This window comes from Malus sylvestris, chromosome 5 (assembly GCF_916048215.2).
Source record: "Malus sylvestris chromosome 5, drMalSylv7.2, whole genome shotgun sequence".
Classification (NCBI taxonomy): domain Eukaryota; kingdom Viridiplantae; phylum Streptophyta; class Magnoliopsida; order Rosales; family Rosaceae; genus Malus; species Malus sylvestris.
This window is the reverse complement of record NC_062264.1, coordinates 37,576,730-37,645,599: the sequence shown is the minus strand read 5'-3', so window position 1 is coordinate 37,645,599 and position 68,870 is coordinate 37,576,730. Positions and strand designations below refer to the sequence as shown.

Genomic DNA, 68,870 nt, shown 5'->3' with positions numbered 1-68,870 from the left:
TCGTGGGAGCTTTTCAATATCTCACATTTACAAGGCCTGACATAGCCTTCTCCGTGAATCAAGCCTGCCAGTTCATGCATAATACTATGGAGTCCCATGTCATTGCAGTCAAACGGATCATCCGCTATCTCAAGGGCATACCAGATTATGGGTTACATTTTAAACCTGGACCCCTATCTCTTCTATCCTATAGTGATGCCGACTGGGCTGGGGATCCAAATGACCGACGTTCCACCTCTGGATTTATCGTTTTTCTTGGATCCAATCCTATTTCCTGGTCCTCAAAGAAGCAGCATACAGTCTCTCGGTCATCCATAAAAGCTGAGTATCGAGCTTTTGCTATCACAGCTGCTGAACTATCCTGGATTCGACAGTTGCTTTGTGATTTACATATTCTTCTCTCTCACACCCCCATGATTCACTGCGATAACATTTCCGCCATTGCTCTTTCCACAAATCCTGTGTTTCATGCGAAGTCTAAACACATTGAGATTGACTATCATTTTGTTCGTGAAAAGGTGACAAGAGGAGATCTTCACGTTCAACATGTTTCTTCTGCTGATCAATTTGCTGATATTTTCACAAAGGGTTTATCTGCAGCCTTGTTTCACCATCACTGTGGCAATCTCATGCTCAGTTCCCTCACGCATGAGATTGATGGGGGATGTAAGAGTATAAGTAAGGACAACAAGCATCAAGAGCAGAATTCAAGTGAAAGCAATTCAAGGGTCTAGATGAGGACAAGTGTCACAAGATCCAAAGGAAGTTACAAGGCTGTTAGGATATGGTGCTAAGGTTGTTAAAGTTGTTAAAACTGATATACTTCATATCTTGGCTTACAGAGCAAGGAATGTAATAATATAAATACAGATAGTTAAAGGTGTAATTGATGATGAAAAACATACAAGAAATACAAAAGAAATCTTCTCTGAAATCTCTCTGTCTCTCTCTCTCTCTAAATCTCAGTTTCTTCGACTATCTTCATTGGAGCTACTGCTTCAATCTTCACAAATCCCACCTCTAAGAGGCTCATGCTAAAGGATTCAAGCTCACCTTAATTAGAGCACTCATTTGAAAACTCAGGCTTTGTTTTAAGGGCATGAGCTTACATGTCCAGGCCTAGGACGATATTACTAATTATTGAATAGTGACCTCATAAAGCTGGCCTACAATATGTAACAGTTTCTAACTATTTCAATGTATAACTAAACCCTAAGCCTCAAACTCACAAAGTCTACATCTATTTTGGTAAATTTCTTAATGGGAATATGTTTACTCACCATTCTCAAGTGATGGTAATGCTCACCACTTTATTTATCACTGTTTGATAAGTTTAAATTTTCAAAATCTGTGTAGTAGACAGACACAAATCTTAAAATTGAAACTTATCCAATAATAATAAATAAGGTAATGATTATTACCACCGATGAGCAAAAGACTTTTTCTTAATAGCTCTACTTCCTTGCTCACATTAACAACCAACTAATTTTCAGACATTTGGTCGTTAGAAAGTGTCCCCATATAATTAGATTTGGAACCCGAGCTCCACTTGTTAGCCAAATTAACCGTTAATTCTTCAAATTGACTAAGATTTTTAAACTCCTTGAGGGCATCACATCATTTTATGCGTTGGTCATCTATTATTCCTTATAATTATTCAAGGCCCGGACCACTCAAAATTGCAATGAATATTTGGCCTTTATTTGTTGCGTGGGGATTGTTGGCCGTGACCATGTGTTTATGTACTAGCCTAGGTGACATAAACAAGTAGTGGCATGGAAGACCCGTCACCCATCTCGTAATTGTCATCCTAAATATATAATTAGAGGAATATTACTTATACGTGACATCTAATATCGGCACGCATCCAAGTTAAACAATGGCCACCACCTTATACATCAAAACCCAAGATTTATTATACCTTTGGTTGAATAAATATAAAGATATCAAATATGTGTACGTAAGTGGGAATATTTCACTTTCTTTTTATATGTTTCTTCTTCTTTGTCACTGTCATATGGTGCGAAGATTATTGGCCTATGTGACTCGTGAGGTGTTCTTAAATTAATGGTTTTGATTAAATATGATAAGTTGATAGGGTTATCTTTTCAAGCGGTGATGTTGCGATTAAGAGAAACTAACCACCTTATTTGTAACCTATAATTCATAAAATAAAGGTGTGGAAGAAGTGTGAATAAAGTAGTAAACCAAACTTTGTTGCTTTACATGCCATTCTTGACCTAAAAAATATCATAACAAAATTTTTGTTTTATGTAACAGATCATATCTTTTTCACATAGCCATGCATATGGGTTCCCAGACCTCTCTCTAAATCTGAGTTCTACTAACTCTGCACGAAGAATTTATAAATTGTAGGTAACGTGCAACACTGCACCATGTAGTATATATAGCACAGTTGAACTCTCCATTTAAGGAAAACTAACGAAAAGTTCTAAAAAAAAAAAAATAGTTTTAATCAAAACGACAAAATAAATGTGTAAGTGAATAATATCATAAGTGACTTTTCCGGCTAAAAATATATTTAACGTTAAAAGTGAACAGTACCATGAGTATTTCATTGAGACTTCCTTTAGTTAATTGAAGATAAATAAGCACAGACAAAGATGAAACTGATCTTCTTTTCTGGCTTAATCAAAGAGGAACCCTAATGTTGCATACTATCTAATTCTTCTTTTTCCCCATTTATCTTGATGTTATGATGTTTGGTTGTGATTTTTTTTTTAAATATAAACATTACAAACTGGATCCTATACGGATCATAGTACAACACAAATCAATTAAGAGCCACGAACAAATTTCGGACGAAAATTACAAAACTAAATACAAGATTGACTATGGTTTTTTTATTAGATCCCAACATAATGTTGAAAACACCCCACATAAGATTATAAAAAAAAAATTAAAATAATTCTAAATACACCCCAAATAACACATCCCAATATTATTTATTTTCTTCAACTCTCAAAACCGTTCCCTCTCCATTGTACTTAGAACAAAACTCTAATCAATAAAACTACAAAGACGTTGACTGAAAAAATTATTCATAAGAGAATCTTAATCCAAAACCAAATACACTTCACATTGATAATTGATCTTCAATCAATTAATCCCAACTTTTGTCCCCATTTTCCTATTCCTACTTGGGCAGTTTCCATCTTTCTAAACCTGATTCCTTCAATCAAATCAACCTTCCATACCAAATCAAGTAACCCCTTAATTAGTCTTATTAGTTGGCTGTTCGGCTCAGAGAAGCACACTACTAGAAAATAACATTTTGCCGACAAATATAAAGCCGACAAAACAAATTTTTGTCGGCACAAAAATTTTCCCCCGACGAATATTTTAATTTGTAGGCTCCAAACTTCTAGACCTACGCCTACCAAAATGTTGTTGGCAGAGAACATTCAAGCCGACGAATAAACTAAAGGTCGGCGAAAACATGCCGGTTCGTCAAGGGCGCAAATTATTAATTCCTTCCCGCCCCTTTATGTTTTGTCTTTTCGATTACCCCGCTTAATTTTTTCTTCAAAAGAATTTTCCCCTTAAATTTGGATACAATGTTTAACAAACCCTATTATTTGTGGATAACCGTCCCCTCTTCTCTCTCTCTCTCACAAGGCGCCGCTCTTGGCTTTCCGTCGACATTGTTTTTTTTTCTCGCCGTCGCCGTGGCTTTATCTACTCTCCGTTGCTGCTGCCGTTGCTGTTGAAGGGACCCTTCTATTCTAGCTTCGAAATCTCCAATACAGAGTGTTTCTCTGCATTTCGTTTATCTTAAACATTTGGGTAATGTTTTCAAGCCTATCTATTCTATTTTTTCCCCTCAGCTCTCTATTTAATCTCAATTTTATGGCTCCTTCCTTAGATTGCTTTTCCACTGTAATTTTGAGGGGTTTTAGGCAATGATTTGATTGAGGATCCTTAGTTAGGGTTTGTAGTTTCTCTTTCTGGGTTTCCTGGGATTGAGGATGCTTAATCCATGTTCTGGAAATTGCTTTTAACTTCAATTTCTGGGAAACTTCAATCAATCTACAGTAATAGTTTTATAGTTAAAATTGATTGTGAGTCTTTGCAATATAATATTCAATTCCTCTGTTTAATCAATTGAAATTCTGTCATGGTACTTGACTACTTGTGAGATTGTCATTTTCTGTATATTTTACTATTTCAATATAATAAACAGTTATTTATTTATTTATTTTTAATTCCAAGCTTGACATTGAAACTGAATTCTCAAGAAAAATGGTCCCAAAATGTTAAGAGCAATGAAATTGCGTTGATGGGGGTGGTGTGAGTAATGACAACCATATACTTGATAACAACAACAACTTCTTACATTTACAAGTGCCTTGTGATGGTTAATTCTTATTTTAAAGTATGTTGTAGTTTGTGTTCTTGTTTGGGCTGGCCATTTGATTTAAAACTGGGAATGCTCCCTTTCTGGTTTTTGAATTCTTAACCAATTTGAGCAGGCTGTAATGTCATGCCTATTCAAAAGTGAACAAAGGTAAGGTTGTGATTTTATTATCAATTTAAAAATTGTGGTTTAGTATTGTTTTGGCATTTTGGTGAAATGGGTTTGTTTGTACCTAATTGCAAACCTTTTGTTTGCTCGTGATTTAATAGATGACTGAGTATCCATGCTTATACATACTTTAATCATTTTTTTTTTGTAACGTGTGTTCATGTGGCTGAAATTCTGTGATTAGTTTTCTTCCTTGAAACTTTTGATTAGTTTAATTCTATTCGAATATGAATTATTTCTTTATGCAACATAGATACCTTTTGGTTTGTTGGTGAGGCATTATTTACTAAAGGTGGTTTTGTAGGAACTGCTTATGAAGAGAATGAAGTAGCAAATTTTTCATACAATTGTCAATACTAAAGTTCCAGAATGAATCTAAGGATGTAAGTTTCCTTACAAACTTAGTTAGACTTGAAAGTGTTTCTTTGAAAGTTTGCAAGTTTTATTTCTCTTCATTGACAAAAATTCATAGATTGGCAGCTTGTGACATACTCACTTGTAGTAGTAGAGGGAAAGGCATGTTATCATGGACAAAGAATGCATTCACCAATCAAGGTTAATTTCAAATCCCTGAACCCTTAAATGCTATTGCACAATTGTATGTGTCGGTTTGGATCATGTTGTAAGAACTACTATGTGCTGAAAGCCTTTATTCACCATGTAGTCATTCAATAAATTTATCTTTATTTAACTTCATCACGAATAGCTAAGCCATATACATTTTGAATTTTAAATAGAGTGGATGGTTCACATTTAGGATTGTCAATATGAGTTACAGCTGCATGAAAGGATTTATAAGGTTTTGATGGAATAAGTGAAGATCCATCTGGGTAATTGATGACTAGTAACTTGAAATGATCTTCAAATTATACACTTCAAAGATATTATTAATTGTAGACATTACTTTTCTAAGTATATTGGCAATGTGTTTGTTGGCTAGGAAGTTGTGTCATATGTGATATAGGTATTAATCTTCCCTATTGGGTATATTGTTACATGTTCTTTGCTCTCAAGTATGCTGCAGGTGCAAGATGGTTGTGATTGTGCAGGTGCTAGTGCTAGATGGTTTTGAGTATATAGGGGCAAGATGCAAGATGTGTTGTGATGCTACATGGCAGCCAATTTTGAGGAATGACAGTAGGATAATTTTATTATGTGACATGCTTTTGTATAAGTACTCTAGATGTACGTTCCAAATTTATCAATCAATAAAGTATTATTTCTTAACAATTTTTGTGTACTGTATTTTGATTTTTGTGTATTGTATTTTGATGTGCATATGTAGTTGCTAAGCATTAAAGCATTTATTATTATTTTTTTATAAATTAATTGTCTTCCTGACGAAACTAATTTTGTCGGGAGATAGAAGACTTTGCCGACGAAATATCCATGGCGACAAACACATTTTGTTGGCTGAAAAGTATTATTTGTTGGCTTAAAAGGCCTCTATCGATGAAAATATTTGTCGGGGAAGATGTAAATGCCGACAAAAAGGAGTTTGTCGGGAAAAGTTGAACCTTAGCCGACGAAATACCAAAATTCGTCAGGAAAGTTCTTGCACGACATGCTTTGCGTGACAAAATGGCCGACGAAAATTTTCGTCGGAAAAGACCCTTTGCCGACAAATTTTGACTTTTGCCGACAAACAAATTTTGTCGGTAAAGCCGAAATTTCTAGTAGTGGCAATACAAAGGCCCTCATTTGCAAGTCTTGTTTTAAGAATATATGGTTTCCACATATTTTCGAGGAGAGCTTGGAAAGGTTGTCCCTTTCTTTTGCGTACACATCTTTTAGGTTTCGCAACATTGTCCTACTTATCCTGGGTTGAAGTCCAAACAAAAAGAAATGGAGGAACTGAAGCACTGGCCTTTCCTTTAAATGTTGTGACCTCAAGTTTTTAATCAAAGCAATGTTACTCTTTAATCAACATTTGGCGCGGTGTGGTAGAAGAAGAATAATTGTGGCTGGTTCTTGCTGGAGAAGGGGGAGGGCTAAATTTTTTTTCTTTTTTTAGATATGCAGAGTGTGGGGTATATGTAGAAAATGTGGGTTGTATGTTGAGGTGTGGGGTGTGATGGTATTATGGAAAAGTAGGTGGGGTGTATTAAGATAAATTTTAATTAAAAAAGCAAATGTTGGGTGTATTAAGGTTGTGGGGTGCATTCAACAATATATGTGGGGTGTTGATAAAATAAGCCTTGACTATAAGTATGTGCTTGATTAGCAAACTCATCAAATGTCAAATTGCATTTCTGTAAATGTAATTAATCGGATAATTGGAGATCTTGTCCAGCAAATACCATATATCCTTGATGAGTGAAGATAATTGTCAAAGAATCTGAACCTTCTACTTAATTGCTTGTATTAAGAGTTAAGACTTTGGTTTGCTTGTTATCATTTGTATGTTTCTGGGTCATAAAGAAAATCGATTTTAACTTAAACATTATATGTATGATATAATTTTCCAAAATATAACCTGCAAGATCTAGAGTACTTTTGGCCTATGTAATAATTTGCCTACGAAGGTGGTGGAGACTTGAAATTAATTTTCACAAGCCCATCACATCAAACAAAAAGATGACGTGTTTTTTGTGAGGGTTTGAAGGTAAAATAGTCTTATATCAGTGAAAGGAAAAATCTTATAAGGGTTTATAAAGGGTTAAACTATTCTCCATATTATTGATTAATTTTATGATAGAACCTCAACTTTTTTCATAATATCAAAGCATATAGATCGATATGTTGACAACATATGCATATGTCCATATTGTATATATAATAACACAAGAAGGCAAAGAGGACAACCTCGTTCATGCCATATGGTACGCTCAACTGGCCCTCCTCTATCTTATTTATTGTCAAACAAGAAAATGACACACACACAGCCCCACTCATTTGGTTTTATAGTTTTGTGAGGAGAGAAACCCAGTATGCAATTGCGATGTCTATCTACCCTGCTATTTAGTATTTGAATTCTTGACTAGGGTATTGATCCCAGTAGGGAAAATAGGTAAAGAAATGGAAAGGTGTGTCATAAAGATGGCAAGTCCACCTTGCAGATATATCCATATTCCATGCACAAAGGTGGTGGGGAATTTTGATGGTGATGGAGTGGACAAAGCCATGGCATAAAATATGGATCTCCATTTATTAAAAAAAAAGAAAAAAATTAGGGTCACATGCATATGATGTGTAGTAAAATGTGGGGTGAGTGGCACAATCCAGCTATCAGCTTTAGTCATCACCTTAAAATTTGATGTTGCTTCCCTCTCCTCTCTCACAACACCACATTTTCCCTTTATAACATTGTCCCACTCATATGACAATTGACAAACAAGAGAGAGAGACATGTAGAGAGAGAATATCCTTTATGCGAGAATTTTGAGGGCTACCATTGGTTTGCTTTAGGAATATGGATTTGATAGGATAAGAGAGATGGTGGAGTTGAAGCAAAGGTGGAGTATAATATCTATTGGGGATTATTAATTTTCCATGGTGGAATCAAGAACCAATAAAGTTTGAAGTATCCGGAAGGTTAAGGTGATTCTATTCAACATAAGCATAAAAGGGGACCTTTACTTACCATTCTTTTCCATTGAATTAGAAAAATATATGCCATTGTTGTAAGCACAAAATCTTATCCCACCGAACAAAAATCCTATACGCCAAAGCCTAAAAGGCTGCAACCTCTCTTCATCCCATGATCCCGTTCATTGGTTTCTTTAAGATTGCAGCATCAAATCTAATTAGTGCAAATTCCATCATCTTCATTTTTCTCTTTTATTTACTTGTTTTATAACATAAAAAAAAAAAAACTATTTATTTAAGTTTTATGAATGAAACCCTAAACTTAAAAGTCTTTGTAACGAAGCAAACAAAATTATGGGCAAATGATCTAAATGGCACTTTAGTGGTGAGAGAGATACTAACTGCTTCAAGTATGGGGCCAGTAAGGTATGAATGACACATTGTGAAAATGGTTTCTATGGGGAGGGATAAGTGTTAGGAATTGTTTTAAGTTTATATATTTGTGCAAGTAAAATTTCTATTCAATCAAACATTGATAGATTTGGGTGAATAAATAAAACTTGTTATTTTTCTTTTCAAATGAACAATTGATTTATAATACATGTGATGATACTAAACAATTTAAAGTACACATCAGTGACTTTATTTGTTGTTTTAAACAATTGTTGGGAAAACACACACTTTTAAATTAGGGATCAACAACCTACTCCATTTGAAGTTGAATTTAAAATCATCTTAACACTATTTGTAAAATATATTTGGAATAATGGTGACAACATATGGGAACTTGGTTGTCCATATGGCATGACTATTATCTAAAAACACACACACACATATATACATATATATATATGTATACAATTTGTGTGTGTGTGAGAGAGAGTAATTTCAAGATGTTTCTTTGCATCGAAGTTTATGGTTATGAGAGTAACTTCAAGGTCGTAATCAACCAAAACGAAAGATTAAAAAAGAAAAGAGAAAAAGAAGAGGAGGAGTAAAATATACATCATTCCATCTAGATGTGCTTCCAACTTTTCCTCTCTTTGAAAGGAGCAAATTTAGCGTTGAAGAGAAAGGGTGATGGCATGGAAAGTGACCCAAAACCTAGACTAATCAAATTTTAATCAAATATATTACATAATCCAATTTTTAGCAAGAATAAAAAATGAGTACCTTTTGGCACAACTAAATGAACATTAAAAAAAAAAGAAAAAAAAAAGAGAGGAGTTGAAAGAGTAATGTCGCCCATCACACTTTATTGGCCACCACCCCGACATTGCATGTCGCAACGATAAAGGAACCAAGTGCTGGACCGAAACATGGTCTCCAAGTCATCGTGTTGAATCCAAAACATAGAATCTTGGTTAAGTCATACAAAGAATCTTTCAAAATTAGGTAAAATTATGTGCGACAAGACTTAAGTCTTCTCTTTTTTTTTTCTTAGCATGTGAATAAATTCGTTGGGTGGATGTGGTGCAATTTTCTAACTGGGATCTCAGCTTTTGATCATGCTGAGGCAGCTGGTAGACCTTGCCACTTTATTGTATCAAATAATAAAGTCGATCTAACCAGATTTGCTCCAAAATTTATTAACGAAAAGCTTGGCCTGGTCAAGGATGGTGAGGTTGTCCAATAGGTATTGAATGTGATGTGTAACGACTACAGTGGAAAGACCCCAAATAGAAGAAGCCATTATAGCCAAGCATAAATCATGAATAAAATGAGGGAAGAAAAACGAAAGGGTAATGCTATCGACACACTAATTTTTATCTCCTACACACCTCTCTCAATTTTCTGTTATTGGATCAAATGATGGACAAAAATTAGCAATAGCATATAAGATGTAAAAAGAGGTGTGTAAATAGTACTACCCCAACAAAATTGGTTCGAATTGGTTGAAGATTATAATATTGGAGTGTTGAGAACAAAATTAGCAAAATGTATTTGGGCCAAACTTACACTTATTCTATAGGGTTGGAAATATTCAACTCTAGCTTAGCCTAAAGCAACTTCAACTTCAAGTCTAGCCCAAGTTCAACCCACTTGAAAAGCCCACAAGCTAAAAAATGTTGATTGTATAATTTCTTTTCATCTGGATTGTTGTTTTTCTCTTTCATGCAAACGGTAGTGGCAGTGGGAGAGCATGGAATCGAATATAAAGATCTCGGGGGCACGGATAATTGTTTTTGACCATTTGAGTTACAAGCCTTTTGCTTTATCAGGTTATCGTTGAAGCTTTAACCAAACTGATATTGTTGTACAATCTAAGTATTAATATATTAATCCAACCACCATAGACAAGCAAGCTTGAAGAAGAGAGAGAGTGAGGCTCTGTATATTTCACTTGTAAAATGAGATGAATACCGTCCTAATAGGGATTTTTACCACCTGCAAAAATAGGGATAAAAACACTTAAAAAATATTTGCAAGAGTACAAGCTTGAAGAAGAGAGAGAGTGAGGCTCTATATATTTCACTCACAGAATGAGATGAATACCTTCTTGATAGAGATTTTTACCACCTGCAAAAATAGGAATAAAAACACTTAAAAATACTTGCAAGAGTACAAGGTTGTTGTAGTATAACAGCTCAAGCAAGGTCACATTTTCAGCAGGGATTGAATGAATAATTTATGTAAATATCAAATCTTAATTAATTATTTGGAAACAAAGATTGGAAACGGTTGATTTGATGACCTAAAATATTAAAAACGAATTTAATTGAAAACAATTAAATAAATTGACAAAGTAGAGAAAACAAAAGAAAATAGTTTTGAAAATCAAATTGTAAAAGTCTAGAACGTATATCAAACATGCAATTCGTTTGTGGCATTCGGATCAAATATAAACATGCATGACTCATTACGCTTTGTGAAAACTCTTTGAAAAATCATGCAACCCCTAAGATGTGGCATTCGCCCTAGGTGAAATTACAACTATCAATCACAAGAAGCAATACTCAATTCCTCGATGGCATTCCGACCGAATTGCATCAAATTACTTATCTAAACAGCCTAATGGTAGCTAAGCATTAAGATATAGAGACAGTTTAAAGCACAGTGATTAATAATTCAAACCATGCATGCATAATATCATAAGCAATTAAATAAATACTACATATTCATGCTAATGCTCAAGGCATCGTCCTAGCAAACGGAAAATTAGTTAAGAACAACCATAAACACAAAATATTATTAAAAACATGGATAGAAAACACCTTGAAAATAAACTTGAATTGTCAAAAGCAATTCTCCAAATAGTGCGTCCATTCTCCCCCAATGTTGCATAGTGAACCCTAATGGCTAACAAGCCTTATTTATACTATTACAAAATAAAATCCTACCTAGAAAAGGTCTTCTAAAAACTAGGAAACATAATAGAATAAGATAACTAGGAAATAAAAGGTTTCCTATTTAAACTGAAATTCGAACTTCTCATAAAATCACACTTTTGCCCGACCAAATCAACTCCGATTTGGTCCCAAAAGGTCTATTTTGAAAGCTGAAGACGTCCCCTACAAATCTTCCTCAACATATACCATCTTGACCTCCAAAATGCCCAAAACATTCAAAAACGTCAATCTGGGAAAATTGCGCGCTGAGCCTTTATTTCATTGCCACGGTCAAATGGCTTGGTAGAAAAATATGGAATTTTGATACAATCATCTTGAAAGACTCACGAACATCCTCCAATTGGAATCACTCCAAAATTCATCCGTTTGATCACTTTTTGCTCCAGAGGAATTTGAATGTCCTACATTGGAAATATATAACAAAGTATCAAAATCCTACCAAAATAACCAATGAATTAATACTAAGATTATGGTAAAATATATGGTAAAATATGGACTTATCAAATACCCTTACACTATGTTTGGACGAGGGAAATAAACTTAGAACTTTGGTAAAAGTCAGAATTTATAAATTGACATTCACCAATTCCCTTGTTTGGATTCATAAACATAGAAATTTAGAATTTCCGCATGGAAAAAAAACTTGGAATTTGGGACCTCCAATTCTCAAGTTCAAATTCCAAGTAAATATGTGTCATTTTCCAATTTTTATGATTGAGAGTTTAAAAATAACAAATTCCGTATTCAATTCCATTGTTCTTTTAGGTTAATCAAGCAAGAAAATTTACAAATTCTAGAAAATAAAATCTTGTCATTTTGAAATTTCTTAGTAATCTTAAATTTCTTCATCCAAACATAGTGTTACCATTCAGAGAGACTACAACATATGTATACAGAGATAATCATAGCTTTCTTAGCTCTCAAGCAATACAGCTAACTCGCTTACTGACTCTCTCTAGCAGCCTAACAGCTAACATTATATACTAATTACCAATACTAAACCACTAATATTTAGCTAGATAATTGTCAATACTCCCCTTCAATCTCAAGCTAGGGAAAACGTTGGATTATACGAAGTCTTTTTTGTCAAAATGTCAGCAATTTATTGATTTATTGATCTGTAGGAATGTAGCTAGGTCTAAATTTGTAGTACGCAGTCATTGTGCTCCTAGAACAACCTGTTGGATGCTAAACACTTCTCTGTTGACTGAGAAGGAATGCAGCAGAAGCATAAAGGAGCTAACGGCTAGTTGTTTTAAATTGTAACGGCTAGTTAGCCTTTAGTGATAGTTTTAGACAAGTGTAAGGCTTAGATTAAAAGCCCCAATGAAGGGTTAAGATTAGCCTTGTACTATCAGGTTGTTATGCATTTTGTCAGCTAGCTCCAATGGGGATAAGGGCTGACTGTGCTCACTCTAAAACCCTACTGACATCATATATAAATGAATGCTACAAGCTGCTGCAATGGTAGAGCAATATAGCCGACATTCCCTTCTCACATTTTGTGCAATCATCACCTTTCTCTGAATACAAAACCCTGTCAAAACAATCACTCAAAATATCAACTTTATAAAACACTATCATGGCCTCAGAGCTTAGTTCTTGATTACTGAAATCTGGGCGTTGTGGAATCTGTTTTCTTTGAGGTGTTCAGGTAAAGGCTGAAACCCTAAGTGTCAATACAAGTCGAAGATGAAAGGATCTGGGGGTGGCGACCTCAAAGCTCCAATCTTTGATGGAGAAAACTATGACTATTGGAGGATTCGGATGACTACCATCTTCAAGTCATATGATCTCTGGGAAATGGTTCAATATGGATATGACCTACCAGAGATGGAGATCGATGCTCTAGAAGAGGATCTCACAGAGAAACAGATAGCTACACTGAAGGAGAATAGGATGAATGATGCTAGAGCGTTGGGGATCATTCAAGGGGCTGTCTCAGACTTCATATTTCCCAGGATAGCAAATGAAGAAACTGCCAAGGCTGCTTGGGATACTCTGCAACAAGAATACAGAGGAGATGTGAAGGTACGAAAGGTAAAGCTCCAGTCTCTTAGACGTGATTTTGAATACACACGCATGAGAGAAGATGAACCACTTAAAGATTATTTTTCTAGGCTGTTTGATGTTGTGACTCAAATGAAAACTTATGGAGAAGAACTGCCAAATGAAAGAACTGTGCAAAAGCTCCTAATTAGTTTGACTAAGCCTTATGATTCTATTGTGAGTGTGATAGAAGAAACCAAAGATACCGATACACTCAGTGTGCAAGATGTGATGGCTTCCTTGAGAGCTTTTGACCAAAGACTCGAGAGGCATGCTGATAGTGCAACTGAGAAAGCTTTTCAGTCACTAAACATAGGGTCTTCTAGTCACTCTAATCAACATCAAAACAAACCAAGGAAAGATTGGAAAGGGAAGAACAAAAAGTGGGAAGGAAAACCAAATGGAGAACACAAGTATAACAGTGGAAATAACAGTGGTAGTAAAACCAAACCATTGTGCAAATACTGTGATAAAACACATTTTGGTGAATGTTGGTTCAAAGGGAAACCGAAATGTCACAAATGTTTTAGATTTGGTCACCTGCAGAAAGACTGCAGATCAAATACAACTCAGAGAGTGAACATTGCAAACCAAGTAGAGGAAGAAACAAATGTCTTCTGTGCTTTTAGTGCAAGTGTTGAAAAGGACAATGAGGTTTGGTATATAGACAGTGGGTGTAGCAACCATATGACTGCTCATGAGTCCTTATTGACAGATATTGACACTGCCTTCACTGGAAAAGTAAAGATGGGAAATGGTAACATTGTGAAAGCAACAGGCAAGGGCACTCTCATCATAGACACCAAGAGGGGAAAGAGACACATTAAGGAAGTCATGTTGGTACCGAGTCTAGAGGAAAACCTTCTCAGTGTTGGACAGATGATGGAACATGGCTACTTCTTATTGTTTGGAGACACTATTGTTGAGATATATGATGATAGGACCCTGTCAAATCTAGTTGTGAAGGTTGAAATGAAAAACAGAAGCTTTCTATTGTTACTTAAATGTTTGGAGGAAGTGGCAAGGAGGGCAACCACATTTGACTCAGAAAGACTATGGCACAAAAGGTTTGGGCACTTAAATATGCAGAGTTTGAGAAACCTGCAAAAATATGAAATGGTGCAAGGCTTACCCCAACTAGATGATATGAATGAAGTTTGTGAAGGATGTGCACTCGGGAAACAACACAGGGAAAATTTTGAAACTGGGAAAGCCTGGAGAGCTGCAAAACCACTAGAATTAATTCACACTGATGTGTGTGGTCCAATGAAGAATGCATCCATCAGTGGGAACAAGTACTTTCTGACCTTCATAGATGACTACTCAAGGATGTGTTGGGTATATTTCATGAGATTAAAATCAGAGGTCTTCAACATCTTCAGGAAGTTTAAAGCAATGGTTGAGTTACAAAGTGGACATCAAATCAAGAAGATAAGGAGTGATAGGGGAGGTGAGTATACCTCACTGGAATTCAATGCTTTCTGTGAAGAATTGGGTCTAGAAAGACAGCTCACAGTAGCATATACTCCACAATAAAATGGCACTGCAGAGAGGAAGAATAGAACAATAGTGGAGATGGCAAGGTCCATGTTACATGAAAAGAAAATTCCCTACTCATTTTGGGGAGAAGCTGTGAATACTGCAGTTTATCTCTTGAACAGGTGTCCCACCAAGGCTTTGGAGAAACAAACTCCATTTGAAGTGTTTAGTGGAAGAAAGCCTGGAGTTAAGCATTTGAAAGTTTTTGGCTTTGTGTGTTATGCACTTGTGCCATCACAACTCAGACATAAGTTACAAGAATCCAGCAACAAGTGCATCTTTGTTGGATATGGAACTAATGAAAAAGGTTACAGGTTGTACAACTTGAAAACTCAGAAGATCAATCTCTCAAGAGATGTGATTTTTGATAAAGAAACACTGTGGAATTGGGAAACAAAGGCAGTGGAAGAAGACAAAGTATCACTGCAGATTTGTGTCACTGAGAAAGGAACTGCACAGAATGAAATTGGTGCAAGTCATGAATCCAAAGAAGGAAGCTTGCAGATCTCTCAAAATTCACCATTTCAAACCCCTCAAAGTTCACATAACTTAAGTGCAGGTTCAACATCCCAACAGGAAGGGCAACAAAGCTCAAACTCAAGCTCTAGTGTACAAAGCTCAAACTCAAGCTCTAGTGTACAAAGCTCAAACTCAAGCTCAGGGTTAACACCAATTAAGATGAGAAGCCTGGAGGAAATCTATGCTGCTTGCAATTTCTGTGTCATTGAACCATAAACATTTGAAGAAGCTGAGAGTGACAAGGCATGGCAGATAGCAATGGAAGATGAAATCTCAATGATAGAAAAAAATGGAACTTGGATCCTAGTTGATAGGCCAAGTGATAAACCTGTGATTGGTGTGAGATGGGTCTATAAAACCAAGCTGAACTTGGATGGATCTGTGCAAAAGAACAAGGCTAGATTGGTGGCTAAAGGCTACTCCCAAAAGCCTGGAATTGACTTTAATGAGACATTTGCACCTGTGGCTAGACTAGATACAATTAGAACTCTAATTGCATTAGCTGCACATAAGGGTTGGCAGCTATACCAGTTAGATGTTAAGTCTGCATTCCTAAATGGTGTGCTAGAGGAAGAGGTCTATGTGGACCAGCCACAAGGTTTTGAAGTCAAAGGGTCCGAGAGCAAGGTGTATAGACTAAAGAAAGCACTTTATGGCCTAAAGCAGGCACCAAGAGCATGGTATAGTGAGATTGATGCACACTTCACCAAGTGTGGATTCAAGAAAAGCCTTAGTGAAGCAACACTCTACACCAAAGTTGAAAACAAATCAGAGATCCTCATAGTGTCTATCTATGTGGATGATGTGGTCTTCACTGGAAATAGCAAGAAAATGGTGGATGAATTCAGAAATGAAATGATGGGAAAATATGAGATGACAGATTTGGGGCTACTTCACCACTTTCTTGGCATGGGGGTAATTCAAAAGGTAGATTGCATTTTCATCCATCAAATGAAATATGCACAAACACTCCTAGATAGATTTGGCCTCAAGGGATGCAAACCAGTTAGCACTCCCTTAATTGCAAATGAAAAACTCAAAAGTGAAGATGGAAGTGAATCGGTGGATGCAAGTCTCTACAGGAAAATTGTTGGCAGCCTGTTATATCTCACAGCAACAAGACCAGATATTATGTATGCTGCAAGTCTACTATCAAGGTTCATGCATAATCCTACCAAAATACATTTAGGAACTGCTAAAAGGGTTCTTAGGTATGTGCAAGGAACAATTGATTTTGGAATCAAGTATGAGAAAGGACAGACAACCATATTGGTTGGTTTCTGTGATAGTGACTGGGGAGGCAGTGAAGATGACATGAGGAGCACATCGGGGTATGCATTTACTTTTGGTTCTGGTGTATTCTCGTGGGCCTCAGTTAAGCAACAAAGTGTTGCACTATCAACAGCCGAAGCTGAGTATGTGAGTGCTGCAGAAGCAACATCTCAAGCAATCTGGCTACGATTTGTTCTAAAAGACTTTGGGGAGTTGCAGGTTGAACCAACTAAGCTAATGTGTGATAATACCTCAGCCATAGCAATGACAAGGAATCCAGTATTTCATCAGAAAACAAGACACATCAAGAGGAAATATCACTTTATCAGATATGCATTACAAGAGAATGTCATTGAACTGATGTATTGCAGAACAGAAGATCAGGTAGCAGACATTTTTACAAAAGCACTACCAAAAGAAAGGTTCACTTACCTTAGAAGCTTGCTTGGAGTCAACACGAGGAAGAGTTTAGAGGGGAGTGTTGGATGCTAAACACTTCTCTGTTGACTGAGAAGGAATGCAGCAGAAGCATAAAGGAGCTAACGGCTAGTTGTTTTAAATTGTAACGGCTAGTTAGCCTTTAGTGATAGTTTTAGACAAGTGTAAGGCTTAGATTAAAAGCCCCAATGAAGGGTTAAGATTAGCCTTGTACTATCAGGTTGTTATGCATTTTGTCAGCTAGCTCCAATGGGGATAAGGGCTGACTGTGCTCACTCTAAAACCCTACTGACATCATATATAAATGAATGCTACAAGCTGCTGCAATGGTAGAGCAATATAGCCGACATTCCGTTCTCACATTTTGTGCAATCATCACCTTTCTCTGAATACAAAACCTTGTCAAAACAATCACTCAAAATATCAACTTTATAAAACACTATCACAACCCAGTGTACTCCTGGACATAAACAAGATAAATCATTCACTAGAAACTCTAATGAAAGGACTTATGGTAATGGAGTAACTGGTTGAAGTTCGAAAATCAGCTAACGATTTACCATCTTGCTTGTTACATAGATATGCAGAGTGGTATTCCGGTATGGCAATATAAATCCCACCAAGAACATGCTCCCCGCGGCAATTTAAGGTCATACAACCTGCATATTTTTTTCGGTTAAATTTATCATGTAAAGGAGAACGAAGAAGAGATATGAAGAGTAAAATCTGCTGATGAAATTTTTAAGAACTGAGTCAAACAATGTAAAACAAACTAACAAAGTAATAATACGTTTTTACGATGATCAATCAGGACTGTTCAGAGTTGTTGCTCTGGCGTATAAACCTTCACCTAAATCGGATACCAAAATTCCCACTCAGATCTGCTAGTTTTGGGACTAGATGAAAAAAAGGACAACTGTATTTGGCAGTATATACAGTCCCTTGGCTACAAAATAACCAGACAGAACGCCAAATTATGATGCCTTGCTTCACAAGTCTAAATTGAAAAACTGTGTAGGATCGAACACTCATCTACCCTTTGCAGGTCCGTGATGTGGTTATCTTGTCTGTCGACAACATCGACAGTAAAAACCGGCAATCTCACATGAACTTAATAGGCACACATACCATATATACTGTTTATCTGTATATATTGAGTTCATCTTAAGGGTCATAATTCATTTAATTAAGAATTATATATAGGTTTAATAAATTGCAGAAATTATACCATCAGTATCTAAGGATTAGAGCAGTGTGCTTCCCTTCTATGCACTGAATTTGAATCTACTTTTTCCTCACGTTAGTTTCTAGATTCCAAGTTTACTGTTATAGCATAGTAATCATATTGATTTCCATTCAAGCGAGTTAGTAATCAGCTTTTACAAAATCAGTACTATTCTTACCCCAATTTCATAAAATTTTAGTAAATAGCTTAATAAGAAATTTGGATCTTGACTATCCTTAGTCTAATTCTATGTCAAATTAGTAAACGACTCATGAAAGATAGTGAGAAAATTGAGAATCGAACACAAGATTTGATGTGCATGAGTTATTACTCATGACCACTTAAGTTACAAACCGCTTTACTCATAAGTTCATGTAATCGAACCTAACTAATCTCATACCACGATCCATGAGGTCTGAATTTGGAGTAAGCAATCATTGAACTCCAGGAACAATATCACATATTTTCCCAATGTGATTGCATTGCACACAGCTCTATATCGTTGGTTGATATAAATCTTCAAGCTTAATTGACAAGAAAGCCCTTTTCTTCATGAAATCCAATTAAATTGGACATTCTTTTAAGGTCCTTTGTAATCTCTCACTTAGTTTTTGTGGTCTTGGGTTGGCCTTGGCCTGGTCCAAATAAACACATCACATTGACGCAAGCCTTTGCTCGACAATAACGAGCTTTAGCCCAACTCCAACTCCCAAGTATGAAGTTTCAATTGTCCAACCCAAAAACCAAAAAGTCTGAATTGTCCAAATTTTCGAGACCCTCGCTCTTTAGGAAAATAAAAGTTTTGTTTGGAGACGCCTTTGTTGAAAACACTTCATATCGTAAGTGTTTATTTCTAGAAGCACTTGAAAGGGCTTGATGAAGATGTGTTTATTAGAAAGTACTTTTAGGGTGCGTTTGTTGCGCCGGACTGTCTCGGACTGGACTAGCTGCCGGGACTAAGCTGGACTGGCTTAGACTGGACTAAGCTGGACTAACTTAGTGAAGCGTTTGGTGCAGTCTCGGACTAAGAAGCAGGATAAGAAAAACAGTACTGTTCACCAGATTTGTGTTTGCTTAGACTAGGACTACAAATTTTTGCCATTGTGTAATAGAGTAATGCTACAAATCTCATGATATGGGTTAATTGGAGCATATTTTTGCCACGTATATTATGAATCTTAAAAAAAATTGACAATTGTTTTGTTTCTATTACCTGCTAATAGAATTGGGTTTAATTTGCAAATGTAGCTTGATTTAAACTCTATCACCGAACAGAAGAAATATTTTGCCTTAACTGAATTGCTAGCTCTCAGTGGGTTTGAGTGGAATGAAGAGAAAATGATGTTGGCTTGTGAGAAAAGTGCGTATGACGAGGCTACGAAGGTTTGCGTATATCTGATTGTATTTTTTGTTTTATCTGATTGTGTTTTGTTTTTAGAATCTCAGTTCCTTGATTAATTACACTGAGTTCAAAATCTCAGAGTTAATATCATCATCTTCTTAATTACGAATCAGGATAATGCACTAACAACATACATAGAAAAAGAAAAACCTCCATGGGAGGTAATTCCAAGTTCTTTACTGACACCATCACCATACACTCAGAAACCACTTGAAGCTAGATATTAGAAGGATTACAGTGCACATAAACAAAAACTGAGACTTGTATGAAAGACATAGCTTTTTAAATACCAGCTCTTTCATACTGTAAAGAAAAAAGAGTTATGACAAACTTATAGATGATCTGTTGATCTGCCAGCTTGTGTGGCAACATAAAAGAGTATATATATATATATATATATATATATATATATATATATATATATATATATATATATATGTATATCTTTTCGGAAAGGTTCACCCATCATCCCTCTGAAAAAAGGAAAAACTTAACATTGTTTTTTTGTTTTCCATAGCTAGCACACGTCAAAACATCCTGCCCTGTCCATTATTAATTGTTCTGCCTCTTGTCCTTTCTTCAAAGATCGATTTTTCACTTCTTCCTCTTTACGCTGCCCTCTTCATCTTGTAATAGACCAAGAATTAATATATTGTATTACACGCCTTGTGTTTTGTGTTTTTTTTTTGTAGGGTAAAAAGGATGCAAGTGGATTGTACGATAAGCCTTTTCCGCACTACCACAGTTTGGGAGAGATTTATGCAAAAGATCGTGCTATGGGTGCAAATGCTGGTAACGCTGATGACGATGAAGAAGAAGTTAGACTTAAAGATGCCAATGTCAATCAACATAAAGGTGAGGATGAAAGTGGAAATGACTTTGATACTTCTTTCTCAGTACCAAATACCCAACAACAAAGGAATGCAGAAAGTAACACATCAAACATTAGTCGCAAAAGGACAAGAGTAGCAGATGAAATGGCCAAGCAATTCTCTATTATGGCTAAAGCTATAGCCGATGTGGGACCTAAGATTGATGGTCTAGTTCATGCACTGTCAACCGATATAAATCTGACCGAAATGCAACAAAAACTTGACAGTGAGTTGACCAAAATGGAGTTTTTGTCTCCCATGGATTTATTTAAAGTTACTAACTTCTTGGCCAAAGAACATGACCTTTTGAGGGTGTTTTTCAACATGTCTGATGAAAGGAAGAGTGCATATGTGACTACTTTGTTGCAGACTTGGATGCATAACGACATCTAAGTGATGGTCCAAATAATGTGAATGCTAGTTTTTTGCTATGACGTGCTTACTGCCATAATGACATATCAGGGAAAATTGTGAATGTTTTGTAAATCTAATGACTTATTAGATGACACCATAATGGTGAAGAACTACTTTTTGTTGATATTATGATGTTTAGGCAGGTTAAGAATATTTTGTTGACAATCTGATGTGTAGGCAGGTTATGAATATTTGATAATATGATGCATACGCAGGGTATGACAAGTTTGCTTAGGTTGGTTATGGTGGTTAGATAGATGTACTTTAATGTAAAATATTAACTTTAATGAAGTTATTTCCTACTCTTTGTTTGTTACTAATATTTTTTTCTTCATTTATTTACTATTATACAAAATCCACCTCTTGAAGATCACTTTAGTTCAAGGGGAATCAAGTTTTTTGATTTGAAATGGTAAAACAAAATTTCTTCTACTCGTTGACATTATGTAGCAAAATATATTCTTGAAGAGTTAAGACTGAAAATGCTCCTAACAATTTCTTTCCATGTCCTTCTTGCTCATTAAGCATAATTCTATGCTCATTCACATTATGCACAACCAGTGGCGGAGCCAGGAATCTTACCACAAGGGGTCGTAGTGTAAAAGTCCAGAAAAAAAATTTAGGATGGAAATGTTAAAGTTAATGCTTTACTTAAACTGATTATGTGTAAAAGGGCTGACTGTTGCCTTTATTAGTCGACTCATTCTATTTATCAGTCGACCCAATTACTTCAGTCGGCTTATGTATTGAACTAATTCTGTGTAAAAGGGCTGACTGTTGCCTTTATCAGTCGACCCATTCTATTTATCAGTCGACCCAATTACTTCAGTCGGCTTATGTATTGAACTAATTCTGTGTAAACGGGCTGACTGTTGCCTTTATCAGTCGACCCATTCTATTTATCAGTCGACCCAATTACTTCAGTCGGCTTATGTATTGAACTAATTCTGTGTAAAAGGGCTGACTGTTGCCTTTATCAGTCGACCCATTCTATTTATCAGTCGACCCATTCTATTTATCAGTCGACCCAATTACTTCAGTCGGCTTATGTATTGAACTAATTCTGTGTAAAAGGGCTGACTGTTGCCTTTATCAGTCGACCCATTCTATTTATCGACCCATTCTATTTATCAGTCGACCCATTTTATTTATCAGTCGACCTAGAGTAAATTCAATCGATCTAAAGTAACTCCTAAATACATGCAGAATCATTTTGTTACTCAATGCATAATCAGTTTGTTACTTCATGCAGAATCAGTTTGTTACTCAATGCAGAATCAATTTGTTACTTCATGCAGAATCAGTTTGTTACTCAATGCAAAATCAGTTTGTTACTATTATATACTATATCAAATTTTATTAAAAAAAAGTATATAAAATATTTGATTTGGGACAAGGGCATTTTAGTAATCATACTGGTTTATATTCCGATTCTGCTGAATTAGTAAACAGCTTTATGGAATTGTATTCCGATTCCAGACAGTTTTAGTAAACAATTTCAACAAGAATCTGATTCTGATTCCACCTCATTTCAATTCCTCCTCAATCCGATTCCTCTCAATTTGATTACGGATTAGTAAACGCGCCATAATAGTGGCCAATACATGCAACTTCAACAAATACAAGTACATAAGATCTCCATAATTTAGAAAATCCTAGTTAACATTAGTTAACATTAGCCAAAATAGATCTCTATAATTTACAAAATGGCTAGTTAACATAAGCCAAAATACTAGTGCAAAGCTAAGTTATAAGTCATAACATAAGATTGTATGATTAATAAAATACATCCATGTTAACGTTAATAAAATACATCCATGTTAACATTAGCCAAAATCCTCATCCGCTTGCGTTGTCGCTTAAAAGCCTTTGGACGAACACTTTCTTGAGTTCCGGTTTGATTGCCCTGAACACTCCCACATTTTTTGGTTTATCCAAAATAAGAGACAATGCATCAATTTGATCCATAGGAGAGAGACCCATTGCTTCAAGTTCATTAGCTATGTCAGTATGATCTGCAGTACCTTGAACTAAAGCTTCAGTTACCATTTGCATCCTCTTCCCACTTTCAACATAAAAATCTTTCAGTCCACTGATAATTGCCTCGGTTCCATCATTTGAACTTCCCACAGCTCTTTTCCTCTTTCTTTGGCTATTTTCAGATGGGGTGCTTTGTTGGCTTTGTTGGTTCATTGAAGAAACAAAATTTTCACCTCCAATATCACTTTCACCAACATGATCATGACTTTGTTCCTCCATCATTTGAGCAGGGGTTTCGGCTACATTACCCGTAGCCCGATCTTTTCCAAATATATATGCAAATCTATCAAACAGTGGAAAAGGTTTGCTTCTCCATCCATCGGCTTCTTTATTTCTCTAAGATTATATCAACATAGCAAAACTAAAATTTAGCATGCGTAACAAATATAGCAGCAAGAATATAACTAATGCATAAATAAAATAGGATATGAACCTGCACATAAGTTTGCCATGCGTCATCACTGTCAACTTCAACGCACTTTTTGACATCATTCCATGCAAATCCACTTGTGTTTATCATGTCAACGACCATACTATATGTTTTTTTCCATTTCTTCAACTTGGATTCAATATGTGGATTTGCCTTTATATTTGAATGAGGACATAAAACATTGACAGCTTTTGCTATTTCAACCAAAGTACCTTGTTTGAAAGCACCGGTGTCACACCGTTGCTTCCGAGCAACAAAATCCTCAAGAACTCCTAGTAATACTTCTTCCTCAAATGCTTCCCATTTACGCCTTCTTCCTTTTGGCTCTTGAGTAGCATTCAAAAAATTTTCGTTATCCATACCTAAACAAAAAATATTTTAATGAAGGAAAATACCATACAAATAATCAATTTGCTTAATATCCAATCAACTTGCATAATATCCAATCAACTTGCATACCATCCAATCATTGTGCTAATATCTAACAAATGCATGATAAAAAAGGAATACTAAAATAAAATGTTATCATTAACACATATAGCTAGTTCGGTTGCTGGTTCCTAATTGCTCTCCACTCATTATACATTTCCTGAGCCATATCATTCCTCATTGCAGTCCACTGGTCCGATGTTTGAACACTACCAACATATTCACCTTCTTCTGTATTTTGTCCATCTTCTATTATTGGCAAATTCTCCATTGGATCTACAGACATCTCTTGCCTAATAAGATTGTGTAGTAGGCAACAAGCGGTAATTATTCGACCTTGTGTCCTTATCGGATAGAAAGATGGACTCCTTAGTATCGACCACCTTCCTTTTAGCAGGCCAAAACAGCGTTCAATTACATTCCTTGCCTTAGAATGCTTCATGTTAAAATATTCTTCCTTATTAGAAGGTGTTCGTCCCTCCCATTCAGATAAATGATAAGGTATTCCTCTATAGGGTGCAAGGAATCCTTCACCATTTGTATAACCACCATCTACAAGGTAATAACAACCTAATGAAAAAAAAAAAAGACCTTATTAGTGTTTTGTAGTTGACAAACAGAACTAAACCTAACTTACAAAGTTGAGACTAAGTAATAGTCTTACCCGCTGGTACCTTAAAACCATTAGGCCTACTAATTGCATCATGTAGCACTCTAGAGTCTGATGCGGAACCCTCCCACCCCGGAAACACATATATGAACTGCATATCTCCTGAACACACACCTAACACATTAGTTGCGACTCGACCCTTTCTTGTTCGGTATCTTGGTTTGTCAATTTCAGGTACATGCACATCAATGTGTGTTCCATCCAATGCTCCCAAGCAATTCTTAAAAATAAAAAATAAAAAAGTTTTTGTTAATTTATACAAAGGGAATGAAGAGTTAAAGCTTAGGGAAAATGAAAAAAATTTCTCATCATACCTTAAAACATCGCCACCTAGGATCTGTAGAATCAATAGGCACAGGCTGGGGGACTTTTAGTAGGATACCTTGTAATCGCAAAATTCCTTGCAATATGCTATTGAAATACCTACTTATAGTCTCTCCTGACCTATAAAATCTACCGCCAACACTACGATTCTTAGTATGATGTGCTAATATTTGTAAAGTCATACACACCTGTTCCTCTACAGACACCAAACCATCAGTTTTTATCCTCCCATCTTGACGAAGTAAGTCGCATAATATGCCAAAAGTCCTTCTATCCATTCTCAATTCGTTGACACATTCAGTATCAGTATTCCCTATTATACCATTCAGATAACACAAACTAATCTCTCGTCTAATAAGTGAACGGTTAGTCAATGTGGGTCGTTCAACGTGTCTCTGTTTGCCACGTAGCATCATCACCACAAGAATCGTACAAATACAAATTGTCTCCAAATAAGACATCTCTAACAATAAGATCAATAAAAGCTTCCTTCGATCCATATCTATCCAAACAAAACAAAAAACAAAAAACAAATTAACTAGATCATTAACTCGAGGCAACAAATATACAGGTGGCGTTGAAAAAAAAAAAAGTTTTCATTAACCCGAGGCAACAAATATACAGGTGGCGTTGAAAAAAAAAAGTTTTCATTAACCCGAGGCAACAAATATACAGGTGGCGTTGAAAAAAAAAAAGTTTTCATTAACCCGAGGCAACAAATATACAGGTGGCGTTGAAAAAAAAAAGTTTTCATTAACCCGAGCCATCATATTCAAAATGTTCTACTCTTATACATCTATAAACATGTGTCTAAGAACACTAGTATGAGGATTGCTATCATTGCTAGGCATTGCATGTGAAAAGGGAAATTAAAGGACACCTGTAATGCAGTAGCCTTAGCCTTCCGTTTATGCTCCTCTTCTCTGCAACCAACAACCACAAAAAATTGCAATTCAGCATCAACCCCACACAATACAAAACATTCACATTGTAATATCATGGTTATAAACCAAGTACACACACACACACTGCATACATACATACACACACTGCATACAGTGCATACACACACTACATACACTACACACACACACTGCATACACTACACACACACCCTGCAAGTACACACACACTGCACACACACTGCATACATACACACTGCAAACATACACTACACACACACCCTGCAAGTACACACACACTGCATACACCCTGCACACACACACTGCAAACATACTACACACACACACTGCATACATACACACTGCAAACACTACACATATACACACACTACATACACTACACACACTACATACACTACACACACACACTGCATACATACACACTGCATACACCCTGCACACACACACTGCAAACACACTAAACACACACATTGCATACATACACACTGCAAACATACACTGCAAACACACTACACACACACACTGCATACATACACACTGCAAACACTACACATATACACACACTACATACACTACACACACTACATACACTACACACACACAATGCATACATACACACTGCATACACCCTGCACACACACACTGCAAACACACTACACACACACACTGCATACATACACACTGCAAACATACACTGCAAACACACTACACACACACACTGCATACATACACACTGCAAACATACACTACACACACACCCTGCAAGTACACACACACTGCATACACCCTGCACACACACACTGCAAACACACTACACACACACTGCATACATACACACTGCAAACATACACTGCAAACACACTACACACACACACTGCATACATACACACTGCAAACATACACTACACACACACCCTGCAAGTACACACACACTGCATACACCCTGCACACACACACTGCAAACACACTACACACACACACTGCATACATACACACTGCAAACACTACACATATACACACACTACATACACTACACACACTACATACACTACACACACACTGCATACATACACACTGCATACACCCTGCACACACACACTGCAAACACACTACACACACACACTGCATATATACACACTGCAAACACAGTACATACATACACACACTACATACACTACACACACACACTGCATACATACACACTGGCAGTGTAACAACTTCTCAGGACCATGACAAAATAAAATGATATAACTACACTACACACACACACTGCATACATACACACTGCATACATACACTCTAGTCAATTTGTTTATGCATAACGCATAGCAAAATGATATGACTACACTTCATCACAAAAAATCAGATAAGCTTCGAACTGCATCAGCAAGCAGATTGATTGAAAACTAAAATCAAATTCATTGAAGGCCCGTGAATTACCTGTTCAAAGAGTCCTTTCGGCAAAAATGTAATGAAGTTGTACTTTGTAGTCGATATAGAATTCCCCTGGAACAATTGAACGCATAATAATTAAAACCGAATACAAACAAAATGAAGTAAGATTTAAAGTGGCAGATAACAGAACATAGATTACATATCCTACACGTTTATACTAATAAACTTGTTGATGGCACATGGTGGAGGTAAAACAAAATCCTGAAAACATCCACTGTGCTAGAAACATATTCTAGATTCTGAGAAGGCCATATCCTAATATTCTGTTCTACGATCCAGATGAAAGAAAGGCAGGGCACTCAAGAACTAAAGAGAAATTATTCATTATTTAAGTTGGGTTAGTTCTAAACATTGAAAGGCAGCCAATATTTGAAGAACCTAATAACTTGTACCAATTTATATATACAAAATCGGGGTATATATAAAAATCACTCACAGAATCCAAAGAGTAGTAACATAATTCAATGTAATTCCTCTTGCAAAGACACCAACTTTTCGCAACAATGAGATTAAAAACCAAATCAACCAACTATCAAAATCCAATGAGTGGTAAACAAGCTATACATTATGCAAAATAGGCAATCAAACGGCCAAAAAACAGCCACAAAATCCAACCTTTTTGCACAGCTTGAGACATTTCCGCCGCAATGCCTCTCCTTGCTTCTGCTCAGCTTCCCTTCTCCTCTTCTTCTTCCTCTTGTGAAACCCAGACACGAAATTGCTTCACAAAATCCAAACAAGCAAAGCATCAAAACCCGAAAAATCAAAAAACCCAATTCAGAAAACGCGAAAAGAAACAAAATTTCAGGGCTTAGATTTCATCACTGAGCAAATTTTGTGATGGCGGTTTTGAGGATTTGAAAGAAAAGTTGAAATATGAAAACCCCAAATTCTAATCTTAATTTGACCTAAAAATCAAAACCCTAATTTGTTCAAGTGCAGAGGTCTATCATTGAAAATTTCTCAAACCCAAAACAACAAAATCAAATGAAGCTCAGTAATACCACGATCTGCAAAACAAATTGACGAAATAAAGCGAAGATGCGAAGTTTACCAGACAAGTCGGAGCAGATGAGGGCGAGCAGATGCAGATGAGGGAAGGCGCAGAGATCAGAATGAGGAAGATGACGATGAGGGAGCAGGGCAAGGACGACGATGAGGGAAGACGCAGCGATGAGGACGAGCGACGTAGGTTCTTGGATGAGTGACTCTCTCGCGGCTTTCTCTCAGGGCTTACGAGTCCTCCCGAAACTGGGGTTCCTCGTTAAGAACGCGTAAGGAGGTGAATAATCCGAGCGAGTCCAACCTAAGGTCATTAAAACTAATCCTACTACAAACCAAACAAGGGACTATAGTCTAATCCAGTCCAGTCCTCCCTAGTCCTGTCAAACAAACGACCCCTTACAACTCAAAAACGTTTTTAAGTTTTATAAGCGCTTCTAGTTATTAAGAGATGCATCTATAAGCATTTATGAAATGCCCCTTTACTATGTCCTCCTAATTCAAACCATATTCTATGAATTAGAAATGAACACTCAAACCACTTTTTTTTTTGGGGAAAAACAAGCTATATTTGAAAGAGAAATCATTTTTACACATCATATTTTTGCATTTGCACAACTTGATTTAAAATTATCCTTAACCTCCTTCACATTACGTGATTTTTCAAAAACAATTAACTGTAAGTCAAAATCACACAAAAGCGTATGTGATGATTATTAACTCGTTTGGACATACTTTTAAATTAACTGAAAGAGCTTTTAGAAAAAATATTTTTAGGTTTCAAAAACACTTTAAATGTTTTCTACAAAAAACATCAGTTATGTGTTTCTTTCCGGATGCACTTCGCTTTTTCAGGATTTACAGGCATTTGTACTAATGATTGTTTCTAAAAATATTTTTACTAAAAACGTTTTTAGTCATTTTAAAATCACATTCAAACACTATTTCTCATCTGACATAAAAAATATTTACCACTCAAAAACAAAAATAAAAAGCCAGTAATAAAAGAGAAACCTTCTCTCCAACAGTTTAGGGTTGAGAAGAAAAACCACACCAGTATTCGTACTGAACAGTCTGCAAGCAGCAAACCTTCTTCCAATCCACCAACGCCACCACCATGTCCCAAAAACCCAAATCACGACGCAAAAGCACAAAAATCGAACAAACCCCAACACTCCCAACCCAAAACCCGACCCCACCAGAGTTGCATTTCGCCATAGCCAGGATCGCGGTGTCTCAGATCAGCCAATCAGTCGGATTCAAATCAACGAAGCCCTCCGCCCTCGAAACCCTGACCCACATCGCCGTCAAGTACATCAGCGCCGTAGCCTCGGCCTCGGCCTCCTACGCCGCCATGGCCAAGCGCACCCACACGAACGTCTTCGACTTCGCCAACGCCCTCCACGACTTGCAGTCGGTGCAGGGATTCAGAGGGGCCTCCGCCCTCCACGAAAACGGATTCTGCGTATTGGGTTCGAGCGTTTTGAGCGAACTCGCCGGGTTCGTGAGGTGGAATCGGGAAACCCCCTTCGCCAGGCCGATTCCGCGGGTGGAGAAATTGGGCGCGGAGAAAAGGGGAAATGAGGTTCCCATTCCGCCGGAACTGGATTCCCGGAGGGGCTTGCACGTGCCGAGATGGCTGCCGGCGTTTCCGGACATGGGGAAGGCGGTTGGGAAGAGGAGGAATGGGGAGGAGCTGTGGGAGAATGTAGTGGCTAGTAATGGCGGCAGTGGCGGTGGCGGTGGCGGTGAAAGTGGAAATGGGAAAGGGAATTGCAGGGAATCGGTGGGACAGAGTAAGAGGGGGAGAGTGAGGTTTAGGGTAGGAGGAGGGGAGGAGGAGAGTGGGGTGGTGGGGGGAATGGGTGTGGATTTGAGAAGTGGGGTGTGTAGAGGAGGGAAGAGGGTGTCTTGGAGTAACAGTAAAATTGGTTACACTAATTTCAGTACTAGAACAAGAATTCATGAATTTGTTGATGTTGATGATGATGATGATGATGGTGATAAAAGATAGTTTTAATTTTGATAATTTTGTTGTGATGAAGATGTTGAAGTTTTTTTGGCAAATTTCAGAGATTGTAATTTTTTTTCACTAAGTTGTGTGTTCCGGAGGGACACAGCAGGATTCGATCGTCCGACCTCTCTCCCAAAAAACGTAGTGCATCGTCGGCCCCCCATGCCTTGTGCAGGAGTTTCTTTAGGAAGCTATGGATTTATGATTTTATATGTCATTGGTCTAATACCTTAGAACATGATCTAGTATTTTAGTGGGTAGGATGCGGTTCAATATCTTAATGGATAGAATGTAGGGTTTCTACTTATGCGCTTACACTATGTTTGGATGAAGAAATTTAAGATTACTAAGGAATTTTAAAATGACGGAAATTGAAATGACAAGATTTTATTTTCTAGAATTTGTAAATTTTCTTGTTTGGTTAACCTAAAAGAACAATGGAATTGAATACGGAATTTGTTATTTTTAAACTCTCAATCATAGAAATTGGGAAATGATATCTATTTACATGGAATTTGAACTTGGGAAGTTGTTATAAATTCTGACTTTTACCAAAATTTCAAGTTTTTTTCCTTCATTCAAACATAGTGTTAGGTTTCAGAATTCTTCTCTATGAAATTATTGTAAGCACTCATCCCCCTTACCTAACAATACTTAAAAAGAAAAATTCATTGGTTCTCCACCGAAACAATCTTGGTGGGCCTCTCGTCCAGTCTTATGGAAGAAATCTCAAGTGCGAATCTTTAGTCTTGGTGGAACTATCTTCTATTACTAGGGACGAAATCCAAGTTCAAATCCCCATCTCGAAAGATAATTTGGAATTCAACTTTTCTATTAAATTTAAACACATCAACAGCCCAATGCTGCTTTTAAACGCGTCAATCCGAATGACTGTACATAATACCCTAAAAATATTATCTTGCACCCCTCACTAATGAAATTAAATAAAAGAAAACTAATGAAAATGACTTAAAAACTTTGAGTTTTAACGAAAATAATAAAAAGGTGTTGCAAGTGAATAGTACCATGATTGATTTTTTAGAGTAAAAATGTGGTTTTTCATTAAAATGAACAGTACCAGAAGCTTTTCGTTAAAGTTCCCAATAAATAAGAGGGAATTGTGCAGATAACACCTTTTTTAAGGCCAATAACAATTCCCTATCAAAATTGGTACAATACATTTTTGGTGACTTGTAGCCTCTCAGAAATCAAATATTTTGCACTCAAAATAATTGTGGCCTCTCTGTGACCCCGATCAATGCCCGACACATTTATAAATTGAACTTTTCTAATTTTGTTGTTATAAACTTAATATGTGTCAGTTATTGATTGAAGCCACATAGAGACCACACCCATTTTGAAGACGGAAGATTTGATCTCGATCCGAAATTCGGAGGTTACAAGTTACAACCAATGAGTGAAGCATTCAGAACTGGAATCAAGAAATCAAAAGACCATCCATCCATAGGCAACGCACTCATTTCTTATACCAAAGTAGTAGTAAGCATCATATAGGGAGTTTCTTTCACACAAAAAATACATCTTCCGCCTCATGACACGTCCGAATATCACTACTTTTAACTAAGTACAGAGTTGCAACAGATATATGATCTTTCTCTTAACAATTACGGCAATATAATTGCAGAAGTTTGGACTGACGAGGCCAAATGATTTTCTTGACAACGGCAAAGGGCTCATTTTCCGCAGTTGAAACCATGGCAAATGGAGAGTATTATGATAAGGATTAAGGCGATCAGGATTCCTAAAACAATCAGCTTCACCTTCATGTTCTGCAGCCACATCTTCCTCCGCATTTTAGTCCCCACAGTCCGAAAATCCTGTGCCTGTAAGCAGGTCAATTTTTCCCCGTAAGTAGGGAACACAGAATAACAACTCGTTCAGAGGAAACAATATCTTGAAAGATGAATCAATTTCGAATGACACCACACATTATGCATTAGCAACGTGCTCAGACTTATGTGGGTGGCATGCCAATTCAATAGGGAAATACTTGTACAAAAAACTATTCTATTTATTAAACAAGACCATGCAAATGATAGAGAACGAGATACGACCTGTTGATGAAGGTTCTCAGTCTTGTCGACTAAAAGCTCTATCTTTTCCCCCCTATCCAAAACCTGCATCAAAATGCAAAACAAACATATGAGAAGATTATACTACATGTACAAAAAAACAGGTTTGAAAAAGGCATCTTGAGCAAGCAAGTTACAAGTTCATCTAATGACATTTATTCTATGTCTATAAGAATGGATGCATATACAACCAAAATCAACAATCATCGAACTTGGCGAGTGTAAAATATAACCCCCAATGGACAATGCTATCCGATATCACCACATCCCCCTTTCCATATCACCACATCCCCCTTTCTAAATCCCAACTATCATTACTTCTTCCACGTTGCCCGATCTGTTAGTAGCTTAGCTTCTAACAACACACATAAGATTGCACATGCTCATTTATGGACGTGTGTCCAGAGCGGTGTACAATTAAATGCCCAACAATTACTGAAGAACATCTCTTCCTAAAGTCCAGGGCGAAAACCCCCAATTCTATCTATTTTCCCAAATTCAAAATAAATAAATGGGCAAAAACGTAACCAATTAAGAAATACATAGATGTGTGAAGCTCAGGCAGTTACTATTTGAATCAATAATATTGTATCCCAGGATTATCAAACAATCTGATACAAACCAAGTGAACAATACAGATACACCACCAATGTTGTCTACCTTTTCAATATTCTCCATCATAACGCCTTTAACTTCTGAAACCTGGGCCTTCACCTTTGCAAGCTTGCTTATTTCTTCAGGATGATCAACACAGTATTGCATATGTTCCTTCAATTTTGACCTGCAATTAACCGAAGAAAAAATCACCAGTTTTAGCCAGATAAAAACATAATCACCGTGCATTTTACATGATCCTAATCAGGTAAAGTACCCAAATTCCTTGTTAAGGCTGTTGGCAGCAGCTGTAGCAGCCTTTCCAGCACCATATTTCGCAACAAAGTCATCCTTGACACGCTCCAGAAAAGCGATAGGTACTTGTCTTCCACTCGATTCATCTGCAACCACACAGTATGCTGCAACAACGACAAACTTCAGTGAGTACATTGATTGAATAACGCACCGGTAACTTTTGAATTGACACTAACAAGAACTTAAAAACACTCGGTTCTAAGATTTAAAACACAGGAATTTCGAATATCCTAACAATTTCAACATCCAGGAAGTCACGGCATTGGAACTATTTCCGACAATCGAAGTGCAACAAGACGATTCACGCTTGCACGCTTGCACACTTGCAAAGCGCAAATGAATAAAGATATCTTCAAATATAAGCCGAAGATCCAAGATCTAGAAACTCCAATGCACAGAAACCGAAATTTTGCGCCGAAAACTCAAAATTTACAAAACAAAACCAAAGCATCAAGATCAAGCTCAGATCTAACAACAATTAGGCACACCAAACGGAGCGCAACAAAGCAAAGCAAAACGAACAAATCAAACAATCAACACAACATAAAGTAGAAATTCCAGCATTTTCTCGGGAGACAAACGGAAAATAAAAGGAAAGGGAAAAAGGAGATTACTGTAGCCATTGTCGACGAGGTAATTGAAGGTGTGGCCATCGCAGTTGTAGGTGAACTTGTTGTTGGTAGCAGGAAGCTTCTGGAGGCACTGAAACGCAATGGAGTTGAAATTGCCGCTGAATTCCGTGTACTCGGCGAGAACCACAGTGCCGCGCGCCACGAACGCGTAGATCAGCGCCTTCTGCCCCATTTTTTGCTCCAACGTTCTGCTCTCTGCCTACCGCTGTGCGTTCTTGTTCTCGTTTCAGAGAGCCGCACAGCGATTCCGTAATTTTTATGCCTTTTTCTTTCGAATTTTTGGGGGTTGGGTTGGATTTTTTGGGTTTTGATGCGTGAAGCGCCCTTTTTGTCTCTCTCTCTCTCTCTGATCTGGCCTCCCACTGGATTTGTTTTAGAGAGAGAAAAGGGAATGTTTAAGGGGGAGTTTAATGAGGTTTAAAAAGTAGAGAGAGAGGTGAGGGAGAAGAAATGTCGGGTTTAAATTTTAAAAATATGGATTAAAAGTTTAATTAGAGTGAGAGGGATTTTTTGGGGAAAGATTGTTGTGGGGTTGGACTCATGAGAGACTCACGAGCTCTTTCTTTCTTTTCTTAGTATTGATTTGGTACTGAGGTACTTTAAAAAAAAATCGGGTATCAAAATTTTTTGTATTTAGTAAATATTCAACTTTAGCTTTTAAAAAATTAATAACTTAAAAAATAAAATTTTCCAAACTTTCTATTAAAATACGTGGTGTACTACTTTGTGTTGCCGTCACAATCAAAACAAAAATTTCTCCTACCAGTATTGTACGGAATAACAAATATTTCAATATTTTAATCCAAAAGAGGAAGCGTAACAATAAAAATTAAGAGAGATTAAGCATCAATTTGCCTGGCCCACCCGTGACGTCACCACTCACAGTCACCGTCTCACTCTCACACCATAAGAAAGAAATGAAATGTAAAGAGAGAGATGATGCAAAACAAAAACAAGTTTAATATCTTTTTTTTGTTTTTCAGTTTTAGTTTTCATAATTCTTTCGTTTTATATTTTTATTTTTAATTTATTAAATTTAAAACGTTCAGAAGTATTCACTATAAATTATTAACAAAGAAAACAAAAGTACAAACTTCAGCACAATACGAATGCAAAACTAAGTTCAAATCGCAAAAAGAAAAAGTTTCAACACACATACCGAATTGTTCTATAAGGTGAAAAAGCGAAAAAGGAAAAGACAGATTTCATCTACTGCCCTCCCAATTTAGAGTTTTATATAATTTTCACTAACCGATGAGCACACTCTGTGTGTGAATAATTTTATTTTTTTTATTTTTTTTTATTAAGGAATGTGATTAGTTTTTAAAATTTTAAAAAGAGTATGAAAAAATGATAGTGGAATAATTTCTCTTATTGTGTATCAAAAGTGAGGGTAAAATAGAAAAATAGGAATATGATTGTCATTTTGTAAAAAAAGAGAGGGTAAAATAAAAAAAATTGGGATATGATTGTCATTTTGTCAAAATATACAAAATTATTATTTTGTCCTCCTCATGTCAATAGTGTGTAAGGGCAAAATTGGAAAAAAGGGACACAAATTTGACAAGGGCTCTTCTCTTGATAGAATAGATAAGTACATTGCTCCTACAAGCAATCAAGGATTCTTTTGGCAAAGCAACCATTAAAAATAAGACTTTTCAACCAAAATTGTCCCTGAAATTGATATAATCCCTCACTTCGGTCCTTAAGATTCAAAATCAATATAAGTGATTCTTGAAATTGTCTAGCATCAATTAAATCTTACAGACAAAAGTAAGACGTTAGGTCAATATCATGGACCATTTTAGTAAAAAGCCTTAAAATAAAAAATCCACATGGTCTCCAACACAACTATACGATTTAATTTAAAAAAATAATACTTAATATACAACTTAAATACAGTTCACATTCATAAATCTTCGTATTTCGATGGTTTACTCAGATGCCAGAGGTCACTTTGAATCTCTATTCCGACCCCAATTCCCTGTGATCGGGGGTGGAAACGATATGAAAGACGTTTTCCTTTTCAGTTTTAGATGCTTTGTGCCGTTGGTTCGAATGCTCTATGGTTTTTCATGTCAAAACTAAACCAAGGCAGAAGATAAACAGTCTGCAATAAGCTGCAAACCATGAGATGCTTGCATGTCTCACCGGAGAGGCGTATCTGTGTTGCCAATCTTTACATATTACTGTGTTTTTGAAGGTGGCAGCTTAGGTTGCGCCCATGCTGGTGAACTGTCGAGCCAAAGTCCTTCACCAGTTTCTTTGTGCTTAAAATCCGGAGCTTTTGGATTCCGCTGTGTATAACAGAGTAGCAAGGTAACGAATTGATCAAACAATTCAATTCGGTGTGCGTAGGAGGACAGCATGCAAGACGGACTAAATTCAAGAGGGTTACCTTATTCAATCTATTATCCCACCATTTATCCGGGTTTTCCACCAAGTTCTTCCAGGAATCCTCCCCTGATTTGAGGAGTAACAAAGTAGATTCAGACAGATTAAGTTAAGAAAATTCCAAAACCCTCCAACGGCTTAAACAGTTGCATGAAAGCATGACAGAATACAGATTGGATAATGCAGGGTAGTATACAATAAATTTGTGCAAGCTCACCTTTACTCTCTTTTACTTGTTTTGACTTCTGAATTTGAACATCAAAATGCAGGCCTTCAAGTTCTGACAAAACCGACTTTGGTGCCTTCTCAAGCCAGAGAGCATGACCACCTTCCTTCCGCTTGAAATCAGGGTAGTTTGGCTTTACCTGTAAAGGAAACAATTATGTCAAATCTTTTACCGGGAAAATCAGTCAGATAACAAAGAGTTTGTAAGGAATCATCACCAATCCATTGAGCTTCTTACTGCGGCAGTCCCACCATTGTTTTGGATTACTAAGAAGATCACTCCAAGAACCCAACGTAGAGTCCCCATCATTCCTCAAGATGGCTGAAAAACAATTCAGTACCTCCTTTTTCCTCAGTAACAAGATTATAATAAGTAAACACTTTAAACATTTATTTTATTAAGTCACCCCACATGAAGAAAATGAATGTGAAATCTTTCAATGGCTAAGAAATTACTTTCACGAGTATCTGATATAGGTTTCTGAGTCTCTGGCTTCTGACTATCTGGTATAGGTTTCTGATCAAATGTCAAAGAATCTAACTTGTTTAGGATCAATTCAGGAGTTTTGTCATTTATCCAAAGCAACTCGCCATTGTTCTTCCGTTCAAAAGCTGCAGCCTTTGGATCCTGAGCACACATTATAACAAGTATGATTAACTATTTACAAATAAAAGGAACAACATCCCCATTTATAAAACACAAGCGGTAACCCATATAGATTTGGTACCTCTTTCAACCTGATGTCCCACCACTCATGAGGCTTGGCAAGGAGATCTTTCCATGCAAGAAGATCTTTCTTCCATGATTGATCCCTGTCATCATTTACAACTGCTACAATAAAAGCATGTATGAAGCTTATTAGAGGTTGCTAATCGAAAGTAGGGTGGTATTTTCAGTTTTAGACTTCAATGAGAGTCCTAAAAATTATAGTTCCTAACAAGTGTTTTAGCCACCAGGTAGCCTTTTGTATGGCAATGACATAAGCACATGCTTCGACCAGTATAATGCTCATAAAGACAATATTCAAAGATGACCTATATAATACACGAAACAAAGCTGTCCAATATAACTGATGAAACAAAAGATCGGAAAAATGAGTAATGTCTTCCCAAAATTGAACTTTAGCAACATTCCTAACCACAATCTAGACAATTAAGAGAAGGAAGACTGCCTAACAGACCCTCCATAAAGCAGGAGTTGTGCGCATTAGAGTGCACTCAATACTTTTTCTTTTTCAGAAGAGATGGAAATTTTATTTAGTGGGGGACAGTGGACTCCATACACACTCCTAATAACCACCGACCCTTGCAGTACAATGATATTTCTCTCCCTATCTGAATAGGGATTTAGGGGAAATGGAGACTGTCTGTGAACATTACTCTTTTGAAATGGAGATAAAAAAGGTTTCTAAACCAATTAATAGAAACAATAAAATGAAGGAAGGTACAAGAAAAATGCACACAGCCACAAACATTATACAAAGTTGTGAGCACACCTAGCATGAAAAGACCAGTATAAACTCTTTGAACAGATATAAACTTTTGAATCAAAGTACTCGATAATTGTGTGTTTTAAATCTAATGCTTGTAGCTCCTAGCATATCTTCTGGGGGACAAATGTTGTCTCATGTTCTCTAAACTTCTAAGTTTTATCAAACACATGCATACAATTTGTTGATGCACAAAACCAGAGGGGTCTTGGAACAACGTAAATCCGACCGTGAATCTGCAAGAAAGTAAAGAACACAAGATGTATCGTGGTTCACCCCAATGTTTGGGCTACGTCCACACTGATGTATTTCTCTTCTTTGTATGAATGTATGGATTACAAGTGTGAGGGAAGTCCCCCAGAGAAAGAGAGAGTTTGAGAGTGTTTCTCTGAGAGGATTGTGAGGCTGAGAGCCTTTTGGTTTGTGAGAGTGAGGAGGCCCTTTTATTTCACTTATTACATATTTGCCCTTTCATTTATTATATAATTACATTTGAGTCCCCCGAGTATTTATACAAGATCTAAATACGGAGGCCCTAAGTATGGTACAAACAGTAGTCCCCCAAGTCTTCAGTCAAGAGAGTCTTTTGGCTGGAGACTTGAAATTCAGTCCATGTGTGGGCCGAAGTATCTAGATGTTGTCTTGAACTGATACTTGATATGAGGCGGTGCTCAAAGTGAAATGATGCTCAACTAGAAGTAGCACATGTTGCGAGGCTGCTCGGTTTGTGGATTATGTTGCCTTGGTTGGCTCGGCTTGTGGCGTTGAAGGTGAGGGAGTCCCTTTTATAGAATAAGGGTTCGCTCCTCAATACATAAGTGATGGGCTAAGTCCCCCAAGTATTTTTCATGAGGTTCAGTTGCGGAAGCCCAATATATGGTACATAGTGTGTAGTCCCCCAAGTCTTTAGTCAATAGAGTCTGTTGGCTGGAGACTTCAAATTCAATCCATGTATGGGCCGAAGTGGCGATTGTTCGGAGGCGGTCTTTGTATACCATGCACTAAAGCTTTGTAGGTGAAGCTTTAAAGCTAAAGCTTTTGTAAATGAAGCTTTTGAAGCTGGAGCTCTGTAAATGAAGCTTTCGAAGCTAGTTGACATGAGTGATGCTCATGAATGTTAATGTTGATTGACATGAGTGATGCTCATGGATGTTGACATGAGTGATGCTCATGAATGTTGACATGAGTGATGCTCATGAATGTTCACATGAATGATGGTCATGAATGTTTATTTATGATTGACATGAGTGATGCTCATGAATGTTTATGTATGATTGACATGAGTGATACTCATGTATAATTTTGGAGTATTGGACGTACTTTTGATCACCTAGTTGGTGATAATAGCGGGCAGGCTGGCGAATAATTTTGGAGTACTGGATGTACTTTTAATCACCTGGTTGGTAATTAATAGCGGCAGGCTGCCGAATAATTTTTTGTAGTACTGGACGTACTTTTGATCACCTGGTTGGTGATAATTGAGGGTTTGACTCTTTTGGGCATATAGGCCATCGCCCTCCACATAACATTCCAACCCATATTTTGGGCTTGCCGTTTTTTTATTTTATTTATTTATTTTTTTATGATTACCCTCTGATGGGATTATACAGATGTCTCCAAAAAATAATAAAAATAAATCACATCATTTTGCCTGATAAAGATAATAGAGTTCTTTATCTTCTTCCAGTGGTCGACACCTTTTTTGTTTTTCTCCCCCTCCAGACATCTTTTTCCTTTTTATATTCATTTTCTTCCCATTGCAGGTTTACATCATGAGGTTTGGTCAGCAGGCATGATCTGCTCCCTTTATTCCTTGCTTTTGCAGAGTTGCGTGCCTGCTATCCATAGCTTTTCTATGGGTGGTCGACAAAATAAAGAAAGCACCAACTGCTATTATCGAATTGCTTCAGCTTTCAACTAAAGAAAGCATAATTCTTTCTTTTCTCTTTTTGCTTTTGCTTTCTCTCTGTTCACTGCGTCTTCTCAAAATACCACACTTTCTGTTTGTATCATACTTAGGGTCTCCGTATTTAGATCTTGTATAAATACTCAGAGGACTCAAATGTAATTATATAATAAATGAAGGGGCAAATATGTAATAAGTGAAGAGCCCTTATTCTATAAAAAAGCCTCCTCACCCTCATGAACCAAAAGGCTCTCACCCTCACAATCCTCTCAGAGAAACACTCTCAAACTCTCTCTCTGGGGGACTCCCCCTCACACTTGTAATCCATACATCCATACAGAGAAGAGAAATACATTAGTGTGGACGTAGCCTAAACATTGGGATGAACCACAATACATCTTGTGTTCTTTACTTTCTTGCAGATTCACGGTCGGATTTACGTTGTTCCAAGACCCTTCCGGTTTTGTGCATCAACATTTGGCGCCATCTGTGGGAAACGACATGAAAAGTTGCGTCGGTTCTCTTTCATTTTTTCACCTCCGCCGTGAATCTGCACCAGCTTTCATTTTCTGATTTCTGTCAAGACCAGGAGAGAAGAAAAATAATGTGTGGGTCTCAACCACACACCACCTCAACGCTCCTCTCTTCTCCTTCAAGCCTGTGTTAGTTTCAGGAAGAAACTTTCTCAGTCCTTTCTGCAAACACATTCATCTCGCTCTAAGCCCTTCTTCTCTTCTCCCAAATTCACACAACCCAAAAAACCAACAAGCTACAAGACGCTCTCAAAGTTATCGACCTCATCACCCCAAAACCATCCCACGCGGCGCGCCGCCACCAAGGCCATCTCCAGCTCATTCAGGACTTTCTGCAGTTAGATTCCGACCACTTTACCGTCGGTTCTGCTTCCCTTGATCCAAGGCCGGACATGGTCGACCCGGATCTCCTGGATCTCTTTGGAGATGATTGGGATTATGGGTTTTGCTAAAGTTTTATTCTTGGAACGCTTGGCGGCGAACAAGAGAGAAATGAGGATGAGGAGGAGGAAGAGTGGCGGCGTCGGCGCAGACCCCAAACAACAATCCAGAGACGGAGGTTGAAGGCGAGGTCTGCTTGGAAAGCTGGTCGCCCAGATGCTCGGCTTTTACCGCTGACATTTAGACCTCATCTCCACCGGGGCGCAAACAGTCTCTCTTCCTTTTCTCTCAGTCCCTGATGCATCCGGATCTAGAGGTGGGCAAAAATCAGCAGCCAGCGAGGATGAGGGGACGATGGAGCTTATGCAAATTAGAGCTGAGCGGACCAAGAACGTCTTGATTCTCATGAGCGACACCGGCGGCGGCCACCGCACTTCCGCTGAGGCCATTCGTGATGCCTTCCATATGGAGTTTGGCGACGAATACAAGATATTTGTGAAGGATGTGTGGAAAGAGTACACAGGTTGACCGTTAAACGACATGGAGAGGTCGTACAAATTCATGGTGAAACATGTGCAGCTGTGGAAAGGTTGCATTTCACAGCACCTCTCCTCGATGGATCCACAGAGTTTATCTCGCTACTATAGCCGCCTACTATGCCAAGATTTGAAGAAGAAGTCACAAGGCTGCGTGATTCATTGTACATCACTGAAGCTATGTTACGAGATGCCGAACAATCACAAGTTCGGAGCAAAGCGGTGGAACTTTGGGTGAAGAAGCTTGAAGACATAGCTCGTGATGCAGAAAAACAGAAAAATCCGTTCAAGAAGACCAGATCGACAGTAGAGAGGAAGAAGATAAGCCTTCTCAATAATCAGTCTATTATTATTCCTTTTGTCTGCCATCTGCCAAAAGAAAGAAAAACAGAGAGAAAGCAAAAGCAAAAAAAAAAAAAAAGACGCAGTGAACAGAGAGAAAGCAAAAGCAAAAAGAGAAAAGAAATAATAGCAGTTGGTGCTTTCTTTATTTTGTCGACCACCCACAAAAAACTATGGATAGCAGGCACGCAAATCTGCAAAAGCAAGGAATAAAGGGAGCATATCATGTCTGCTAACCAAACCACATGATGTAAACCTACAATGGGAAGAAAAGGAATATAAAAAGGAAAAAGATGTTTGGAGGGGGAGAAAAACAAAAAATGTGTCGACCACTGGAAGAAGATAAAAAACTCTATTATCTTTATTAGGCAAAATGATGTGATTTATTTTCTTATCATTCGGAGACATCTGTATAACCCCATCCCCAAAATAATAGCGCCAGGGTGATCAAAAGTACGCCCAGTACTTCAAAATTATTTGGCACCCTGGCGCTATTATCACCAACCAGGTGATCAAAAGTACGTCCAGTACTCCAAAATTATTCGACACCCTGCCGTTATTATCACCAACCAGGTGATCAAAAATACGCTCAGTACTCCAAATATCACCAACCAGGTGATCAAAAGTACGCCCAGTACTCCAAAATTATTCGACACCCTGCCGTTATTATCACCAACCAGGTGATCAAAAATACACTCAGTACTCCAAATTATTCGGCACCCTGCCGCTATTATCACCAACCAGGTGATCAAAAGTACGCCCAGTGCTCCAAAATTACTCGGCAACCTGCCACTATTATCACCAACCAGGTGATCAAAAGTACGCCAAGTGCTCCAAAATTATTCGGCAGCCTGCCACTATTATATCACCAACCAGGTGACCAAAAGTACGTCCAGTACTCCAAAATTATACATGAGCATCACTCATGATAATCATACATAAAAATTCATAAGCATTACTCATGTCAATCATACATAAACATTCATGAACATCATTCATGTCAACATTCATGAGCATCACTCATGTCAATCAGCTTCGAAAGCTTCATTTATAGAGCTCTAGCTTCGAGAGCTCCAACTTCGAAAGCTTCATTTACAAAGCTCCGACTTCAAAACTTTATATACAAAAGCTCCAGCTTCAAAGCTTCACTTTCAAAGCTACACCTACAAAGCTTCAGTGCATGGTATATAAAGACCGCCTCCGAACAAACCACCACTTCGGCCCATACATGGATTGAATTTGAAGTCTCCAGCCAACAGACTCTATTGACTGAAGACTTGGGGGATTACACTATGTACCATATATTGGGCTTCCGCAACTGGGCCTCATGAAAAATACTTGGAGGACTTAGCCCATCACTTTTGTACTGAGGAGCAAACCCTTATTCTATAAAAAGGACTCCCTCACTTTCATTAGAGAGCACCCATTATTCATGTATTAAGGAGCGAACCCTTATTCTATAAAAGGAACTCTTTCAGCATCATTAGAGAGCATCGCCACCAGCTGAGCAACCGCCTCGCCGCTAACATCACTCCTAACCCATCACTTATGTATTGATGAGTGAGCCCTTATTCTATAAAAGGGACTCCCTCACCATCATTAGAGAGCATCGCTGCCAGCTAAGCAACCGCCTCGCCGCGAGCATCACTCCTAACCCATCACTTATGTATTGAGGAGCGAACCCTTATTCTATAAACGGGACTCCCCCACCATTATTAGAGAGCATCAACTCTAGCCCATCATTCATGTATTGAGGAGCGAACCCTTATTCTATAAAAGGGACTCCCTCACCTTCAACGCCACAAGCCGAGCCAACCAAGGCAACATTAGCCACAAACTGAGCAGCCTCACAACATGTGCTACTTCTAGTTGAGCATCATTTCACTTTGAGCACCGCCTCATATCAAGTATCAGTTCAAGACGACATCTAGTGACTTCGGCCCACACATGGACTGAATTTCAAGTCTCTAGCCAAAAGACTCTCTTGACTGAAGACTTGAGGGACTACTGTTTGTACCATACTTAGGGCCTCCGTATTTAGATCTCGTATAAATACTCGGGGGACTCAAATGTAATTATATAATAAATGAAGGGGCAAATATGTAATAAGTGAGGAGCCCTTATTCTATAAAAAAGCTTCTTCACCCTCACAAACCAAAAAGCTCTCATCCTCATATACAGAGACCACAAAGCCTCACATCCCCTAAACAGAGGCTCTCTCAAACTCTCTCTCTGGGGGACTCCCCCTCACCCTTGTAACCCATACATACAGTTAGAGAGAAATACAATCAACATCAGTGTGGACGTAGCCCAAACATTGGGGTGAACCACGATACATCTTGTGTTCTTTACTTTCTTGCAGATTCACGGTCAGATTTACGTTGTTCCAAGACCCCTCCGGTTTTGTGCATCAACACAATTCATTTACTATGTTTTCTTTTAGTTAAAAGTTAAAACTCCCCAAATATGAAAAGTAAATATAAAACACCAACTAAAGTACGGATTGATGAGATTACACATTAATGTACTATACTGTCAATATCTTAAGCATTTCATAGCACCATATTTCAATATTACATAGAAAAGGTAGCACCGATACTTCAGTGCGTGATTATAATCCAAGTACTACAAGGTGATAAAATAGAAGCTGAGAATCACTTGAATGAACTTACCAGTGTGATCAGTTGTCCTTTCTTCTTGTCTGTCAGCTTTAGAGCTTTTATTCAGTTGATAAGATTCTTCAACAAAGTTGAGGGTATGCACCAAAACCTAACAAAGTTAGACCTTAATTGTTAGATACATATGAACACGCATCAACTGTATACTCAACCTATAAAAAGAAAGGGCATTCGAAATAAAGAAAACACTAGAGCAGAAAATTCCACCTTCCACAATTGCTAAATTAATGTATGAGTAATTACAGCAATATTGGCTTCTAATCAATGTGACATAAACCTCAAAACTAGCAAGAAGACTGAAACTACGAAAACCGCTATGTCAAATCGACTCAACCATACTAAACCATAGTTCATGCTAAGTTTGAGTCAAGCTAACAGTGCCTTCTCATTTACACAGAGATGCAGAGAGATTACAGAGGCACCCTTGTAAACAACATGCGACAAACACTTAAAGCGCAGAGTAATGAGTGCGCAATAAAATCACTAAAAACTAAACAAATGCATTATCTCAGGGAAATCATATGAACCCACATTTCAAGTAACTACAGAAAATGGAAATTCGGCATACAGGATCCACTAGAATTTACCTGAAGACGAGCCTGGTCCTCAGCGGCACTCAAATTGTCCAAATCCAACCTCAAACTTCCAGCAACAAACACAAAGTCACTGTCTTTCAAATGCAGATCAGCGGTATGAGCCAAGTCGCCCTCAAAGACGATGGGAATCCTGACAAAGAACCAACCCAAAATTCAAAAATCCTGCATAATAACAACTACAGAAACAAACCCAAGTGATCGAATTTGGAATTCGATTTACCGAAAGGTGTAACCCGGAGAGGAACAAGAGGAGGTGAGAACGGTGGCGGCCAAGACTTTGCCATCAGGAGTACGCACGACTTGAAGAGGGGTACGCACGTGACCAATGAGGCGCACCGAATTGGCGACCTTTGGCTGGAAGGGGACTTGGGTCGGGGCCGGCAAATCGGGGTTTGGCGGCGGCTGCGGTGGTTTGGACTTGAAGCGGGGTTTAGTGACGGTGTAAGTGGTTGAGGTTTTGGGTTTAGTGGCGGTGGTGGAGAAGTGGGATTGGAGAAGAAGCAAGGGGCGCGAGAGAAGGCGTTTTCTGGTCTGTATTGCTCTGCTTATTGAATTCATGGCGGAAACCAGTCTCCTTTTCTTCGATTTGTCGGGACTGAGAGTCAGAGCAATAAACCCAAAACCCCAAACACAAGCAAAGTTACAGGGAACATCCAAAATTACGGAACCGGATCCCCTCCGGAACCGAGGAACTGAGCCTACTCATTAAATGATTAAATGGTGTGGCACATTGAATTTGATCCGACAATTGTAAATAGGAGATTTTTTAAAAAGTTACTGTTAAATCAAATTTCAGTGATTGATCCTTGGTTCAGTTTCTTTGGATGAGATCCGGTTCTCAAAGGTACCGTTTGGTAAGTGGGACGGGACGGACGGAGTGGGACGGGACGTTTAATCCCACGTTTGGTGTGCCTAAAACAGGTAGAACGGGTTGTTACACGGGATGAATTTTGAGTGAATTTTTGTTCCGCCCCATCCCCTGTAACGAATCGTTCCACATTCGTGGAACATAAAATTATAACCTCTTCGTCTACTTCTTCTTTCTCCTTGTTTCTATCTAAGGGCATTTTTACTCACTCTCTATTCTGTGCCGTCCTATTCTATCCCGTCTCATTTTATTACGTCGAATTCCGTTTGCATACCAAACGATACCAAAATTACCGCACAAAAATATCAAAAGAAAAGCACGTGCCGGTTCGATCGGGTTGCGTCAGCGGGCCGGAGCTTTGTTTAGAATGCTCTCGCACTTTCTCAACGGTTATATGCGTAGGTAAGACAGACACTGCCATCTGCTCCTGCCGCCAACGAAACATCTCAAAACTCCCGTACATTCTTTTCAATCGCAGAGAAAGAAACAACACAAAGAGAAGACAAGAAACATGGAAGGCAATGGCAATAGCAACACCCAAGACCAGAATCAAATCGTGGATGTCCGCTCGGTGGTCGAAGCCGTCTCCGCCGACGACTCCGACGCCCCTCTCTACCGAGTCGAAAGCCTCTGCATGCGCTGCGGCGAGAACGTACTCTCTCTCTCTCTCTCTCTCTCTCTCTCTCTCTCAATTTCTTCTTAGGGCTTCTCTGTGTTACTTTTTATCTTCAAATTTGTTAATTTTATTGTTAATCTCAGGGGACTACCAGTTTTCTGCTGACTCTGATTCCACACTTCAGAAAGGTATGCCTCTAATTGTTTATAAAGTTGGCCAATTTCTTCTTGTTGCTGTTGTTGTTTTGTGTACTTGAAAGTGTTTTGTTGGTTTGCAGATTTTGCTTTCGGCTTTCGAGTGCCCGCATTGCAATGAGAGGTAAAACTTAAAACTATGTGATTATAATTGTTCAGTTTTTTTATTGGTTTAGGGAAATTTTTGTTTTTGATTTTCGATTTTGTATGTTTTGTGTCGAACACAGAAATAATGAGGTTCAGTTTGCTGGTGAAATCCAACCCAAGGGTTGCTGCTACCGGTTGGAGGTGCCTTCCGGCGATCCCAAGGTTAGACTAATCAAATTTTTATAATTTGCATTATGTGGATCATTTTATCTCTTGTTTTTGTCGCAAATTTTCCGTATTTAGCTAAATTGCCAAGAAGTACTTATCGTATTGGATGCACTGATATGTTATAGTCACAAAGCTCTTATCTTTACACAATGCAACGCATGATCTTTTTTCTATTGGACATTCCCCCTCCTTCAGGATTGCTGAATTGATGAACTTTCTTTGTGCAGATGCTTAATCGACAGGTGGTGAAGTCTGAGTCTGCTACTATTAAGGTACCTTAACGTGTTCATTCTAAATCTTTAATTGGATGAATGCTGACACAGTTCGTAGTGGTATCTTTTATTTAATGTTGTTTAGTTAGTCAGTTTGGTAGTAAGATTTCCACATTCCGGCTGTGGAGATTGGGGCTGCTATTATTAATATATCCCTATTGGTGCTAATTGACACTCATAGAAAAGATTATATTTTTCGTATTTATTTTTTTGTAATCCCCTTACAAGATGATCAAGAAGAGCAAGGAAATATTGCTTAGATATGTAAGAATAGCAATAATAAAATGCTAGGTTAGTCAAACTAGAATTAATTTTGTCTGTTCTCGTTCCTTGTGGCATTGTCTTAATTATCTATTTGTATAAAAAAGGTCGTACCCAGTGCACAAGGCTCCCGCTTTACGCAGGGTCTGGGAGAGGTGAATTAATTATCTATTTGTATAAGGTAAGAAAAATGTATTGAGTTGTGCATTCTCTTTCATCTTGTGTACGCAGATTCCCGAATTGGATTTTGAGATTCCTCCGGAGTCTCAACGTGGATCTTTGTCAACGGTATTGTTTTACTTCCCCGTCTTCTCTAGTAGAGTTGGATAACTTGCTGCTTAGTGGATTAGCTCCATTCACCTTGGTAATTTTGTGGTTGGTAGTGGTATCTTATTTTTTACATGTATGACCCTGTGTAGTGATCATGATATCAGTGCAGAATCTGCAGATCAGTAAAACTTTTGTATACCTTTTATTTTGTATCTTTCTGGATGGGTAGGCTTAAGTGGTTGGTTCTCCAAGAAGATTAACATTGGAGATGGCTAGGCGTATTAAATGTATATGCAATTATATTATGCATGCACCTTAATGTTGGACCTTGTATCATCTTTTTAATTGTGTAGTTTGGTCTTTGGTGTATAATTTTTCATATATTTTGTGTCTTCAGTTCAATTTTTTTCCTTATATTTTTTAAGAAGTACCTAAATTCCATCCCCACCCCACCCCTTCCCTTTTCAAACATCTTATATTTGTCTGATAATTCAGGTGGAGGGGATATTGTTGCGAGCCGCAGATGAATTGCAAGCACTGCAAGAAGAACGCAAGGTTCATGCAGAAGTTTTACATTTATTGTTTTCTGAGATAATGTAGTTTCTCTCGGTATTTACTTACTGTCCTTTGGGTTTTCAGAAAGTGGATCCTCAGACTGCTGAAGCACTAGACCAGTTTTTGTTAAAGTTGAGAGCCTGTGCTACAGCAGACATCCCCTTCACCTTCATCCTTGATGATCCAGCTGGAAACAGCTTTGTTGAGAACCTGTAAGAGATTCGCAATTTTGAAAAGAGAACCATTTTGTTATAATTTTGGTCCTAGGGATTCATTCTATCAATATACGGTTTAAGTTGGAGTCACTTTTAAAAGGAATGCAGCTAATGTCTCATAAGTGACTTGCATTTGTGGTGGACTTTGGATTTGTCTTCATTTCTTGTCGCTATAATTTGAAACTTAATTTGCTTTTTGTTTGGACTTTTCACTGACAGAGGGTATAAAATATTATGTGTGCAGGTTTGCTCCATCCCCTGATCCATCATTGAGTATAAAGTTCTATGAGCGAACTCCAGAGCAACAAACAGCATTAGGGTATGTTGTTGATGCAGCATCGACAGAAGCAGTTAGCACTTCTGACCAAGTACAAAGAGTCCCACATGGCTCAATTGGAGCAGCAGCTGGTCATAGGGCCATTGCTCAGAGTAATAGCGCTGAAATTGCTGAATCTTTGTTTCGATACACAGCTCCAGAGGAGGTACACATTTATTAATTGTTCTATGCATTATCCACATTTATAGATTTTTGAAACATTTAGTGAATTTTTCTACTGTTTGACAGGTGATGACTTTCCCATCGACATGCGGAGTTTGTACTGCTAGGTGTGAAACTCGAATGTTTGTCACCAGTATCCCTTTGCGTCTGTTATCAGTCTTCAGATATTTAAGTCCATAAGTTGGCTCTCTTTTAAAGCTGACCTGGAACTTGTTTTAGTCTTGTGAAAATGAACCTTCTGCTTTAAATGTAACACAATTGCCTCTCTGTAGATTCAACAATAACTAGAAAAGAACACATCCCAAGCAAAGATTAAAACAATCCAGTTGGTTGTTAAAGAAACTTAGGACTTGCGACTAGAAGTCACTTTTACCTATAGAACTTCTTTTTGCAATATCTTTTTCTTCTTAACCATTTACAGACATTCCATACTTTCAAGAAGTAATTGTCATGGCATCCACTTGTGACGCCTGTGGTTACCGCAATTCTGAGGTTTGTACTAATCTTCTTATTTTGTCGATTTGTTATTTCTCCTCCATTCTTTGTTGACAAATTATGCTCTCTTGTGCAGTTGAAGCCTGGTGGACGAGTTCCTGAGAAAGGGAAGAAAATTATTCTTCGTGTGAAGAATGTTAAGGATCTTAGTCGTGATGTAATAAAGGTCTATAACCCTGTTCTCATCATACCTTGTCTTTATCTTATGATGTTTATTACAATGTTCTTATCATTTCTTGTCTTTATCTTATTATCTGTGCATATACTACTTCCACTTTCCCTCATACCAGTAACATGTAGCACTTGACATTGCTTTCCTAAAGTTGACTTGTTCTAATGGTTCTGATTAGAGTGGTTGTTGGCTTAATATTAGAGAAAATTTTGCTGCAATTTCTGCACAAATGCACAAGAATATGGAACTTTAGATTTCCATCAGACAGAAAATTGTGAAAAGGATGGGGAGTCTGGACTGGTTTATTGGTTTATCAATTCAGTAGTTTTGTTTTGCCGTTGCTTGTAGTGCTAAGTGATGTACAGATATATACTATAAGAATGTGACAAAAAGTGTATTTTTCTTTTTGGGAAGGAAAAGATTTTTGTTTGTTTGTTCTGTTTTGCCTGTTCATATAGTTGTATGCAAACAAGCATCCTGAATGTGGAGGATAACAATATCAACTTGGATGGGAATAAATGTGTGTTGATTCCGCATCCATGAGATCTTACCTTTATTTTTATTATAAAGTTCCAACCGTAATCTAACAAACTATCATGCTGGATCAGTCTGATACAGCGAGCGTGATAATTCCAGAAATTGAGTTGGAGCTGGCTAGTGGCACTCTGGGAGGGGTTGTTACAACTATTGAAGGCTTGATAATGAAAATTAGTGAAAGTAAGTGCTGATATTTCTGCCTCTTCCGTCTGTGACATGCTGTGATTTCTAGTATATGATTCGTTTAATTCCTTCCGAGTACCTACCTCTCAGAGAGTGGAATTTAACATTGGTATTTCTTCTAATTACCCAGAACTGATATGGCTCACCTGTGTTATGGTTTTGAGAGAGTGCCTTTATCATTGATTTCGCAGGTCTTGAGAGAGTGCATGGATTTAGCTTTGGAGACAGTCTTGATGAGAATAAGAGAAGCAAGTGGCTAAAGTTTCAAACAAGCCTAAAAAAGGTACTAGATGGCCTGTCACTGGAATATAGAAAAGAAATATGCGGTCTGAGCTTTTAATTTCTGTAATATTCTTTTTCGTTAGTGCATGTAACATAGATGGAAAAAAAAAATATTCGTGCAAGAAATTTATTTCGAACATTGTAAAGATGGCAAAAATTTCTAAATATGGGTGCTTTTTTTTCTTTTCGTAACGGCTGCTGAAAATTAGTTTGCTTTATTCTATCTTTTATTTTGGTTGTCTTTTTATGTATAATTATGGTGGCTTTTACTTCTTCCACAGACAATATCAATTTTTCGCTTAACTTCTCTCCCTTTGCTGCAGCTTCTATGTTTAGAAGAGCCTTGGACTTTAATTCTTGATGATGCATTGGCTAATTCTTTTATTGCACCGGCAACTGACAATATAAAAGATGACCATCAGTTGATGTGTAAGACTTCTTTCTTTCATCTCGAGTGTACTTTAAAAATTCATGGTTCCTCGTTTGTTTGCTCTGAGAGAAAATGCCATGGTTAACATTACATTAGTAGAGGATGATTGCTGACCATAAAGACGTGTTAAGAGGGAAATTGGGTTTTACCAATAAGCTATCTTTTTTTTTCCTTAGTTGGGTCAAGAGAGGATATTTTTGTCTGTTCATCTAGATTCTGCAACGTCTATGTAATTGAGTTGATTTTCTACATTGTCACTACATATTCTTGCAAACAAGATACATTCTTAGAACTACATCAGTTCTGTGTCGCCGTATGCATCTCAGGTTGTGTGGTGTCCCACAAACCTTACCTGGTATGCAGTTAAGCAGTTTTAGCTCCCTTGTCCACCACCAACGAAATTGGTTATCCTATTCTGGCAGATAACCTTCGAGTGCGATAATGATAAAATCTGATGGAATTGAAACTTTAACGGAAATTTGTATGGAAGAAAGTATTATCTTGGACTTCACAGAATTTTATTACTCTCTATTATAATCTTCGAGTGCGATAATGCTTGTCAAGTCATGTATCTGGTAAATGCTTGTGTGACAAGCAGACCTCTTATCTTTACCAGTTTTTTCTTCAGCATTTGATTTTAATTTTCGTTAACGAGTTCCTTATATTATACTGCTTGTTCGTTCCTTCACCTGATTACGACGACGCTAGTTATTGCTCTCTTACGCTTGACATTGTTTTCTTTGGTGCTGGCCGAATACAGTTGAGGAATACGAGAGGTCATGGGAGCAAAACGAAGAATTGGGTCTGAATGACATTGACACCTCTTCCGCGGATGCTGCTTACGATTTGAAGGATACCGCAGTAACAGAGCAGAAGTCCGGGGTGTAATTCTATTACCTTCGTCTCTTCCCATTTTTCGGAAAGGAAAGGAATGCTGTGTACTAATTCGAGCATGTGTAACGTTAATGTTATAGCGTTTTAATTACTATGTATGAGCTGATGCTGCTTCTCGATACTTGATGTTACGCTGTTGTACGATGTTTTTATATGGAATGCCTCTTTCTTATAAACGTCTTTGAAACGGTGGAGCTTTCCGAGCTAAAGTGGATGGAAATCTAACGGAGTCAAGGGCATGTGGAAAATTAATGATTTTAGAAAGTTGATATGATAAATGATCGCTTAAAATTTTAATTTAACTGATAAATAATAAGTGTATAGAATCATATGATATTTTGAAAATTACCGATTAATACTATGTTTTTATATAGTAAATTACATTTTACTGTCTTAATTTTGTGTCGCATAACAATTTCATTCCTTATCTTTTAAACATTGTAATGTCATACGTCAACTTAAGAATTCATTACAATGTAATAAATTTGTTATTTTTTTTGTTAAATGCTGATGTGGATGATGCAGACCCCACACTTTGCTGATATGGTATCATGTTTGAGCCATGTGGACAAAAAATTAATAAAAATTTGTTATTATTTAGGGCAAAAGACTGTTTACTACTCTCATGTTTTGTGGTTTTCAACATTTAGTACATCAAGTTTTTTTCGTCTCAGAGTCGTACCTAAAGTGTAAATTTTGGGACAGTCTTATACATCCGTTAGTCAAACTGTTAAGTTTTCTGTTAACTGTGACGTGGCGCCCATGTGGACAATGATTGGGCGCCACGTGTCATTCACATGGAAAAATATATATTTATTTATTTATTTAGAAAAAAAATAAAAAAAGACCTTCACCTTCCCCAAATCCCACCCGTGCCCACCCTCCCATCACCCACCTCTTCATCTTCAACAAATCCCACCCTCCCATCACCATCTTTGACTCCACGCTCAGGAGGAGGAGGAGAAGAAGGAAAAAAAAAACCCGGAAGAAGAAGAAGAAGAAGAAGGAAGAAGAAAAAAGGAAAAAAAAAACAAAAAAAAACCCGGAAGAAGAAGAAGGAAGAAGAAAAAAAGGAACCTAGTTCGTCCCCCCGAGGAAGAAGAAGAAGAAGAAGAAGAAGGAGGAGGAGGAGGAAGAAGAAAAAAAAAAAAAAAAAAAAAAAAAAAAAAGGAACCCAGTTCGTTGCCCCGAAGAAGAAGAAGAAGAAGAATGAAAAAAAAAAAAAAAAAAAAAAACCGAACCCAGTTCATCCACCCCCAAAACCCAAGAACAAGAAGAAGGAGGAGGAGGAGGAGGAGGAGGAGGAGAGAAAAAAAAAAAAACCGAACCCAGTTCGTCCACCCCCCAAAACCCAACCCCCTGCAACTTAGAAGAAGAAGAAGAAGAAGAAGAAGAAGGAGGAGGAGGAGGAAGAAAAAAAAAAAAAAAAAAAAGGGAACCCAGTTCGTCCTCCCGAGGAAGAAGAAGAAGGGAAGGAAAAGTTTTTTCAAAAAATTTTGGCGGGAAAAAAAATTGTAAGTACATGGTTGTGGGAAAAAAATTTTGGGCGGGAAATTTTTTTTTTGAATTTTTTTTTTTACTGAAATCCCTTCTCTAAAAAAAAAATTCCACGTGGCGCCCAATCATTGTCCACATGGGCGCCACGTCACAGTTAACAGAAAACTTAACAGTTTGACTAACGGATGTATGAGACTGTCCCAAAATTTACACTTTAGGTATGACTCTGAGACGAAAAAAACTTGATGTACTAAATGTTGAAAACCACAAAACTTCAGGGTAGTAAACAGAGTTTAACCCTATTATTTAAAAATGTTTGAAATTAAAAAAAAAAAAATTGAAGAGGATGGGGCCAAACGACATAGTTGGCCCAGGGTTATGTTTTTTCCCTCGCTGCTTTGCCCAGTCCTTTTTTCTTGTGGTTGAGCTGCTGCCCAGTTTTGGCTGCAGGAAGAGACACCGTTAATTTTCCGATGTCGACGGAGAGACCGTGGCTAGCTAATAGGGAGGAGACTGAGGCAATCATTCCTCCAGTGATTTCACCGTCGCCCATCTGCTGTGCCGAACCGCGATTCGCAATCCTCTCAATTCGATTGTTGACACCGCCGGTGGTAACTACCTGATGAGCTTGGTCCTGAGATCCACAGTTCGATCCACCATGAACGGCGACCAAACAGCGTGAACTCTGGGTGGGTCCTGTTCGTGGCACCGAGAGCAGTGGAACGGCGGTGGTGGCGACGGTGCTTGTCGCCGGTGTTCACCGTAAACTCACCTGAGAAGCTCGCCCAGGAAGTGGGTCGTGTCAATCCAGGCCCCACCTGGATTCCTTAAGAGCAACTCCACCCATGGAGCCTTTCCCCCTGGTAATCCACTATTGAATCCACCATTTTGAACAGTAACCGTCTTTAATGAATAGTAACTGCCATTAATGAACAGTAATTGTCATTTGCATCTCCACCCTTGGAGCCCTCCCCCTGGCAATAGGCAATAAAATATTAGTTTTTTTTGTTTGTTTAAATAATACAAAATAAAATTATTTGTAATTTCGGATAAGATTTTTTAAATCGTCCTCGTTGCGCCACGTGTCATTTTATAAAAAAAACAATTATTTAGCGATGGATTTCGATAAGATTTTTATCCAATGTCATTATGCCACGTGTTGTTATCTTTTGAGAATCTTTGACGATAGATTTTGATCAGATTTTAACTCGTTCAAAATTGCGCCACGTGTCATTATCCGAAAATATAATTATTGGAGATCGATTTCGATAAGATTTTTATACAATACGATCGTGCCACATGTCATTATCTTTTTATAATCTTTTAGGATAGATTTCGATTAGATTTTTAGCGAATGACGGCATGCCACGTGGCTTTATCTACAATCCAATCCTTTCTGAATCGTCCATATAATCCACCATCCATCCTCATAAATCTCACACCAATTTTCTCAACATCTCTATCTCATTATTCATAGTTTATGCTTCTTCTTCACCATCCATCATTACAATGTCTTCTTCTTCATCAACGATGATGTGGGAAATCGATCAGCAAGAGGAAGAATTATTTAACCTATCTGAAGGAATGTTCAACCTTCAGATAGCCGAAAATGAGATGGAAGAGGATGAGGAGCGTAGAAGGAGAGATGACGAAACAAGAATGGCTAGAGCCTCACATTCCTGTCGAGTCATCCAGACTGTTGCTCAGATATGCAGGCCCAACCGTTCAAGAAACCTTGATAGAAGCAGGCAACGACGGGGTGAAGAGCTGTTGGACGATTACTTTGTCCATAACAGTGCATTTCCTGATACGTACTTCAGACGCCATTTTAGAATGGAACGACATTTGTTCAACAGAATTATTACTGATGTTTGCAACCATGATTCTTACTTTGTGCAAAAGCAGGATGCTTGTGGTGTTATGGGTCTCCTGCCTGAGCAAAAAATCACTGCCGTGTTGCGGATGCTTGCGTATGGATCATCTGCAGACCAAGTGGATGAGATAACGAGGATGGGGAAATCAACCATTCTTGAGGCCTTGATGAGGTTTTGCGGTGCAGTCGAATCTTTGTACACCGCAGAGTACCTCCGAAAACCTACTCGCTATGACTTGCAAATGCTTCTGAAGAAGGGCGAGATGCGAGGTTTTCCTGGGATGATAAGAAGCATCGATTGTATGCACTGGACGTGGAAAAACTGTCCAAGTGCATGGCAAGACGCATATGGGGACAGAAAAGGATCAAAATCTATCATTTTGGAGGCAGTGGCATATTTTGATACATGGATATGGCACGCCTTTTTCGGGGTTCCGGGAGCTCAAAATGATCTCAACGTCCTTGCCCAATCCCCAGTGTTCAACGACGTCCTGCAAGGAAAGACACCAAAAGTCACGTACGTCGTCAACGGACGTAGGTACGAAGGGGCATACTACCTAGCTGACGGCATTTACCCACGGTGGGAAACATTTGTCAAAACAGTGCCACGTCCGCGAAGTGCAAAGGAAAAACACTTTGCAAGCTGTCAATAGGGGTGCAGGAAGAATGTGGAGCGTTGTTTTGGTATCCTTCAAGCTCGTTGGGCGATCGTCAGAGGTGCTGCCAGAATGTTCAATGTAGAGTCACTTCGATCCATCATGATGACGTGCGTCATTCTTCACAACATGATTGTGGAAGATGAGTTCGATTATGATGCGGTTGATGAATATGAGCCAGAGGCAGACACGATGAACAATTCAAGAATACGGATATATTGTGCGCATGATGCCACCGAAGAACCCGTGCAACACGACCCATTAGAAAGGGATGGACGTTACAATGAAAGGGTCATTCAACGATATACTGCACTTCAAAGGTCATCTATGCACATTGATCGGCAAATTGACTTGATAGAGCACCAGTGGGCATTGAAACAAGCTGAAGATACTTAAGTTTATTTAGTATGTTTGTTTGTATTTGGTGTGTTTATGTAATTTTATTTGGTGTGTTTTTTGTAGTGAGTTTTTTATTATTTCGTATGTTTATGTAATTTTATTTGGTGTGTTTATGTAATTCCAATTGGTGAGTTTTTTAGTTTTATTTGGTGTGTTTTATAATTTCATTATACGTGAACAATTTGATGAATAAAGATTCTATTATTAGGATAAATATATTACGAAATTAAATACATGTACTCTCACTTTTAATAAAGTACTAACTTCAATAAAATGAAAACAACATAAATAATAAATTACATAAGTACCCTATTCCGATTACATGGAAACAACATAAATAATAAATTACAACCCAAAGTGATTGGAAAACTATGGGCTCCGATTACAAAAGTACCCTATTCCTCACCACTTAACCAATTTGTGGTGCTAGGATCATCTTGTCTTGTTGTGCTAGGATCATCTTGTCTTGTTGTGCTAGGACCATCTTGTCTTGATCTCGCTTCTCTTGCACGCCTCCTTTACACCACATCCGCTTTCTCCGACTGCCAAAAATATTTAGAATTTGGAGACATCCCTTCTAAACGCGTGTTCATAATGTCACGATCTCGTTGTGCAATTCTTTCTTCTCTAAGCAACTCCCTTTCTTGCCTAAGTAGATCTCTTTCCCTCTGTTTAACTTGAAATGCTTGTTGAATAGCTGCAGCTTTTACCTCATCTCTAGCCTTGTCAGCCTCATATTTCGCCAATTCCTGCGCCAACGTCAATTCACCTTGACGAGCAAGTTCTTGCATGTACTTTCCATAATCATTCTTGGAAGCACTCCCTTTCCTCTTTGAAGCCTTCTTACCTAGAGGCCTAATTGGATAACGGGTCGACCCCGACGCTTGTTCAGGAATGGGCGTTTCAGGCACTTCTTCTCCATCTTCTTCATCAACATGGGAGCCATGATCGGGTGTAGAGTGTGGAGGGGTGCTGTGCACAAAGGTGCTGTGTAGAGGGATGTTGTTCATGCATACTTCTGGACCAACAGGCACAATTTTGAATTTAGGACAATCTTTAACAATATTCCAACATTCCCACCGGGTGAATGATTTGTTTCTTGATTTGATTTTGGCAGCATACCATGCTTGTGCTTGAAGTTGCTACAAATAATAATAATGAAATTATTAGGTAACAGATAAATAATATAAACAAATAATAATAATGAAATTAGGTCACAAATAAATAATACAAACAAATAATAATAATAATGAAATTAGGTCACAAATAAATAATACAAACAAATAATAATAATAATGAAATTAGGTCACAAATAAATAATGCAAACAAATAATAATAATGAAATTAGGTCACAAATAAATAATGCAAACAAATAATTATAATAATGAAATTAGGTAACAAATAAATAATACAAGTAAATAATAATAATGAAATTATTAGGTAACAAATAAATAATACAAACAAATAATAATAATGAAATTATTAGGTAACAAATAAATAATACAAACAAATAATAATAATGAAATTAGGTCACAAATAAATAATGCAAACAAATAATAATAATAATGAAATTAGGTAACAAATAAATAATACAAACAAATAATTATAATCAAATTAGGTAACAAAATAATTATACAAACAAATAATTATAATATATTCTTACCTCATCCGCATAATTTGCCCCACTTCGAACATTACTACTAGCTTGTGTCAATGCATCTCTTCACGTACTAAAGGAATGGCTAAGTATTTTCCAACGACTGGACATCGATTCTTTGGTTCTTTTCCCACTCATTTGCTCAAGAAATTTGGTATGAATTAAACTCCACATTTATCACAACTGCATCTCATTACCCGTAAGGGAATTATGAGTAACTTCAACCCAGCTAGTGCACAACGCAACATCTTCAAGAAGTGACCAATTCGTACCTGCATCAGTAGTCATTTTGTGGAAAAAAATTGGATTGAAACTTTGAGAGAAAGATAGGAATTTGATTGAAAGTAGTTGAGAAAATATGAAATTGTGGTGTAAGGTAGATGGAGAAGAAGTGGTATTTATAGAAAAGTAAAAACAATTTTTTACAAATTTTTTTCAGATTTTTTACAATTTTTTTCGGATTTTTTCCATTTTTTTAAATTTGTATTCAAATAATTAATCTTTGCCGTTGGATTTAAAAAAATTTGAATTCCAATACTCCAGATTGTGCCACGTGTCACAATGGTAACTTTTCTTAATTTTAAAACTATTTTTTCTTAATTTATAAAGCATATTAATATCAACCATTGATCTCAGATCGAACAGTTGATATTAAATAAGATTTTTTTTATTTTTTTTACCGTTGAGATCCAACGGTCCAAATGAATGAGCCGTTGAGATCGAACGGACCGTGGGAAGCCATGTGGCTTCCCAACGGTAACTTTTCTGTCTGAAAAGTCGGCTGACTTTTCTGAAAACTGGTCGGGCGACGCGCCCCCACGCGCGAGTGGGGTGCACGCGCCTGACAGAAAAAAAATAAAAAAATGGCTGGGAGCTCGGGCTGCCGGGCTGTCACAAATTGACAGGCCCCCTGCTCGGGCCTTCTCCACGAGCTCGGGCCCTTCAAGGCTGGACGTGATTGACAGGCCCTCGGGCCCTGTCTTCTCCACTTTCCCCCGACCTATTGACAAGGTTGGAACTGCTCTAAATGGAAAATAGGTGCCCCGGGGGGGGGACGGATGAACTGGGGAAGAAGGGTGAGGGTAATAGGTTTGTAGGGATGGGTCCCATATTTTTTATATAAAAAATATTTTAAAATTAATCTTTAATTTTTAATATTTAATTAATATTTTTATTCAGTTGGGTTAAGAAGTGGCTCTGTCTCAAGTACATCAGCATTTAATAAAAAAATTAATAAACAAATTGACGTCTAAAAATATAATGTATTAAGTTGTGATTCGATTTATAATTAAAGTATTTTAGTATAATTTGTTCTTAAAAAAATATATGACATTTATATGAAAAATAGCATTTTTTGTGCAACATAAAATAAAAAAAGAAAATAAATTTACAATTTACTACCTGTCTTTTCTACCTTTTGCCCTCTCTCTCTCTCTCTCTCTCTCTCTCTCGGACAAAAGCTGTCTGTAGCATCTACTTCAGTAAACTGAGGGTGAAGCCGGCAGAGAGAGCAAAGGCAAACTCAGAGATCAGTCGAAAATGGAGAGCAGCGAAGAAGACGACGACTTTCCATCGATCGAGAGCATCACTCCCCAGTCCAAAGTCGACTCTCTTTACCAATCCCGCTCTGAAAAGGTTTCTTCTTCTTCTTCCTCCGTCATTTACCCATTTATTCGACCATTGAGAATTGCCCATTCCAAATTAATCAATACTTTTGAGTGTAATGATGATTTTTCATACATTATTACCTGAATTTGTACCTTTTTTATCTGGATTTTCACTTTCTTATGTACAATTTGAGGGAACAGTTGTATTTCCCATCTGGGTTAAAGGTCTATTTGATGCTGTAAAGGACCGAATTTGCAAAAAAAAAAAAAGTGATTGGCCAGCAATTTCATGGCATTGTGACGATTTCGCGTTATTGATCGGTTTGTACTTAGTGATTGGATTGTTCCCTCTTGCAATCCAACACCAAAAGGGCTCATCTTTCTTCTAATTTTTATCAATTGAATAGAAAAATGATTACGTTTACTGAAAAGATTACTCCAATCGATTTTATGTTATAGGTTGGTGCATTTGTACTTAGTGTTTGCTTTCCGAATGCATACTCGTAGGCCTTAAGTTTACGAGCCCTTGAGGGTTTTTAGTTAAGGTGATTAACAGTTAGAGTTTGGGTACAATAGTATTAATATATGGCAATAGGAATGGCTCATTGTAATTTGTTTAGAATATATACTCACATGAAAAAATGTAATAGTATGTTGACGTTGTCCATATGTGTGGTAGATCTACCTTTTAGTGGAGACATATGATGCGAGAGTCACAATGCTCATTAGAAGTGAATCATATGTCGATATACAAATGATTAATGTATGCACTTCTTGGGAACATGTAGTAATGCATATGTTTTTTGTAAGCTTGTTTGGGGTAAAAAACTATGGACTTCGCCACATTGGGACAGTAGTTTCTGTCTCAGATTGGCAACTGCAAGAATTGTATTACTGTAGAGATTCTTATAGACTTTATTGACGATGATTCTTTTGTATTGTTTCAGTAAGCAATTGTTATGACTATTGTTATGGTTTCTATCACTTTGAACCATACATATATCTTTGAAGGATGATAACGACATTCCTATAACTTAATACATATATGTTGATTATGCAGGGAATTAGAAAGCTATGCTGCGAGCTGTTAGATTTAAAGGATGCAGTGGAGAACTTATGTGGGAATATGAGAACAAAGTATTTGGCTTTTTTGAGGTGAGTCAATAATACCGAATCATTTGTGTGTTTGTTAAACAATAAAGCAATAATAAGTGTGTATATGATTAGTTTCCTACCTGAAAATATAAAAACTACACAAATTTGTTCATGCAAGAAGTTCACAAGTTTGAAATGGTTCATGCTTACCATATACTATTTGAACTTTTGGGCACAGGGGAAGAGAATACAGGAAAAAGATTAAGGAACGGAGTCTGCCACATGAAAATTTCTTTGTATTATGCACGACAAGAACATTGATCAGTGATCCTTTGATGAGCATTTCATAAAGACTAAAGCAGTAATAGAAACATATTAACTGCATGTAAGAAAAACTTTTTGGGAAGCGAAACTACTTAGTTTGATTATGTTACTAGGCCAACAAGTTTGACAACTTGAAGTATTGGTGGTCATGAAGGGGATGTGAAAGCTCAACTGCTTTTTTGATTCATAACTCGAAACGTAGAAAACTATTGCACATATAACATAGAAATATTTCACCTCATAATGATAAAAATTGTGTTTTGATCAGTGCTGCGACCATCATACCATTTTGAGCAAAATGTTTCATAGGCATGATTCTTGGGCAGGAAGATGCTAGCATAATTTAATGTAACAGGAAATTTGTGTCAATGTCTCTGTATGTGCTTGGTAACGGTTTATTGACTGAACAGAAGTTAACATGCATCCCTACCTTTTTCCTTTTTGATAATTGCATGCCATGTGTGGGAGCTTCTCCAACATAGCCCTGAAGGGTTTTACAGGACTGATCAAGTGTCCCACCTCAATTTTCTGGAGAAACACTGTTTGAAACCCCAGAAGGGCATGAACTATTCTTATTAACTTCTATGTTTTTATTTCTCAAAAATATGCATATTTGATATCTCTCCTATGGTTCATTGATTATCTTGAAATCCTCTATATCAAGAAAAACGTCTTTTGAGATCTATTTGGGCTTTTGCCATCCAGAACCCTGAAACATGGTCCCAAAATGGCCTAAAGCTGTTTTGCTTTCTGAATAGGTGTAAATTGATGAATTTCAGTTAATTTCAATAAGTTCATTAATCCTGCTTATCCTTGCATGTATGGTCTAATGTTACTGCTAATTGCAGGATATCTGAGGAGGCTGTAGAAATGGAGCACGAGTTGGTTGAGCTCCGAAAGCATATTTCAACTCAAGGGATTCTTGTGCAGGATTTGATGACTGGTGTATGCCATCAATTGGAACAGTGGAATCGGTCTACAAGTGAAGTCGAGCCAAACCCTGATATTTGTGAACTTCAAGATCCATTGCCAATTGAAACAGACAATCACAAGATTTTTTTGGAGAAAATTGATGTTCTCTTAGCTGAACATAAAGTAGAAGAAGCATTAGAGGCTCTAGATGCTGAAGAGAGAAACTCTCCAGAGCTGAAAAGCTCGGGAGATACTTCAACAACTGATGGATCCTCATACAGATCCGATTTCTTGAAAAGAAAAGCACTGCTCGAGGATCAGCTGGTTGAGATTATTGGACAACCTTTTATTAGTTTTGTTGAGTTGAAGAAGGCCTTAAGTGGGCTAATAAAGCTTGGAAAAGGCCCTTTGGCACACCAGTTACTGCTCAAATTTTATGGGTCCCATATTGAGAAGAGCACCGAAGCTCTTTTTCCTTCTTCTTCTGTCTGTCCAAAGACATATCCAGCAACATTGTCTAAGCTTGTATTTTCTACAATCTCACTGGCAACGACGAAGTCTGGTTTAATATTTGGTGATGATCGTGTTTATACCAATAGAGTAGTCCAATGGGCAGAGTGGGAAATTGAATACTTTGTACGGTTGGTGAAAGAGAATGCACCATCTTCTGACACGGTGTCTGCTTTACGTGCAGCTAGCATTTGTGTTCAGGCTAGTCTCAACTACTCTTTGATGCTGGAACGACAAGGGCTGAAACTGTCAAAATTGATTCTAGTGTTGTTGCGGCCTTTTATTGAAGAAGTTTTAGAGTTGAACTTTAGACGGGCAAGAAAAGTTGTCCTTGACTTGGTAGAAGCTGATGAGTGCATGTCATTTTCACCTCGCTTTGCACCTCCTCTGTCTGCATTCACAACATCATCACATAGTTTGATTGCTGATAGTGGGATAAGATTTATGTGCATTGTTGAAGTAAGTTAGTACCATTCTAATCTTTCTACAAATAATTTTTATTTTCATGTCTTTGTACTGATACAAGCATTATATTAACTTATGCTGGTCTTGTTAGGTTTTACGTTGAGGATTGAACTTGAGAAATTAGGATGATAGCAAGATTTCAGACCTATTCTGAGAATGCCATAGAATGCTTGAACTTATATTAAGTCGATTTAACAAGCCTTTATTCTAACTACTCTGAGAACAAAAATTTTAAAATTCTCCAAATTATGTCTTCATTATTTTCTTGGGAAACGTTTCCCTTACACTCAGCTGGACTTGAGGAGGTTTGGATGTGTGATAAATATTGAGGTAAATACAATTATACAATCATACACACACTTCCAATGTAATCAAGTATGCAGGTGCCTTCTACTTTTCTGTGTGTGCTTGCATGTGATGTGGGCACACCTGATAAGTAAGCAATTAGTTTCTGCAGAATACTTTTCTCTGTCTGTTTGTGCATATGGATTTGAAATTTTGAATATGTATTGTTCACTAGTAAATTAGTAATGCCAAGTTCATCGATGTTACTAATTTGCAAGTAATGACTCAACTATCAGTTCATAATGCTATATTGGTAAAAATTTCACAGGATATATTGGAACAGTTGACCCCTTTGATCATTTTGCATTTTGGTGGAAACATACTGAGTAGGATCGGACAACTTTTTGATAAATACATGGATGCTTTAATTAAAGCCCTACCAGGTCCATCTGATGATGACAGTCTTACTGAGCTCAAGGAGTTTGTATCTTTTAGAGCTGAAACAGATTCAGAACAGCTTGCCCTTTTGGGAGTTGCATTTACCATCTTGGATGAACTACTGCCGAATGCTGTAATGACCCTCTGGAAGCAGCAGACTGAAAGTGGGGAACCAAAAAGTGGACTTGCTGAAAATGTCACACCTATTCCAAGTACTTCTGCAGAGTTAAAGGATTGGAAGCGTCGTCTTCAGCATTCATTTGACAAGCTAAGAGACCATTTCTGTCGGCAATATGTCTTGAGCTTCATTTATTCAAGAGAAGGACAGACACGACTGGATGCCCAAATATATTTAAATGGGAATGGTGATGATTTGTATTGGGACTCAGCCCCTTTGCCTTCGCTTCCATTTCAGGTCTTGTTTCTTCCTCTATATGCTCTCCATATACACAGTTTTTTATGTAATCATATTATTTAATTTAAATTTTATGTCTAAATCTTTTTCAAAACTTATGATTGCTATCTGCGTGATTGCTTGATGCCTGTACGTTTGGTTTATGGTTATTGCCCTATGGTATTCTGAGTATTTTAAACCCTTCACTCTAACTTGCTTGTTTTTATATTTCCAAATATTGCTTTGTCATAGTATGTTTAATCTGGGTTGTTTGGCTGTCTGGACGCACCCTGTTGTTCATTTGGCCATCTTTACACAGTTTAGAAAAAGGTTTGAGGAACTTGCTAGAAAGTTGAGTTTATTTTCCTCAATGTGGTATATACTGTCCAAAATGATAATGGCCGTGCATTTAGACATGACTTTCTCCACAGCATATGCACATCTTGTTCCTGGATATTTTGTGGTACAAGTAATGAGGTTGTCCTATTGTTGCAGGCATTATTTGCAAAGCTGCAGCAATTAGCAACCGTGGCTGGAGATGTGTTACTTGGAAAAGAGAGAATTCAGAAAATTTTGCTTGCTAGGATAACCGAGACAGTTGTAATGTGGTTGTCCGATGAACAAGAGTTTTGGGCTGTGTTTGAGGATGATACAGGTCCTCTTCAGCCACTTGGGTTGCAGCAGGTACTTATATCCTTCCATTCCATACTGTCTATATTCACAATTTAACTTCACAGTTAGCGGATAATCAATTTTGTTGTTGCAGTTAATTCTTGATATGCACTTCACTGTTGAAATTGCACGTTTTGCGGGTTACCCATCAAGGCATGTGCACCAGATTGCATCAGCTATAATTGCTCGTGCTATCAGGGCTTTTTCTGCTAGAGGCATAGAAGTACAAAGGTAAGTTGTGTACATGTGGGTGGGCGTATTTTTCCGTTTTTATCCAACACAACCCACAACTAAAATTCTTCTGGTTTAACAGTGCACACTCCGAGGATGAGTGGTTTGTTGAAACTGCAAAGTCAGCGATAAACAAACTACTTTTGGGAGCAGAAGGGTCAGAGACATCCGAGATTGATGAAGATAACATCGCTCTTCATGATGTATTGGATTCAGATGATTCTGTCTCTTCCCTTTCAAGTATAGATTCTTCGGAGTCTTTTGCCTCTGCAAGTATGGGTGAACTTGACAGTCCAAAGCATTTCGACGATTCAGGGGGTTGAAAACTTTTTCTCGCCCATCAGAAGGAAACAATAAAAAGGGAGGTTGTTTCGTAGGAAGTATGTTGACAATGTTCTTGTAGCATTATGAAATTATTAAAATTAGTGTACATTGTGGTATTGTTATATGAAAAGCAGGTCACAGACATACAAGCATGTCGCAAAGAGTAAAGGCTGTTTGAATTCTTCCCAGGGGCCTAATCCGTAGCTTTAGTATCACCGGCATAGCCGGAGCCAATCTTCTTAGGCATTACAACTAGAGCACCTTAGCAATGCAACTCATGGTAGGCTAGATTACGTTCTTTTTCCTTTTGCCCCGGCCAGAGTTGTTCAGTAGTGATTCATCGCTCTTCCAAAAATGATCTTCTCCGGTCCGGGAACACAAAAGATTTTGAGTTAAGCCAAGTAGGTTCTTGAGCAGAAGCAGATCCTGCATTAGCTCAAGACGTCGTGATATTAGCAGTATAACCAAAAGGAACAGGAATCCTAATCCACAAGATACGTTATTTGTCTTATAAAGCAATTCTGAGCTTTAGCACATAAAAGATGCAGTTTAACTTCTGGTTTAAAGATTAAATCAAATTCTAATCTTCGTTCTTGTCGCCGTAATGCTTTTATTTGGGTTCTATATTAACTGGCAAAGCCTCTCCTCTCCTGTACGGTAGAATTTGTTTGGGTTTATATAGAACCCTTTGTGTTGTTTGGTGGAAGGACGCAGATTTGCATCCATGTGACCTACACCACTTACCAAACTTCACGTCCCAAATATAAATAATATGATCAGACACAACACATAACAGAAGAATAAACTATCAATTACCACGGGGTGGCCCAATGGTTGGAGACAAATCCGTACTTCACACGGCACATCTTGAGTTCAATTCCTGACGCTGGTGAATTGCATGCAGTGTTTAAAATATCTGTATCGGTGGAAATATCGATAGGCAAATTTCTAGAAATATCAATGGATATAAAGAATTAATGATTAGATACTGTGTAAACAATAAGTAAGTGATATCTAAGAAGAAAAACTCCTTATTCTTCACCCCCTCTTTCCATATCGTTCCTTGAATTTTTGGATATTTCCGTGAAAATATCGAGCATGTCCAGGTATTTCAAACACTGATCGCACGATGGTTCAATGGGAAGCGAAGTACCTCTATGAGTCTTTCTAGAGTGCCGTGATGAAGCCACCAGCAGCTAGCACAGGGGCATATATTAGGCATTGTTGATAAGAGAGGATAATGGCTGTTGCTCTCGGATAAGGGTTGCTGTTTCATTTTTGAAATTCCAAATATTTGTATCTTGTTATCCGTTTAATTTTGTTAGGTATTAAGATTCCATCTAGGTCTCTACCTCATTGCATATTTATAGCCCTAATGTAAAGTCAGACTCACAGGCTTGCACGCCAGGTCGAAAGGTTAAATTTAGGGTTTTACAAAAGAAGTTTAGGGTTTCATGAACTTCAGCCCTAAAAGGAAATTGGAATAACCTTGCATTCTTCACAAGGAAGAGTTATATAACTAATCAAAGTAGAAGGCAAGAAGAACGCGTGAGCGAGTAACGTTTATTGTTAGGGCATAGGGTTTTGGGTTTAAGGCTTTAAGGGTATCTAGTATCTAGGAAAACTTACAGTAAAGACACAAACACATCCAAATTGTTAAACCCAGTAAAATTGCAACACCTAGGATCGCTTCTAAATTATATTTTATCTTTGGACACATATTGGCTGCGGTGGCGTGCACACCGGTTCTAACCATGGTCATGCCCACAGACAATACATAGTTTCCAAGTTTATCACAAATTTATGCAAGCTGTGTTCGACTTGAACCCTAACTCTCGTCCACCAGTAGGGCCAGCTGCACATTACATAGGGTTTCTGATTTGTGATTGTGAGCAGTGAGAGTCCTTGCGTTGCTCGTGTTTTAGGGTTTCAATGGCTGCCAATGCCATGACCACCGCCTTCAAGGCAAACACAGAGTTGTCTCGTTGTGTTAAATCTTCGCTAAGACCCTCCTCCTCCAAAGCCAACCCTAATGAAGCCCAACTATGCAGACTGCCAATCGGACTTCCCTTCAACAACTTCTCCTCCGGTCTCTCTCTGACTTCGGCCGGTAATATTTCACAGAGCAGACGCGTAATGTCAGTGTCGAAGAACAACGAGTCCTCCAATGATTTTAGTGCTAGCCGACGTGGTGATGACAGTTGGACGTACAAGGATGCTGGTGTAGATATAGATGCTGGGATGGCACTTGTTGATATAATTAAACAGGAGGATCCTGAAATTGGGTCATTTGGGGGTATTGTCCAAGATGAGATTCTCGGTATGATTACATATGTATGATATAGAAATCATATCAACATGAAGAAAATGTGATACCGTCATATTGCAGAGTTACAGTTGGAAAAATGTGATTGATATATGGTTGTCAATATTATGTCGTTGAACCTGTGTCGTCAAGTGCAGTTAATTGCAAAGTAGAATGACTACATATATAATATGTGACAATTAACTAATTTGTGTATATATATTTTTTGTGTGGTTGTGCTATATTTATATATGGTTGTCTGATATCATTATTTGGGCTCATCAATTTAATTAACTATATGGTGATCAACAGATGATGTATGCCTCGTTCACGGTACAGACGGTGTTGGAACGAAACTTAAGCTTGCATTTGAGACTGGAAATCATGAAACCATTGGTATTGATTTGGTAATATTTCTAGCATCTGTTTCACAAATATGATTTTTACTTGAATTTAGATAATTGCTTTTCCTACCAGGTTTGTTCACTCATTCAACTCTCAGGTTGCCATGAATGTCAATGATATCGTTACTCTTGGGGCTAAGCCAGTATCTTTTCAAGATTACTTTGCTACAGGCCGCCTTGATGTTGATATTGCTGCAAAGGTACGTAGAGTTCAGTATGCCTGAGCTTCTTGGATTGCATAGACAGATGCCTCTACAGCATAGCTTATTTGTTTTTCTTTTGTTCTTTTTAGGTTATAAAAGGTATTCGTAATGGTTGCAAACAATCTGGCTGTAAACTTTCGGGCGGAGAGGTATTCTAAACTAATTAGTTGTTTTGAACTCTCACTGCCCTATGATATGTGAATATTCTGTCTTATGCATGGTTAGTTTTTTCTTTACAGACACAATGTTGTTTCATAATGTTTTCGTATGTTTTCAGACTGCCGAGATGCCAGGTTTTTATAAAGATGGCGAGTATGACCTGGGTGGCTCTGCTGTTGGAGTTGTGAAAAAGGGATCTATCATTGATGGGAAAAACATTGTGGCTGGAGATGTTCTCATTGGCCT

The 68,870-nt window shown here is 37.7% G+C and overlaps 10 protein-coding genes and 1 long non-coding RNA gene across 11 annotated transcripts in view; 7 read left to right on the top strand and 4 right to left on the bottom strand.

Moving 5' to 3' along the window:
- Nucleotides 1-3,303: 3,303 nt before the first annotated feature.
- LOC126621973 (uncharacterized) lies at nt 3,304-5,770 on the top strand. Its single transcript, XR_007623241.1, has 3 exons — nt 3,304-3,807; nt 4,851-4,929; nt 5,019-5,770. It is a non-coding gene; the product is annotated as an uncharacterized LOC126621973 (long non-coding RNA).
- A 7,346-nt stretch (nt 5,771-13,116) lies between these two features.
- Nucleotides 13,117-14,102, top strand: LOC126622863 (uncharacterized). The gene is made up of 2 exons (XM_050291560.1): nt 13,117-13,909; nt 14,020-14,102. The coding sequence occupies exons 1-2, from the start codon at nt 13,117-13,119 to the stop codon at nt 14,100-14,102; spliced, it is 876 nt and encodes a 291-aa protein (XP_050147517.1).
- A 5,647-nt stretch (nt 14,103-19,749) lies between these two features.
- Nucleotides 19,750-21,458, top strand: LOC126621971 (uncharacterized). Its single transcript, XM_050290602.1, has 2 exons — nt 19,750-19,849; nt 20,561-21,458. The coding sequence occupies exons 1-2, from the start codon at nt 19,805-19,807 to the stop codon at nt 21,131-21,133; spliced, it is 618 nt and encodes a 205-aa protein (XP_050146559.1). The 5' UTR covers nt 19,750-19,804; the 3' UTR covers nt 21,134-21,458.
- Nucleotides 21,459-22,765: 1,307 nt separating this feature from the next.
- Nucleotides 22,766-28,722, bottom strand: LOC126621968 (uncharacterized). The gene is made up of 6 exons (XM_050290600.1): nt 28,480-28,722; nt 28,041-28,146; nt 27,411-27,476; nt 25,928-25,970; nt 23,628-23,986; nt 22,766-23,530 (listed from the first exon to the last, which is right to left on the bottom strand). Exons 5-6 carry the CDS (start codon nt 23,982-23,984, stop codon nt 22,994-22,996), a joined length of 894 nt encoding a protein of 297 aa, XP_050146557.1. The 5' UTR covers nt 23,985-23,986; nt 25,928-25,970; nt 27,411-27,476; nt 28,041-28,146; nt 28,480-28,722; the 3' UTR covers nt 22,766-22,993.
- Nucleotides 24,084-25,123, bottom strand: LOC126621972 (protein ALP1-like). Its single transcript, XM_050290603.1, has 3 exons — nt 25,038-25,123; nt 24,718-24,943; nt 24,084-24,623 (listed from the first exon to the last, which is right to left on the bottom strand). The coding sequence occupies exons 2-3, from the start codon at nt 24,818-24,820 to the stop codon at nt 24,166-24,168; spliced, it is 561 nt and encodes a 186-aa protein (XP_050146560.1). The 5' UTR covers nt 24,821-24,943; nt 25,038-25,123; the 3' UTR covers nt 24,084-24,165.
- Nucleotides 28,723-29,357: 635 nt separating the features above from the next.
- On the top strand, nt 29,358-30,841 carry LOC126621967 (uncharacterized). The gene has a single exon (XM_050290599.1). The coding sequence runs from the start codon at nt 29,545-29,547 to the stop codon at nt 30,439-30,441; it is 897 nt and encodes a 298-aa protein (XP_050146556.1). The 5' UTR covers nt 29,358-29,544; the 3' UTR covers nt 30,442-30,841.
- Nucleotides 30,842-31,906: 1,065 nt separating this feature from the next.
- Nucleotides 31,907-34,503, bottom strand: LOC126621969 (vesicle-associated membrane protein 722-like). Its single transcript, XM_050290601.1, has 5 exons — nt 34,058-34,503; nt 33,406-33,547; nt 33,195-33,315; nt 32,517-32,579; nt 31,907-32,285 (listed from the first exon to the last, which is right to left on the bottom strand). Exons 1-5 carry the CDS (start codon nt 34,245-34,247, stop codon nt 32,136-32,138), a joined length of 666 nt encoding a protein of 221 aa, XP_050146558.1. The 5' UTR covers nt 34,248-34,503; the 3' UTR covers nt 31,907-32,135.
- Nucleotides 34,504-35,911: 1,408 nt separating this feature from the next.
- Nucleotides 35,912-45,846, bottom strand: LOC126621966 (protein OSB4, chloroplastic-like). The gene is made up of 9 exons (XM_050290598.1): nt 45,377-45,846; nt 45,148-45,286; nt 44,555-44,651; nt 37,423-37,523; nt 37,151-37,322; nt 36,913-37,016; nt 36,687-36,834; nt 36,474-36,538; nt 35,912-36,372 (listed from the first exon to the last, which is right to left on the bottom strand). Exons 1-9 carry the CDS (start codon nt 45,712-45,714, stop codon nt 36,262-36,264), a joined length of 1,275 nt encoding a protein of 424 aa, XP_050146555.1. The 5' UTR covers nt 45,715-45,846; the 3' UTR covers nt 35,912-36,261.
- A 566-nt stretch (nt 45,847-46,412) lies between these two features.
- Nucleotides 46,413-52,390, top strand: LOC126621965 (uncharacterized). Its single transcript, XM_050290597.1, has 16 exons — nt 46,413-46,676; nt 46,784-46,828; nt 46,918-46,958; nt 47,062-47,143; nt 47,377-47,421; nt 47,914-47,970; nt 48,448-48,507; nt 48,592-48,719; nt 48,967-49,204; nt 49,288-49,354; nt 49,643-49,713; nt 49,793-49,882; nt 50,497-50,605; nt 50,800-50,891; nt 51,214-51,319; nt 52,081-52,390. Exons 1-16 carry the CDS (start codon nt 46,536-46,538, stop codon nt 52,206-52,208), a joined length of 1,500 nt encoding a protein of 499 aa, XP_050146554.1. The 5' UTR covers nt 46,413-46,535; the 3' UTR covers nt 52,209-52,390.
- A 7,319-nt stretch (nt 52,391-59,709) lies between these two features.
- On the top strand, nt 59,710-65,705 carry LOC126623420 (exocyst complex component EXO84C-like). The gene is made up of 7 exons (XM_050292309.1): nt 59,710-59,931; nt 60,964-61,058; nt 62,171-63,203; nt 63,823-64,347; nt 64,822-65,010; nt 65,093-65,229; nt 65,312-65,705. The coding sequence occupies exons 1-7, from the start codon at nt 59,836-59,838 to the stop codon at nt 65,550-65,552; spliced, it is 2,316 nt and encodes a 771-aa protein (XP_050148266.1). The 5' UTR covers nt 59,710-59,835; the 3' UTR covers nt 65,553-65,705.
- Nucleotides 65,706-67,372: 1,667 nt separating this feature from the next.
- Nucleotides 67,373-68,870, top strand: part of LOC126623683 (phosphoribosylformylglycinamidine cyclo-ligase, chloroplastic/mitochondrial-like) — a 2,466-nt gene continuing 968 nt past the window's right edge. The window contains exons 1-5 of the mRNA XM_050292640.1: nt 67,373-67,873; nt 68,171-68,265; nt 68,361-68,462; nt 68,555-68,614; nt 68,743-68,870. The exon at nt 68,743-68,870 is cut by the window's right edge and continues 45 nt beyond it. Coding sequence (XP_050148597.1) covers nt 67,486-67,873; nt 68,171-68,265; nt 68,361-68,462; nt 68,555-68,614; nt 68,743-68,870 — 773 coding nt within the window. The 5' untranslated portion in view covers nt 67,373-67,485. The remainder of the gene's footprint in view (nt 67,874-68,170; nt 68,266-68,360; nt 68,463-68,554; nt 68,615-68,742) is intronic.

What these genes read in the sequence shown, in the direction of transcription:
- LOC126623420 (XM_050292309.1), top strand. Translation starts at nt 59,836, where the DNA reads ATGGAGAGCAGCGAAGAAGACGACGACTTTCCATCGATCGAGAGCATC. An exon ending in AAGTATTTGGCTTTTTTGAG is followed by an intron (nt 61,059 to 62,170) that starts GTGAGTCAATAA and finishes TGCTAATTGCAG; the next exon opens with GATATCTGAGGAGGCTGTAG. An exon ending in TGCCTTCGCTTCCATTTCAG is followed by an intron (nt 64,348 to 64,821) that starts GTCTTGTTTCTT and finishes CTATTGTTGCAG; the next exon opens with GCATTATTTGCAAAGCTGCA.
- LOC126622863 (XM_050291560.1), top strand. Translation starts at nt 13,117, where the DNA reads ATGAAAGGATCTGGGGGTGGCGACCTCAAAGCTCCAATCTTTGATGGA. An exon ending in TAACAGTGGAAATAACAGTG is followed by an intron (nt 13,910 to 14,019) that starts GTAGTAAAACCA and finishes GGTCACCTGCAG; the next exon opens with AAAGACTGCAGATCAAATAC.
- LOC126621971 (XM_050290602.1), top strand. Translation starts at nt 19,805, where the DNA reads ATGATGTTGGCTTGTGAGAAAAGTGCGTATGACGAGGCTACGAAG. An exon ending in CGTATGACGAGGCTACGAAG is followed by an intron (nt 19,850 to 20,560) that starts GTTTGCGTATAT and finishes TTTTTTTTGTAG; the next exon opens with GGTAAAAAGGATGCAAGTGG.
- LOC126621972 (XM_050290603.1), bottom strand. Translation starts at nt 24,820, where the DNA reads ATGCAGTTCATATATGTGTTTCCGGGGTGGGAGGGTTCCGCATCAGAC. An exon ending in TGGTTTTAAGGTACCAGCGG is followed by an intron (nt 24,624 to 24,717) that starts GTAAGACTATTA and finishes TTTTTTCATTAG; the next exon opens with GTTGTTATTACCTTGTAGAT.
- LOC126621966 (XM_050290598.1), bottom strand. Translation starts at nt 45,714, where the DNA reads ATGAATTCAATAAGCAGAGCAATACAGACCAGAAAACGCCTTCTCTCG. An exon ending in GGGACATCAGGTTGAAAGAG is followed by an intron (nt 37,323 to 37,422) that starts GTACCAAATCTA and finishes ATGTGTGCTCAG; the next exon opens with GATCCAAAGGCTGCAGCTTT. An exon ending in ACAAGTAAAAGAGAGTAAAG is followed by an intron (nt 36,539 to 36,686) that starts GTGAGCTTGCAC and finishes TCCTCAAATCAG; the next exon opens with GGGAGGATTCCTGGAAGAAC.
- LOC126621965 (XM_050290597.1), top strand. Translation starts at nt 46,536, where the DNA reads ATGGAAGGCAATGGCAATAGCAACACCCAAGACCAGAATCAAATCGTG. An exon ending in CTGAGTCTGCTACTATTAAG is followed by an intron (nt 47,422 to 47,913) that starts GTACCTTAACGT and finishes TTGTGTACGCAG; the next exon opens with ATTCCCGAATTGGATTTTGA. An exon ending in GTGGTTACCGCAATTCTGAG is followed by an intron (nt 49,714 to 49,792) that starts GTTTGTACTAAT and finishes TCTCTTGTGCAG; the next exon opens with TTGAAGCCTGGTGGACGAGT.
- LOC126621967 (XM_050290599.1), top strand. Translation starts at nt 29,545, where the DNA reads ATGTCCCAAAAACCCAAATCACGACGCAAAAGCACAAAAATCGAACAA.
- LOC126621969 (XM_050290601.1), bottom strand. Translation starts at nt 34,247, where the DNA reads ATGGGGCAGAAGGCGCTGATCTACGCGTTCGTGGCGCGCGGCACTGTG. An exon ending in CCTCGTCGACAATGGCTACA is followed by an intron (nt 33,548 to 34,057) that starts GTAATCTCCTTT and finishes TCGTTGTTGCAG; the next exon opens with CATACTGTGTGGTTGCAGAT. An exon ending in TGATGGAGAATATTGAAAAG is followed by an intron (nt 32,580 to 33,194) that starts GTAGACAACATT and finishes ATTTTGATGCAG; the next exon opens with GTTTTGGATAGGGGGGAAAA.
- LOC126621968 (XM_050290600.1), bottom strand. Translation starts at nt 23,984, where the DNA reads ATGGATAACGAAAATTTTTTGAATGCTACTCAAGAGCCAAAAGGAAGA. An exon ending in CATGGCAAACTTATGTGCAG is followed by an intron (nt 23,531 to 23,627) that starts GTTCATATCCTA and finishes ATATAATCTTAG; the next exon opens with AGAAATAAAGAAGCCGATGG.